The sequence below is a fragment of the Ylistrum balloti genome, unplaced genomic scaffold, assembly GCF_031769215.1.
Source record: "Ylistrum balloti isolate Yb309-2 unplaced genomic scaffold, AGI_CSIRO_Ybal_v1 Utg369646, whole genome shotgun sequence".
Taxonomy (NCBI): Eukaryota; Metazoa; Mollusca; class Bivalvia; order Pectinida; family Pectinidae; genus Ylistrum; species Ylistrum balloti.
The window spans coordinates 2256513-2328601 of NW_026781904.1; the positions used below are offsets into that span (position 1 = coordinate 2256513).

The 72089-nt window shown below is 35.6% G+C and overlaps 1 protein-coding gene across 1 annotated transcript; it reads left to right on the top strand.

The window, feature by feature from the left end:
* The first annotated feature begins 24217 nt into the window (after positions 1–24217).
* On the top strand, positions 24218–28896 carry LOC132555363 (monocarboxylate transporter 5-like). Its single transcript, XM_060219713.1, has 6 exons — positions 24218–24284; positions 24887–25030; positions 25662–25808; positions 26413–27242; positions 27701–27917; positions 28730–28896. Exons 1-6 carry the CDS (start codon positions 24218–24220, stop codon positions 28894–28896), a joined length of 1572 nt encoding a protein of 523 aa, XP_060075696.1.
* Positions 28897–72089: the final 43193 nt, after the last annotated feature.

The window sequence follows — 72089 nt, forward strand, 5'->3', positions numbered from 1 at the left end:
AATTTTAATGTCCAATTTGAGTAATTCATAGTATATCCTGGTCAAACTGATTTTGATGCAACTCAGCTTATCAGTTAATTAGTATATTAAACGTTTAAGCTTACCACTAAAACGTCGCTATGATCGCTGTAGACGCCACTAAAACACCAGTATGATTAAGTATAAAGACATCAGTAAAACGTCTTTATGATCGTATGTAGATACCACTAAAGTATCTATTTGATAAGTTTGTAGATGTCACTTAATCGTCTGTATGATACAATTTGTAGACACCATTATAACGTCTTCTGATAGTTTGTAGGCACAAGTAAAACATCTGCATGATACAGTTTGTAGACGCCATTAAAACTTCTGTATGATATTTTTAACTTCCATCTTAAATTGGTTAGACACCTGTTGTGTTGACAGAGGAGGTATCACACGAACACTGGGTTGGACCTGAGGTCTGGAAAATCACTATGGAATATGTCAAAATGGTCCCAAAATACTGAAATAGAAAGTTGCATATTTATACCAAATACAACACATATTCTTCTTGAAGAGGTAAGTCAGTTAAGTACATGAATGGTTGTGAACGATACTGGAGCGTTAAACATTTATTTAATGCAGAGGGGAAACAAATGAAATAGTGAGACAATTTCAGTATGATGTAATGGCATTTAAACACAATGCACTGAAATCTAATACGATGTAATGACGTTTGAATGCGACATAACATTATGATAAACAACTGGAACACACACATTTGATTTCTTGTTTGGACCTTCCTCGTTTATATTGGAATCATATATCGGTTCCAAAGAATCCTTATCACCACCACGTTATTACTGGCGGTTAGAATTATCGAATTCAGAGAAGAACTGGATTGATCGCGTTTCTTTTTTCAACAGATTAGAAAATTGAAATGACTGACAAGATTGGTTACAATTTTTTCTATAGTTATTTCTTGAGAAGTACTAGATTGAGCATTCTAAAATATCATATAACTGAAATAAGAATTTGCCGACATTAGAAAACTTATAACTGGACAATGACATTGCTGACGTGAGAAATACTTAATCGTAATAGTTTGTTATCGCTATTTCTAGATTTCTGAAACCTTCATTCACATTGTATGTAAGTTCCTTAAGTCTCCAGTTGTGCATTTTCAGTTTTGGCACATGTCAAAACAAGACACATGCTGGTAGCAATTTTAAATTCCGACAATTATATATCAATATCGCTATTACTTGAGGTACCAGATATTTGCTCAGTGTTCAGAGGAAACAAACTAATTAAGAGTTGATGAAGTTCATTTATCGGTGGTCGCCAAGATTCCTCTGGAGTATTTAATTAGAAATCATTAAGCTTTTTATAAATATTATGTAAATGAGAACGTTGATTTTAAGAACATATTCATCAACGTGAAATATATTCGTAACCTACTGACCACAGTAAAGGTATCTTTGTATCGCCACGGATGAAGTTATTTTCACAAGCCGGTAGTACATAAAAATATAAGTATCGTACAGACAAAGCTGACATTAGCAGGAATGTCTCCCTTTCTCAGTGTTATGATACAGATCCGATATATCACCAGGCCCAGATTTATTAACTTATCAACAGTTCTCAGCGATTCACTTTTGCTTACTTACCGTTAAAACACTTGATGCGTCCAAAACAAACATGCCGTAGATGTGAATTCCTATGGGCGGCCCGTTTACTTGTGCGATAAAGACGTGTACCTACTCATGAGGAAAAACATATCATATTGTCACTCTACTATAAATATTATTCATAACGATATCACAACTAAGTTATACATTTCATTACATTAAGACGATGTCAAAGTGATGCTTCTATAAATGATATAATTAAACACGATCATCGCAATATAGACTTCTGTAAATTTCGTTACTTAACACGATGTCACAGTGAGGCTTCTGTACATGAAATTACTTCATGATGAAATGATTTCAACCAGCATGACTATCAATGTCATCACCTAACACAATGTCACAACAACGGTATTCTTTATAATTTCCATTACAGTGAGGCATCTGTAGATGGCATTAGTTAACAAGATGTCACAGTGAGGTTTCTAAATTGTTATTACTTGACAAGATGTTATTTAAATCCCTTCTTCATTAGTAGGGATGGTAGATTATGACCAAATTCGGTCTGATGCATTCCTGAGTGAAAAGGAATCAAATCTGTCAATTTAGCGATACAGACGCTATGGGAGTCTTCCTGAAAGTCTAGTTCTAATGCAACACTCAATGTAACTGACTACATTTGTATTATAGCATTTCATTGAATTTTGATGGGAAAGAGACGAATGACGCAAGAATTAATATTACAAAATTTAAATTAAAATCTCTGAAGAGAGTTTCAGGCTTCCTAATGAAAATTAAATAGCCATGTTTGATGTGAAATGAAGTGCAAATGCATAGTATTTATCGCTTTAATATCTTATTTATTAGAAAATCCCTCAATATTTATTTTTTGAGCAAGATCTGCCAAATAAAACACCCTAAAATGTAAATCATAGTTACCTGCTGAATCATTGTTCTAGAGAGATGATTAAGATTAAGTCGTAACAGATATCCTCGTATTTCATGTGCCTGTAAACAAAAAATGTTTTGTTCAGCCAGTAATTACTCTCTGCAGAACGCTTCAATCAGTCGATTGTACGGTGTATTTTAACAGATAAGCATTACCAGTGTTTTGTCAAAATCTTAAACTAGGATAGGCCTTAAATGTCTGCATCTGCAACAATCGTTTATTGACCGTTTATCTTGTAAGGACGTGCGGATTTCGACAGCTTAATCCTTACCAAACATATACGACATTACATAAGCTTAATTAGTATTTCACTGTCAAGCATATTTTACGTTTTTAATTAAATACCATAGGAGATTAAGCATGGCTTATGATCTGTTTATAACACAAAGATTGTTATAGATATTATTTTCAAACTTACTTTTGAATGCAAGCATGCACCCATCCGCGTGACATACAGGTAACCAATCAGCGATGTCACTAGAGTATACCAAAGTACTGCAATGTCATATGCCATGAGTTCTCTGCTGGCCACGCCGAAGACGAGAAAACACGTAGAGGGCAAGCCAAATGCCAAAGTTATCAGTACATAAAACTCCATAACAGGGTTAGCAGTCTGTAGGAGGTCAGTTAAAGCCTGATGCTGTCTACGGTAATGTTCTATCATATCCTCAGCGTCAGCTTTGATGTTGTTCTGTATCAGTCCATCTACATTTTGAGTTATCTTTTGGAATTCTGAAACCAGTATTTCAACTATTTCACGAAAAAGACTAACAATGCTTGAATTAGCTATCGTCCAAATTAAAAATTTGAGAGCTAACAAAATTATTGGTATGATTTTTTCGGAGTAGTTAGAATAATGATATCCGTACAAGAGAGTCATCAAGACAGATGTTTCTGGAAGAAAAGTACACAAGCATACTGTCGACGTTACGATAAATGCAGCATGGGCAATACAAGATAGAAACAGCTTTTTACGTCTCTTTTTAAGGCTGTTAGTATCTATATCGATGCTGTAGCGTTCCTCATAATTATCAAACGCTCGTTTAATATTGCTGGCATTTTTCGTTAACAGATATAGTTGTCCTGTGTTGGTTATCGGGCTTTCCCACATGAACAACGTTAGAACGATCACACCTGCAGCCTGACTAGATGTAAAACGGTTAAACTGATCGCTGCTGTATATTGTAGAATATCTTAGTGCGTCTGCCAGGTACACAAGAGTCACAGATACACAATAAACAACGCTGAAGAAGATTTTAATCTTTGACCGATTTGTTCTATCTAAAAGTGATCCTGAAATTTTCAATAAACGGAATATTGGACAAAACAATAATGTAGTCACTCTATGTGAGGGTTGTATTCGGTGATCTGCTATGTCCACCACAGACATCCGACATAATTCAATTTCGGACATTTTTCATTTAAATCCGTCGATCCACCCGGGTTGCGAAATATGAGTAAATCTATCCATGATAATTAGCCAAGCATACGGATACTTAATTCAAAACATTATTTAAAAAGCAGTCCCCTTTCAAAGAAAACAACACGAGTCTTCGCTAAAACGGCTGCCAAACAGTTTTTCATTTTCAGTGTTCGAATATCCTTGTCAAACTGTCCTACACGGTGTGAAATCTCAGTCTATTAACCCTTTTACGTCAGTTATATCGTACCCTCCATTATTTATTCAGGTGATCGTGATGTTTAATTTTGTCCCGTCATCGCCATCCATAATGGTCTCTGCATTGAATGATAAACATTGGTTTGTCAATGCGGATGCTGTGTTATCATTCTGCCTGCAACGTGCAAGATGGAAAACCATTAACAATGAATACAGCTTTTGTTGTAATCCATTATTGTTACTGGTTAAATATCTAGGATGTAGGGAATGCTTGTCGAACACTTCAAAACTCGATCTGTGCTACCGGACATTCCTTTTCAAGATTTTTCTATCCATGGACTCTCCATAATTAACAGTTATTAAAAGGATGAGAAAAGTCAAAGATTAAATAGCTTGCGTTGCCTGGAGATTACAATTTGTATGACTAATGAAGGATGTATTAAAAGTTATGTAATATAAGGGTCGCGCTTTGATGTTGAGGATAATAACGTTATCAACTAATTGATGTTGCGATCAAGAATATTCTGTCCGTCTGATAGAATTATGATAAAAAAAAATCATTTTTCTATAAATTCGTTTACGTGTGTTAAATGTTGTTATGACCAAACTACTTCAGGTATGTAGTATATGAATTAATTACTAAACGAGATTTTTACAGTCTTTAACTTCACATTAAAAGGACAAAACAGTGTTATGTTGAAAGCTAATATATTGTTTGGCTCTACTATAACTACCTCTAAATTATTGAAAAGTGCTTTTCGCATGTGTCTTTTGAAGAATTTTTCATATCTAAAGTTGTTGGATATGAAATTTTCATTATCAAAGTTTGTTCTCAATTCGAGAACACAGGGTTTCAAACGATGCAGGTTGGTGTAAATAAGTCGGAAATTTTACGGCCTTCAGAATGATCTCATTGAGAAAAAAATATATTTCTTTGCGCGTTAAGACGCTAAACTTGTTTGATGCTGGTTAGTTTGCATGTTGGTTCCGGTGTTGTATAACTTGTTCTCATAAGAGAAGTGACATTACTTACTTGTATTGACCAAGGTGTACATTGGCAAGTGTAATCAATGAAGCAGAAGACGCTTACTCTTCTGGAACACCTGGTCTTACTCTCCTTGTGCTTTTTACAGGATTATCCGTGTAAATTATTCTTTTGTTGATATTTTGCCAAAGATTTATTGAAATTTTAGTTATGATGATATCGGCATGTTGGTATGTTCTTGTTGTTTTCTGGTGTTATGGTTCCAAATTGATAGTATGGTCATTGTTAGCACATTGTCAGTATGTCACATGTCCAGGCTGTGGTTGCACTTTAAAACATCCATGAGTCCTCTCATCACCTCGTCTCAACCTTAAGATATGACCATGTCTGTTGTGTGTATGTGCCGGGCAGTCAATCAGTCTGCGCAGTAACTTATCAGGTTTATCAAGAAATATATTTCCAGTTTAAACAAGATAGGTAATAAAATATATCTCAAACGTGCCAAAATGATAATTTCATCAACTTGTTTTTGTGTAGGAGAGAAATGATATCGTAGTTTATGCAAGCGCGAACAAAGAAATCTGTCACAATTTCATATCATTCATGAACGGTAGAGAAATCTGCCACATTTTTAAGCATGGACGTTTAAATTGGCTTTATCATCGGAATAAGCGCGAATCGTTGTGATGCAAAGCATTCTAGTGTTAGTCCAAATGTGTTGGCTATCTTGCATATTGAGGAAGCTAATACAGACGTTAACAATGGAGAAATAACGACGTGACAAAAGTGTCGGGTGGCAAGAACGAGTATTGCTATCACCGAGACATATTCCGATTCAATTCTCTTCTCTTCTAGTCTAACCTCCTTGTCGGTATTGTATATATGTAAAGAAATATGGCAGGTCAAATTTTCAATTACAAAAATAAATATTGATCTCCAGTTGAATTAAATGTATTGTCATCTTCAAATATTGTAAACTCAAAAAATCGTACAAAAGACACACAATTGAATAGCACCTTCAAATACATTTAGAGTTAGACACATTAGAGTTAATTAATTAATTAAGCTGCATCATACAGCTGGTCCGTTCTTCTAGAACTCGCCAGTGATTCTAAGGACCTAAAGTTTCAAGAAAATCCAATCGAAAGAGATAATCAAAATCTAGATTGGGAGGTGCACCGACTCCGTAATTCAATAGACTTCGTATTTTCATATCTATGATAATTTGAAACAACGTCAGGTACATTTGTATAAAACAAACACATATACAGAGAATATTTCCATTTTACTCCGGTTTCCTCTCACAGTAAAAGAAACCTCGCGCACTTCCTTTCGAGCCAACAAGATTATTGATAGAAGTTAGAAAAAACTTGTTTCGCAATTGTTTTTAATCTTTTTTAAACTTAATACCGATAATCGACACAAAGTTTATAAAAAACAGTAGAGCGAAATAATAATTAAACTGCACCACAAAACTGTTTCTTTCTTCTAGGATTCGTCGATAATGCCAAGGTTCGATATTGTTGAAACCAAGTAGACTGTATAAGAAAAGATTGCACCCAAAAATCTTATTTAGATTGTGAGGAAGGTATCCATACCAAAACGTTAAATGTAAGTGGTGCATATAGTTGGACCACAAAACGAACCTTTCTTAGCACAGAGGTAAAAAAATGAAAAGTCAGAAAAAAATACCAATATGTCAACATAATCGTAATCTAAACTAAAATTCTACAAAAACAGTGTAAAACATAAACAAAAGGAAGATCTACACGGAGCATCATGAAACAAATACAAGATGAATAAGACCAGGTGTTCCTGAAGAGTTAGTGTCTTCTGCTTCATTGATGAATACCCAACCTGTCAATCTTCGTCAATCGTTATAGCAAAAGATCGAGATAAGCAGCTGATGTAGCTGAGTCTATCGTGTCCTTGATTTCCAATTCTTGACGATATATACGATTGTTGTAGTATATATGAATGACGTGGTCAAGATATTTCTTGTGATTCAAAGACAAAATGTCAAAAAAATAAATACAAGTGCAATTAAGCAAATTCGCAAATTTGTAACCTGTTTTGATAAGCCCTTCTATATATTCAGCTTCGTAAGAAGGTATAATCAAGTCATCTAACAAAGGGGCGCAGTTAGTTCCCATAGATATCCCAACAGTCTGTTGGAAGATCTTACGACCAAACTTGACGAAACAAGAAACTCGATTATTTTTTTGATTTCGTCCTCCATTTATTATTTGAAGGCGTTTTTCACGAAAGACGCTTCAGTATAGTTCAAAACGATAGACTTGTACCGCCGTTCATTTTCCTTGAAAAAGAAAGAGGAGGGAGGCTTTCTTGCGGTTTAGAATGAGTTATCGTGGTGTGCACATGGACAGATAAACAATGTCAGTTGTATTGATTCTTTTATTTATTGAACGGTTTTGATATTGATATTGATTAATTTAAAACAACTTGTTACATGCATTATGACAAAGCTTGAAATATGTTTTGGACTGTTTGAATATTCAAGGAAAAGCTTCATTGACACAACTGCATCCAAAGTATGCAGCATAAATTCGTGTTGCAGAATTTTGCAAGATTTCAATCATCTGAAAAAGAAAAATAACTATATTACTAAACAAGTAAGTTTTATTCAAAACAATCATTAAATTGACGACTTTTTGATTATCATCCCTCCTTACCGATACATTATTTTAAGGTATAAATTCTGCTCTCGGTAACTAGATATATGGTCAGTAAATCTTATCTGTTTAATAATTACTCCGTTATGTCAAACTTCCGGTTTTAATTGAGGCAAGTCAAGAAAGGGTTCGCCGGTTCTTACTTTACTGTGACAGGATGGATTAAAATTCCTCATGGGTCCGATATTGCAGCCTCCCACAAACACACGTAATCAACTCATGCTTACAATCACCTTGCGTACACCATGCTTTTAGTTGTTGTCAGAACTTTAAATAATATAAACAAAACCATTCGGAGTTCGTTCCCTTTTAAAGGGTCTTTTAACATAGCAAAACTGACAATGCAACTTAAAAAGAATTAATTTTAATATTTATAAATGTTTCGGTTTCCAAAATGTTTCGGAGATGGCCCGTATGATAACGATATCTTCCAGTCAGACTATCTATGAAAACGGTCGATATTTTAAACAAACAAAAAGATATCGCACTTACCTTAGATACGAAAACAACACCTGGCTCACAAAGGTATAGCGTTACAATCAATGCCAATAATAAAGATGTCGTTTGTAGAAGTAAGACATTGATTTCGGGGCGCATTTCCGCTGCCGTATTAACCATGTATCGCGATGAAGAGGTCCAGGATCAGAAGCCGTATTGACCATGTATCGAGATAAAGAGGTCCAGGATCAGCAGCCGTATTAACCATGTATCGCGATGAAGAGGTCCAGGATCAGCAGCCGTATTAACCATGTATCGCGACGAAGAGGTCCAGGATCAGAAGCCGTTCTAACCATGTATCGCGACGAAGAGGTCCAGGATCAGAAGCCGTATTAACCATGTATCGAGATAAAGAGGTTTAGTATCAGAAGCCGTTCTAACCATGTATCGAGATAAAGAGGTCCAGGATCAGCAGCCGTACTAACCATGTATCGCGATGAAGAGGTCCAGGATCAACAGCCGTATTAACCATGTATCGAGATAAAGAGGTCCAGGATCAGCAGCCGTATTAACCATGTATCGAGATAAAGAGGTTCAGTATCAGCAGCCGCACTAACCATGTACCGCATTAAAGAGGTCCAGGGTCAGCAAATGTTTATCTCGTTAGTAATATGAGAGGTCCAGGACGCAGGAGGTTTTATCGTGTATTGAGTTCAAAGATCTACTGACGTCTATCGACAGTGTTTCATTTGCTTCTGTAATTTCCTGTATAGGTTTGTCAACGTGGTAAAAAGTTGATATATTACCGACAAAAGACATCACGAACAGTTTTCTTGACGTATAGCAAGTTGTAGGTGATCAAGGTTATATCAAAGATATGAATAAATCTGTCTGTAAATATTCTAGGAAGCCTTATAATCTTTGATTAGATTCAGAGATTTTTGCCGCCATCGTTTCACATTTGTAATAATATTGAAAATACAGTGATGATACACCGCTATGGTCACACAACGAAAGTGAAATTAGAGCTAAAGTTATATTGAATCCTGCCTCAGGTCTGTCATGTCGTTATAGAAAATTCAATTCTTATCAATCTAGGTGAAATTAGTAGCCTGCTCTTATCTAAATAACAAAGAAAACTGACTTATAAGTGAATAGTACCTGACCAGACCTGGCCCCACTTGTATAAAACATCTCAACTTGAGGTTTCCTCAAGCCCAGATTTTCCTCAGCTAATATCTCCTTGAAAATATCTTGTATGAAAATTCCTCAAGGAAATTCAGGACATCCTAGCCGATGACTTCCTCCTATTCCTTGAGAAATTTTTATACAAGCCGTTTTTGAGGAGATGTCAGCTGAGGAAAATCTCGACTTGAGGAAATCTCAAGTTGAGATGTTTTATACAAGTGGGGCCTGATGTGGCAGGCAAATAATCAAAATAAACAAAAACGGCAAATTAGCTAGAAGGAAACGTTATTTTTTAGAATCTGATAATTTATGAATGAATGTAGATGAGAGATTATCCTGGTCCCGATCTTTAGATGCTGGTCTCGGTTGTCCTCCTGAGATGATGGTCTCGAGATGTTTCTCCTAACATGTGATGTTCATCTCTTGGTGGAATGGAAGCCTATTAAGATGATTGTCATTTAAACTGGATTCAAGAGGTCTAATTCAAATACAAGATCCTGTCTTAGTTACAACTTTTCTCATTTGTGCGTATCTCCATGTAATCCTTATGAAAATATTTATATATGCATGTGTACAAAATACTTTTGTTTAGACAACAGTCAACGCTTACCATTTCAGAGCAAAAAAAACACCTCTCTTCAATGGTTGAACATAAGTTTTGGATCTGTGAGGTTCAGCAAATATTGTAACAATGAGAGAAATTGAAACTGAAAAAAACCCTGCAAATTTGGAATTGAAAATTGTTGATGTTAGAAACACTGAGAGATATGTTAGTACCACAACTTCTTAACTATATAATGTTGCTTGTAAAATATTTCATAATTCGTATTTCCCAATGACAAGTCAGGCTTAATTTCGTTTTATTACAATTAATGAAAAGAACACATTGATGAAAAATACAAAGAAGATAAATTGTACATATCAGTTCAGGTTGACCATGTACGTTTTTTGAAATATGGCATGAATGGAAAAACGGTTTTGTATAAGCTGTTTATGCATATGGCTTTAAGAAACAAACTGATTGTCCAGAATCTAAAATACATTAACATATAGTTATTTTAAAGAATAGGAATATTCTAATTAAATGGTGAAGAAAGAATTCTAAATATTACACAGTTAAATATTTTTATATAACAAAATGAAACAAAGTTATATATTTGGTTTACATAGGGAGACAAACATATATGGTTTATTAAACAGATTTATATAATGCATTATATAATTGAAATGTTAATAATTAATGTGACAAAATGTTGAATCGATGCTGGTGTGCATTTATCCTCTGTTTCTTTCTTTGCATAAACAAATCACGTAATTATAAGGATGTAGTCATTTTTTGATACAGAGTTCCTTTTCTTTTGTATCATAAAGAAGAATAACCAGTTAAAAAAAAAAAAAAAAAAAACACACACACACACACGAGTAATTGTCAAAGTTATGGTAGATTTTGATACAGGTTCTTATCAAAGTCAAGATCAGAGTCTTTGGTACTACAATTGGGTCATTAAGGCGAAGCTAACCTCTCCGGTAACACTCTCTCAGGATCATCGTCGTAACTACAACAGAAAAGCAATGACTTGACAGTCATCAAAGTTTATATTATCGCAGCAATGTTGGAGTTTATTTTACTGATGCATCATGGGTAAAAATGTAACCCCATTCAGTCGTCACATTTTTCCAAATTTAATTGCTTTCTGAAAACGTAAATATTCCAATGAGTTGTTACTGCTTTGATAAAACATTAAAATCAATTTTTATCTCTCCAAATTGAGCATTTCCTTTTTCCTGAAAATCATAAAGTGATAAAAACTGAAACAAAATTAATATTTGATTTACAAAAATATCAGTTATGAAAAAATATACACAAAATAATTACAAAATGGGTTATATTTATATTAAGTGGACAGGTTTCAATATTTACAGTTGAAATTATTTTCATTCTACATTTGTAAAAGTAAACAAAGAATAGCTCTTTGGGTATGTTATCTCCCTTGCAATTATCAGGGACTTTTTCGATGGGTAGGACTGTTACATAACACATGTCTTAGGCAAATATACAGCCATAACACATACACTTTTTTGATACTAAACAGTATGATGATATATGTTCATGTATGTTAATTGGACGATCAATAATGCATCATATTAAACAGGTCCAAAGAACCTGTTACAACTGTTCCAATGCTTATGATACCTTCACATAGTGTTGTGAATTAAAATTGGTATATCTGGTTATGAAAGAAATAAATTCCAAAGTTGCCATCCACCATTGTTTAGATTTGTATTTGTTCTACTCTCCTCACTTTCCGTTTTAAACGATGTTTCCTTCTCCCACAATTTAAATTTCTACTCTTCAAAAATAATGAAGCTGTTTCTGCAACAACAAAAACATTTAGAAAAAATGGTAGTCGTCGAATGAATATAAATATGTGTCAACTTAGAAATGAAGCCAGTAATTTGAACTCTGACCTCTTTCTTGATCACTTAAAAGATTCTTCATTATGTTCTTGTTATTTAAGCGAAAAATCTGCAGAACATTATTCCTTGGCCTGTCCACTCTACAACCATTCAAGAGTTATTCTTCGAAATCACATGACAAACCAAAATATTACCCATGACTATTCTAATATTGATGTATTAATTCATGGGTGTCATGGATGTGATGATGAAATAAATACATCCTTATTGCAATATATATCAGAAAATATAATTGACACTGAAAGATTTGACTGAAAGTATTGACTAAAATTAATTCCAGTGAACAAATGGAAACACTGTTATATACCTATCTGTTATGTATTGTCTCTATGCATTTAATAATTCACTTGTATTGTCATCCAGAAGTTGCTGGGCGAACGCTTAATAGGCAATGCATGATGCCCTATCCCTTTGCCCATTTTGAGCAATAAAATTTGTTGTAATTGAAGCGTCCTCTCTGGTTTTTTTGCGCCATTGTTGACATCGCGACGTACTTTTCACTCCCTTGTTTATACAGAAAAGTTTACTTTTATGCAAAGTGAAATCTAACTCCATTGGAAAATGCCTGGTACACAACTAGAAAGTTACATCACCACAATAAAGGAAATATTTCTCGTGTGTTACGTTGGGTCGGGTCTCCCTAATGTAACATTCTGTGATAACAGTCAATGTCACAGATAAAACCTGCTGTTGAATCATTACAAAAACGATCATGCCATGAATTAAAACAATTACGCTGTATCATGTCACATACAGAACTTACGTGATAATCACAAAAAAACATAATTGTAATATGAAGACAATGTGTTTAAGAAATCTTGTTTATTGTGTCAGTTCATTTCAGTGTGTGAAACTGATATTGCTAATCCACGAATCATTACATATACCCGTGCTTTATCAGATAGATAATTACCCAGACGTTATATCTCACCCATTAAGAGAGGTGTCGTATTGCTAATGGCTTTCAGTTGTAATGATAACAAATGGCTGAAATCCTGGCTAAACCTGACGCTAACAATGTAGTTTACCACAGAGAAGTGAATCACAGCTGTAATATTAATTAGAGTGAATTGCAATACTTTCTTTTTACTAATTGGAAAATATAATTTGTCACCGATATATAAGTAATATAATGCTTAATTTATCAATAAAAATACATTTGCGATAAAAGCTTAGATGGACTTAATGAAGCGGTAGCTCTGGGGAGCTCCGAGAAAATATTGTCAAATGGGAACAATTCATTATCGCTAAAAGTGTCATTAATGCCATGTTGTTGTATATTGTTCGATGAAACATTATCTAATAGAAAAGATTGATATAGCCATTATTTGATTGTAATTGTCAGTACTGTAAATTGATCGACTTTTATTGTCAAATTGATTCGGAAACTCCCCAATGTATATTGGTATGGAATTCCTGATGACATTTTATATAATTTACTAATGTTTCAGTGATAGTCATCATGCGTCCATCACGGAAAGATTAACAACAAACAGCAGAGAAAATGAAGATTTGAGAGTGGTATCACGCTAAACAGAGACAATACATACACCTGAGTAAATGCCATCAAATAATACCGTAATGTCACAAATATATCACTCAAAGAAGGGTTTAATCCTATGAGGAATATCGAACGGGTTATCCACTGTTTTTCTTGAATATCATACGATACATCAATCCCACTTAATATGGAGAGTATAATATATTCGATCCAAATGAACTGTTTTAGTATGCATTACAAATACACCGCCATTTAGACATACAGTTTAAGACAATATTGAGCCGATAAACCGTTGATCCATAGCATAAGAATCTGTAAAACAGGGCCTTCTCGAGGTGGCAGACAATATAAGGATGCACAACCACGGATATGATAGAACATTAAAGTGGACAGTGAAGTAAAATCAATGAGCACTGAATTTGTGGCCCAGATATTCAAACATTATCCAGCCAAACAGGTTCAATACACAGTGTCCAGTTAGAGAGGTACTGGATTCAAGACTCATCAACTTTGACAGTGGAATCAGTAAACTTAAATAGTGTCCACTTAGAGAGACAGTGGAATAGTGTCGACTTATAGAGACAGTGGAATAGTGTCCACTCAGGGAGGCAGTGGAATAGTGTCCACTTAGAGAGACAGTGGAATAGTGTCCATTCAGGGAGACAGCGGAATAGTGTCCATTCAGGGAGACAGTGGAATCAGGAGACTTAAATAGTGTCAATTCAGGGAGACAGTGAAATAGTGTCCACTTAGAGAGACAGTGGAATAGTGTCCATTCAGGGAGACAGTGGAATAGTGTCCACTTAGAGAGACAGTGGAATAGTGTCCATTCAGGGAGACAGTGGAATAGTGTCCACTTAGAGAGACAGCGGAATAGTGTCCATTCAGGGAGACAGTGGAATCAGGAGACTTAAATAGTGTCAATTCAGGGAGAGAGTGGAATCAGGACACTTAAATAGTGTCCACTCGGAGAGACAGTGGAATAGTGTCCACTCAGAGAGACAGTGGAATAGTGTCCACTTAGAGAGACAGCAGAATAGTGTCCATTCAGGGAGACAGTGGAATCAGGAGACTTAAATAGTGTCAATTCAGGGAGACAGTGGAATAGTGTCCACTCAGGGAGACAGTGGAATCAGGATACTTATATAGTCTCGGAGACACCTTTGATGCAGGGTACTATAGCAGCATTCATTAAGACACTGGGACCAGTATTCTTTTACACCAGTCATTCGTGCAACAAGACGGGGTTATTTAGGAATATTTAGGAAATAGATTGTTTTGTAAGTTATCAGGGTTGACTGTGAGGCAGTTTATAAGCCGTTGAAGAGACTGGCCAGAGACCCGTCTGTTTTAAGACTGACCATCAGTAGGATAGAACATAATTTCAGATGAAATACTGTGACTTAGATGCCAGATTTAAGACGGCATTCGGTGTAAAGTTCAATGTTAAAGTAGGTTCAAAGAAATGAAACATCATATTAAGGACAGTGAGGAATTAGACATCGAGTGCAGTAGTGTTGACAAGAACAAGGTCATGGACAGAGGTCAGAGAGACGACAAATTTAAAGTTTCGATTATAGTCAAAGAAACGCAAGTCATGCCAGCCAAAAACATGGATTCAAATACGGTGGAGACTCTTGGTGAGTCGGCGAATCATCAAGCATTTGAATCAATGATGTGGAAAACACTCGAACCAATGACGTATGTTATGAAAATATCTTTTGTGTTCATAGAGCCGATGAAGCGTGGATCTAGTGTTATCTTATATGGAATGAAGTGGTGCGTCGCCATCTTATTAGCTTCCTTGTATGTTGCAGATGCAGTGCGTGTCTCATTTGTGTTCCGGAGTGTACGATTGGACAATTTTAATGACCGCCTGTCTGTTTTGTTTGCATTTATTGGCTTTGTTTGGACCCTACCTCTGGTAGCAATGGGAACTTTGTATGTAACTACAAGCACCCTTATCAAGCTTAAGCACTCCATGATAGAGTATGAAAAACAGTATGGCTTTGTGTTACATAGGCGAGTCCTTTTTAAAAGCCGTAATCAATTTTACGTTTTTATGGTGGTCCAGACTTTAGAATCACTTTTATTTATTGCCTTGATTTTGTTCTTACTATCAGAGGACGCCGTGATTATGTCTTTATTGGTTGGATTTGAGTATTCAAGCATTACAGACAAAATACTCCCCATTACACTACAATGTTTTAAAACGGCATTTGCTTCTGTTATATTAGGATCAATTTCAACTTTTTACTATTATTTTGGAAAAATCATTGGTTTTGAATACAGTAACGTTACAGAGGCCTTGAGAAAATTGGTGAAGACAGATTGTGTAGAGGACATTGAGAGTTCGTTTGGATCACACAGAAAACAATATGAAGCAGTTACCTCACTCCTAGAGAAAGCCAATCCCATCCTTCAGACATGGATCATCCTTAGCTATACAACCTGTGTCCCAGAGATTTGTTTCTTGGTGTATGGACTGGCTAATGGACAGCTTCATGCCGAGGACACGTTCTCACTTTTACCCATGTTTCTGATGAACGTTTTCAGCATGTTGTTTTTCACGGTCGTAGGAATTGGTATGAATGACAAGGTAGGCAGCGGAAGTCTACACTATACTGATTTTACACTTTTGTTATTGTAGGCTTTTTGGACAAGATATATTTAAATACTGCTCAAAACAGTCGAAGGTAGTTCCAAATCAGGTTGTTTTGTAGAAAAATATATGTTGCAGATCAGGGAAAACCTTTAAAAAAAATTGTCTTGAGATTTTGTGTAAGATACGGTCACCCTGTCGATCGCGTGGGTATTCCCTGAGTACACGTTCCAAATTAGACCCTATGTGTGCTTCCATTCTAGTCAATAACAAAGATTAATAAGTTCCTTTTTTTCTTTTTGCTGATGAAATATACATAATCAGTAGTGAGATCGTGACAGGATGTGAAGTTAACATTGTTATATATGTTGTTATTGTAGGCACACGAGGTCAATGATGTGTTGTATCAGATGGATTTAGATAAGCTGTCGGAGAAGACAACAAGCCAGGTAAATAGGTCAAATATATCTTGATAAAATGCTTACACTTCCCCTTTTGTCCCACATTTATTGTATTTACGTGAACATAAATGACATAAAAATGTACATAAATTTTCTGTAATTGTACTTACTTTACAACGTAACGTGTTTAGTTCTTACTTTATATCGAGTGTTCCTGACGAAATGATCTCGTATATCGATTAAAGTCGGCAGAATGAAATAACGTTCTGTGTTATGTCTTCTGAATAAGACAAACCAGAGTTCTGGAAATAAGTACTTACAACCGCTAGCTTGACGTTCATAATGTTTATAACGACCTGATGAACTTTACATAGGTATAATATGGATATTTCCCGTTACTTTGTCAATATCAGTAGTGTTGCTGCACTTCAAAATACCCCAGAATGGAATCGATTTTGTAAACAATCCCTGTATGTCATTAAATTTCGCCAAGTTAACTCTAGCTGTGCACTCTACTTACTCTGTAATAATATCTAAGCGGTTAAGAGCAATTCCAAATTTGCTAAAAAGGAAAACCTGAGCAAATAAATCCCTATTTCTATTATATACTTGAATTTGATTAAAACTTATAATTGACCGCACGAGCTTGCTATTCTGTATGTGTATCCTATAGATTGATATACTAGTAATGTCACCAGCTGTTTATATAATTACAGGTTAACGTTTTCATTTCCCGCGTGAATGGTTCATCTCTAGGGATAAGTGTGTACGGTATGTTTGTAGTGGACGCCTCTAGCCTTCTCATGGTAAATATACATATTAATTATTTCTATCACATTGTTACTCCCTCAACACTAAGTCATTATATTGCCTGATTGATTCAGAAGTGATGGTGCTATGGTAGAAATGTTTTTAATTATGCACTTCGTCTTTCTTTAATGTTGTAAGTATTGTTTCCGTCGCAGGTTAACATACATCGCCTATTATATGACAGATACAAACAATAACAATTATGTATAAAGAAATATGTGTACATGTTAATATTTATATACTCGTCTTCAAAATATTTTGATATTGTGCAAGAATGAATATATTTTTCACTTGTGTCTTTTTATACAGTAATGAGACACGTGATGACAAACTCCTATACTACACTACTAATTTTTACCAACTTATGAGGTCCAACATGTAAGATATTGATTAATTTTAAGGAGCATTTTTCGTATTTTGCAGCATAATAAACTCGATCTTTCTTAGAATTATTATGAAATTTCGGATCTCAACCACGAAACCGTCATGCTCAGCTTCCAACCAATCTGTATGATAAGCGTGATGATTTCAATTTCCTTATTTGTGAACGTTCCATTTCTGGATAACAACTACCCTGTATAGCTAATCTTAAGTGTTTCCGTTGATTCGGTATTTTGCGTTTGTCTGCAGGTTTCGTTTTTGTATACATTATTCCTATTTGAAAACGTGACGTTTCTAACTAGGCCTGACCAAGATTTATCTTTATTTATTTTTCAGGAGTCTACTTATAAATATTTCTTTTGTTCCTATTTTACCCTAGTTTTATCCAATTTAAGTTCAGATTACGATTTTGTTGACATGTTGGAACAAACGAAAATGTCAAAAAAACAAAAAACAAAAAAATGATGGACAAACCTTATCATATTTACGTATTATAAACGAGAGAAGGTACCTGTTCCGTTCAAATTAATGAAGTTTCTGTATTTGCTTTTCAGCTATTTGGGACCATATTGACATACTCTATAGTGATATGGCAGACCTCTGGAGAGATTCAATGCAACTGTAATTCTAACTTCACCTCCGTTGTGTCATTATAGCGGCGGATCATCACTGTATTTTCGATATCACTAAACTGTATAATAATGAGGGTAATATAGTCATAACATTCTTCGCTAAATCTTATAAAAAGTGAAAATGCTTTCACGTTTTTAATATAACCTTGATCATCTACAACTTGCTATTCGCCAGGAAGAAAAGGAATGCAATGTTGCTAGACAGCAATATATGTACTTTTCCCACGGTGATGAATCTCATACAGAAAATCAAAGAAGCAAACGAAACACTTTCTACAGAGGTTAGTAGATCTTTGACCTCATTACAAACGGCTGCTGATACTGAACCTCTTTATCTCGATACATGGTTAATACGGCTGCTGATACTGAACCTCTTTATCTCGATACATGGTTAGTACGGCTGCTGATACTGGACCTCTTTATCTCGATACATGGTTAATACGGCTGCTGATACCGAACCTCTTTATCTCGATACATGGTTAATACGGCTGCTGATACCGAACCTCTTTATCTTGATACATGGTTAATACGGCTGCTGATACCGAACCTCTTTATCTCGATACATGGTTAGTACGGCTGCTGATACTGAACCTCTTTATCTCGATACATGGTTAATACGGCTGCTGATACCGAACCTCTTTATCTCGATACATGGTTAGTACGGCTGCTGATACTGAACCTCTTTATCTCGATACATGGTTAATACGGCTGCTGATACTGTACCTCCTTATCTCGATACATGGTTAATACGGCTGCTGATACTGTACCTCCTTATCTCGATACATGGTTAATACGGCTGCTGATACCGAACCTCTTTATCTCGATACATGGTTAGTACGGCTGCTGATACCGAACCTCTTTATTTCGATACATGGTTAATACGGCTGCTGATACCGAACCTCTTTATCTCGATACATGGTTAATACGGCTGCTGATCCTGGACCTCTTTATCTCGATACATAGAGATACGGCTATTGAACCTTGAGACCTGTTTATTACGGCAGCGAACATGTATACCAAAGTAACTGTGATGTTCTACAAACAACACACTTTTGTGAGCCAGACATCTAAAGCGTGTGTTTGCGGGAGGCAATAGTGACAACGGGCAATCCAGTTTTTATACTGTCACAATACTGAGCGTTAAACAAAAAATATGACCTGCTGGAGTAAATGTTCAACAGACAATATTTAATTACCACTCTTCTAGTTATTCAGAGCAGATTTTGTTCTTAATAATAAAAGTACATAGAAAATACATAATCTTTAACTTAACGTCATCTTTGCAATGTTTGTTTTAAGTATATATTTTTATAGTGATATGTTTTTTGCATTTTTTATGGTTGGAATCTTGCAGTATTCTGCAACCCAAATCTATACAGCATACACTGGATAAAGTTGTGTCAATTATGTTTTTCCTTGAATTATTGAATATTCCATAAAATATGGATAAAATATTTCCATAATATGTATGAAAATTGGGTTTAAGTTAAATTATTACAATATTCAAACAGATCCATACATTGAAAAATCAGTTCAACTGGAATCGTCTATCTATTTACTAGGAATTACTCGTTATGTGGAGTTTTACTCAATGGGCCATGAAAACTATACAGTCTGTATAGAAACAGTCCTTAAGGTTCAGTTTTAGAGTTCGACCAATTACGAGTGTCTAAGGCTGTCTACAAGGTGTCACCAAGAATGGATATAAGACGAGAAACGTTTGTATGGTGTAGTGTAATTTATTATTCGACTCTAACGTATCTCGTGTATTAAAAGGCGTTATTATCTTGTGATTTCGAATAATGTGAAGATTATCTGTATGTATGTTTGTTTAATACACGTGCACTTGTTCCCAATTATCAGATATATGAACATTACGAAAACTATTGAATTATAGGGCGAGCACTCCTGGAATTTGTCTCTTCTTATGATCGCTTTGTTTTTCCTTCATCCTACAAATACTGTGTAACAAATTCTATCAATTACAAGCAGCATTTTTACAGATTCAGATTTTCAAAAAATTCTTCAACTCCAAAGCAAAGAGCCAGGGTATAAATGTTTTTAGAAGGTCGTTATCATTCCTAATTTTTAGCATTTTCTGGAAGTGAAATGTGTGATTTCCTATCACGTGGCTTTGAATAGCGACATAGAAGCGTCATTGTGACAAATGTTCTGTTTTTACGGTTACTCTGATCGAGCATAGTATTTAGTTACAACGATGTTTTACGGTAATGATAATGTTACGCGCTTTGCCTCGTGAGTAGGTACACATCTTTATGTCACAAGTGAACGGACCGCCCTAAGGGAGTCATATCTACGACATGTTTATTTTAACGGAAATTAAGTATCAGTGAATTGCCTGACATCACGTGAATTTACTTGTGATTTACCCCAGGGGTTGTAAGGATACCTTTACAGTTTCGACATCAAGATTCAGCTTAACCTTTCTAAATGATCCGGAGAACCAAATCTTAATACTTTTCGTTTTATCCGAAATCCAATATGGACGTCATTTTGAAAATCACATTATTCTGAAAACATGAAAGGACCAATTACACAGCAAGGATTTATTTTTTAAATCTTTATTAAAACCTTTATAATGGGGGTAAAAAGACAAACACAGAGAAACTGTGTACTGCTACCATAGAATTATCTAATAGGATCCAAAATAAAAAACGTGGAAAACAGCATCTAAATTGGCCCGCCTAGTTCCGAGATATTGACGTGTAATATGTGCGATTTTCACCCGTCCTCTTACTACTAATCAACCACAGGGGTGGCTCGCGCTGAATGAGGCCCTATCGGTTGTGACGTCATAAGTTTAACGCCTTGTAGAAGTCGCCATGGAGATAATAGTGGAGGTCGAGAACAGCTATGCTATGCAACGTTAGGATGCAAATGAATGTGTTGTATTTTTGACGTATTTGATAATTCTGACGATAACATTTTGTATACAGTAAATAGTCTTATAAAATTTGCTTGAAGTGGTCAATTCCAGCATGTTAATTGCCAACATTAGAACGAGGGATGACGCACCACTTATATATGCAATTATATTTGGAAACAATAACTATTATGTAAAAAAAGCAATTTCTTTAAAAATTTAGCACTTTAAATACAACCTACAGAAATAAATGAATATATCACGTAAGTAGCTAAACTTACACACGATGGAAGCTTCCTGGTATATTCCTATAGGGCTGTTTCGACAGCATTGAACACGTGACGTCAAGGCGATCGCCGTTGCGTCAAAGGTGTACATTTAAATAAATCGCCACATCTCGGAAACGGAACTTAATACGACGTCTGCACTTCTTTGTCTTTTATTGCATGATATAAGTATTTTCTAGGTTTGCATAGAAAAATACTCAGGATCCACTTTCAGTTAACACAAACACTAAAGAAACTTTTATTTGCTGACATCAACGAAGGTTACAAGTAAGACTTTTCTATAATCAAAGGGAAACAACTCTTATAGTGCGTTCTTTAGTTACACGCGATTTATCGCATTGATTGTAACATCGCTGGAAAGATATACACAACAGATTATAAACATTTCAGCAAAACATGAAATATCCTTACTTTTGAACCTTAGACAAGACATCGTACAATTCTTTTACATGTAGTTTTATCACATTTAAATTACGAAAAATACATGATGGTTCCTATCTTTCTCATTCCTTATAGAGGTGCAGTCATCGAGACAACAAGCATACTTTTCTGATTGTGATGTAAAAACTTTTGTTCTGTTTATGACCTTCGTCGTGTGGTGTGTCATTTGTTTCAGTAATGCATGCATGATTTACGAGAGGAGTTATAGCCACGCGTTCTCTGTTTACACCATACTCTATTCCATCGTCAAATTCTATTTGCAAGGCTGCCAATAAAGTATTGACAAATGGAATTATCTTATTATTAATTTGTGTTTTGGAAGTCTTTACGGACCATCGCCACAACAAATAGTCTTTTAAAGTCGAACGGCACCAAGAAGAGTAAATCACAAAATGTATTTTTTGTACAAAATATCAATAGCAGACAAATATATCATAAACGTGTTTTATCAGATAGAACGCCATAAAATCTGCAACGTACTTTTCTTGTTGTTCAGTGATAGATTGATAACACGCAGTCGATAAAATCAGTATCATTGTTGATGAGTAAGATGTGTCGTTTAGGCATGTTCTATGCACAATCAGGAGAGGACAACTTCTGACAGATAGTCAGCAACTGTCATTACATCGTCGCCTTTGATTCTACAAGGAACATATGTTAACAATAATCATACAATAATCAGTCTTTTCAGTTTAAATCAAATCTTCTTTACTGAAACAAGTCAATGGGGAGGTGCATCAGGATTACCCTATCTAAAGCCTTTCAATATCAGCTAATGAAAATTTCATAAGACAGTTTCACCCATAAACATGTTACATAAAATACATATTCAAGAAAATAGGTCGCGATGCCATATTATTTGTGTCTGTATTGAAAAAATGAATTCAAACATATTTGGCAATCAAAGCTTTATCTTCCCAACAGAAGGCTCATTTAAATCGATAGTTATACTGTACAATGTGTTTTATAACAATAGACAACCAAAATGATTAAACAGATGGGGTGTGTGGCTGACACGTGTAGTTTGATGGTAAGATCTTCCCACTGATTATTGACATACCTATAGGAACTTATTAAATCCATTGTTTTTGTGTACTTTGTTCTCATTTGAAAAGTGTCATTACCTTCTTGAATTAATCAAGATTTAAATGACGGGTGACGTCAATGAAGCAGAAGACGCTTACTCTTCTGGAGAACCTGGTCTTATTCTCTTCATGTCTTCATATTTTGCTCTAGTTTTGTTGAATTTGAGTTTTAATTAGGATTATGTTCTCAAGTTTGTGTTTTCTTGGGTGGTATTGTAAACAACATTGCTTTTTATCCATGTATATAAATCGTGACTTTTATTTTTGTGTAGTTAGCTTGATTTATACAATAAGGAGTTATTTAGTACTCTCAGTCGTCGCCCCTCCAATCATACAGTTGGATGCAGTAGACTCTATGTTTGGTTTTTCCGATGTCAGTAGACTATGAATGTATCTTGTTGTTTTATATAAGATACCGAATAGCCGGCTATTTCGCGGGTATGATATTTCCGCTATTTCCACGTACATTAAAATGATCGCAAAAATTCAGTCACTGAAATAATCAATTACGCGTGTATGATATATCATTTTATACAATTTTTTTTTAATTCGATAAGAAATACTTCAGTCGTTTTGGGAGAAAATCTCAAAAAGTTTGACCAGTGAAAACTATATAGATATTTCAAATGTTGGCATTAACAAGTGTTGTTAATATTGTATACAATAACGTTATCTATTGTAGTGTTGTAGCAATTCAGATCGGTAGTACTATGCTGTAACGTAAGTATTATAAGAACGAGTATTACCACATGTCTCTAACTTCTTTTTAAGTTTAGATTTTGTATATCGATTGCAGTTACTCATACCCGCCTTCTTTTTCCTGATATTTTAAAACCTACAAGTAACTTCCAAACTGCAGGTCGTGAAATTAACCGTGACAGTGTTTCTCCTAGTTGTGAAATATTTGAGCACGATAGCGTGTATATAAGACCTGAAGCTACGCACAAAATACATAAAGGAGAACCAGGCCACGTAAGGCAAATTGCTGATAACGAATGACCCCACGTACACCAGGGGAGGTAAGACTACTATGGCGTTAGACTTAACAATATTACGGGACAACAAACGACAGCTTCCACAGTTATGGTCCTCGTAATCGTCACATTGTGAGGATTTTACATAATATTAACAAAACACGTATGTTGGTAATCGATATTTACATCACCTTAATACAATATGTTTTTCCCTGTCATGAAATGCTGCATGTTGTTATTATGGTACATTTCAGATCACGATTCCTTAATTCAACATGCCGACAGACACATGCGATTCAAGGATACCAGTTGACAGAGGCTGGGCGTGGATGGTATTGGCTGGTGAGTGACGTAAATGTCTACAGTGTATGTATTCGTACGTAGGTATGTTGATAGGTAGATAGGTAGGTATGTCGATAGGTAGATAGAATTCATTCCAAAATATTAGATTAATAAATCGTGACATATCATTGGGCCAGTAAACCTTCTCATCTAGATTTTTGCAATGTATTCAATCACATTGGATTTGCCTCAGTCGCTTCATCGGTTTTAATATTTTGGCGCCAATTGCTGACGAGCCCTAGAAGGACAGAACATCTGTATCATGCAGTTTAATTTATCATTTGGCTCATCTGTTGTATTGTTGTAATGTATTTTGTACAGTCTTTATTGTGTGTTCAGCTAGGTTTAAAAACAAGTTCTACTAGTATAATATGGTTGGTCTTCACGTACCAAAATATGCGACAGAGGAAATCAGAAACATGTGACTATAGATAACAGAAACTAACCTGGAGTCCATTCCCGAGCGAAGGTCTCTGTGTGTTAACTGAGTTGTTTATGTGGATATGTTTATAATGGAATAGTTATGTGAATATTGTTTTTTTCAATGATAAATTAAAAACAAAAAAGAGACTTTACTGTAGAAAATGTTTCTCACATTGCAGGTTCGTTCATGATATCCACTATCAACACTGGAACCGAGAAATCATACGGAATCTTCTTTATTGAATTTCTCCGAATGTTTAAAGGCACAGTGTTCATGACGGTAATGATCAACACTGTCTTGAATGTGGTATACTGCTTCACAGGTAGGTTCAAATGTTAATTATAAAACGTCTTAAAAGGTTGGCGCACAAGTCTACCTTTGAAAGTTTTGTTTAAAATTGTGACATTGTGTACTTTTATAAACATATACCAAGCTTGTTACAAGGATTAAAATTGGGCTGCATATTTCACAAAACGGTCGCAAGAACATTAAATAGATTTTTAGAAACATAAATGGTAAATTTCTGAATAGTGAATCACCATTGTTAACTTGTACAAGTCCTGATGAAAGCTACTTGAGTTTGTTTTTATAAGGTTTAATGTCTCCAGGATAGTCAGAGTCTTAAAAGCGGCAAGAAAGAAAGGAAGGGACAAAGATCCCAAATATTGTAATAAGGGCAGCAAATCTGGTCGGTCAAATATTAGGTGACGAAGTTCGCAGACGTAGGCGGATTCAAAAACTTATTTGCAAAATTCAGAAGAAAAAAAAAAAAAAAAAGATGGACTGACGATTTACAGTCTGCAGAGTCGACTAACAGTGAAGTTCCTTTTGGTTTCAACTTTAATTGATTTTACAAGGAAATGACCTTCAGACAGAAATATTTAATTGAAATGACTAGAAAACATTTCATTAGCTGTCAACTAAGAATGACATACAATGTAATCCATTTTCAGCTGCTTCCGTGTTGCTGATAGGCTTCAAGCGACTCAGTATCAGAAAGTCGGTTTTCCTTGGTATAATCCTAAGTGCTATTGGATACGGCATCAGCAGCCTTGCTACAAGTCTAGAATTTCTTATTGTCTCGCAAAGCATTTTGATAGGTGGGTAATTATTTAAAAAAACTGTATAATCCTATCTTGATGATTCAAATTCATGTAACGAGTTTTTAACATGCCAAGCTAAGTTTTGATTTATTTGAAAAGTGAAAAAAAAGTGCAGAATACTCGTGTGTACTTGATATGTTTGCAAATTACAAAAAAAAAAAAAAAAAAAAAACTATTGAAATTATAGGATGATAGTCGATATTCAAAAAATTATTCCGGCCATTTTCGAGTTCTCTTGCATCATTGGCGAGCCTCAACAAGAATTGATCAACTTGCCAAACCATCTATAACTCTAATTCTAATTGATATTAATAAACGCTATTGGCTGTTGCATCTTTAGAGAGATCTGGTCTATCATAAGCATTCTTTCAATATATAAGATAAAAGATGTAAGAAATATTTCTATTTGATACAAAAGTCTCGTCAACCTTGTGTCACATGTAAGTGACGGTCTTCTAAACATTATCCTACAGAAGATAATTTATTTATTTTATAAGATTAAGGTTCTATCCATTGTTATAGTATCTTGATTTGGTGCTTGTGAGTTTTCGTTGACATTTTTACATTATGAATTAATTTAAATTTTAAAATTTAATTTCAGGAGTTAGCATTGCCTTTTATAACCCACCTATTTACATTCTTCTTGAAGAATATTTTGACAAGAGAAAAGGTCTAGCGAATGCACTTTTTCTATCTGCGAACGCTCTAGGCGGAATGATAATGCCACCATTATACCGTTATGTATTTGATGAATATGGATTGCGTGGAGGACTTATAATCACTTCTGGTATAATATTAAATTCTCTGGTGGCTGCAGCGTTGCTTCGTCCTACTGAATTCTACACCAAAAAAGCCTCACAAAAATCACCCAATGTGAATGGAAATGTAAGCGATAATTTTTCTGTAAGGAAACGGAAACACAGTGAAACGAATTCCAGTCAATATCATGAGCCCGATACACAACATTCCTTACTTACAGAGACGGAAACCACACAAACAGATGATATTAATGATAGCGTTGATAAAACATCTCAATCCAGTATTTATAGATATGTGAGTAATGGAGACATAGTGTCTGTTTCTTTGACTAATCTGAGAGATACAATAGATCAACAGGACGTGGAGACAAACAAGGGAGATAAATTTACTTGTGGACACTGTCAAGTTACGTGTAGTAAAAAAGTGGATTGCTATTTGATGACAAATATTCTTTTTCTTCTGTTTTTGGCCATTTACTGTTTCGGAAATGTAGCCATTATGTGTGCTCACATTTATTTACCAACATATGCTGAAGATATTGGCATTGGTGATAGTCAAATTGCTCTCATTGTCTCTGTAACGTGTATGTCAGACTTTGTCGGACGAATTATAGCTGGACATCTGGCAGATAGGCCTTGGATCAGCGCACAGCAGATCATCATTTTATCACAGGTAAGTTACGTGATGAGGATACCAGAATATTGTAAAAATTTTAAATGAAATGTGTTGGTTACTGTTTTGCCATTGAGATATCTTCTTAGCTTTGTTCCTTTGCACCGTTTTCTGTCTGTGTACAAATCTTTAGCAATTTTAAACTGAAATACCTCATGCTTTAAGTAATATTTTCTTTATGAAAATATGTATATAAAAGGCACACGTAGATTTAGTTCAAAGAATGACCAATCCGTTATTTTTCGGGGGACCACATGCCATGTATGATGCAGTTTAATTATTTATTGGGCTCTATTAATCTTATTCTTAATATCGATTGAAAGGTGTAATTTGCTTGTGTCTCTTGTTCAGTCTAATTCTATATTTATATTAAAAAGTGTTCACTGGTGTGTCTTTTGTTCACACTTGTTTGCCACTACAAGTGCATGTTCAGCACTATGTTTTCACTTTGCTTGAAGGTTGTTGTGGGCGTGATCCTGCAGTTCACTGTGTACTACACCTCCTTTTGGCGCCTGTTGGTGTTTGTCGTGTTATTTGGCTTTACTGGTGGGATGATAGTCGCCTTGTTCCCGCCAATGCTGATAGAGATCGTCGGAAAGAAACGATATCGCAGTGCCATGGCCGTATTCATCATATGTATTTGCTTGTTCGAAGGAACTGCTTTACCGGTTTTAGGTGAGAACTAGTTTGACCTTATTTATCCGTTCACTTTGATTTCTTGTATCTGGTTGACGACAAGGAATCAGTCAACTTTAATTTCTTTTTCTTTCTATCTTACAGTTTCATTTATAACACGTTTACCTGACAGAATCTCAGTAATTATCTATCCACATTGGTGAAAAACGATAAATGCCTTGCCATTTATTTACATCTGAATGATCTTTAGGTTTTCAAGATCAACGTTCGCATTATAACCGAATTCGGCATTGGAAAAAAACACTTCTTCGAAGAGCCAAGTAAAATGTACAAAGCACAACATAATGTGACACAATGAAGATGACGTGAACACGGTAGCACAATACTTTATCTTCATATTGTCACTAATGATTAACACTACCTCTTCACTGCTGTTTCGGTTTGGTGGCAGATCTAATAACATCCTTTGCTTATATACATGGTCAGAGGTCATGAAAATCGTCAGTATTAGGTATGCAAATTTATTGTGGTATTGCAATTTAATACCTAAGACATCAAATAATGTATAAAAAATGATGAGTTGCGGGCTGCCACTGAACAAATCTCTTTACATAAATCATCAGCAACAATTGGATTATTGCTGTAAAAATGTAAAAACTTGGCAAATTTTATCATAACTGAACAAAGATCTTTCATTCTTAAAAAAACATAACGTGACGTTTACACGTTCAAAGTTTTCAAAAGATGTTTGTATGAAAGTATCGTCGGTGATGCACATAAAGTATTTTCTTATTCTCAAAGGACGATATGAAAGAAACCGCTTGTAATGCATAACAAATATTTCATTTTAGGTTATTTTCGTGATGTCACCAACACATATCACTTCACATTCCACGTCATGGGAGCTTCCTCGTTCATTGCTGTTGTGCTGCTAATTATATTCGACATAATCTCAAGGAAACAAGCACGCAAGAAGAAAGAATCTGACACAAACACTGGAACCAATCTCAGTCCGTGATGTAGTTTTCTACCGAATCACTGCTACAGTTTTATTCGTAAAAGGCTGCTTAAATACCGAATATGCCTCTGTAAAAATCGGCCAATTATTCAACAACTGGCAATCTGTTAGAAACATGTACCATTTACATTATATTAATTCAATATTCACCTGTATCAATATCACTCTTATAAATAGCACGAGCTTTGTTTTATAAAAGACTATTTTATATGTAAATACTTATTCTTTATTTTGTTTATTATCGGCATTCCTTGCAATAGATTGTGTAATACAAGGACAGGTGTCTAGGGAGTACCAACAGATTGTGTAAAACAAGGACAGGTGTCTAGGGAGTTGCCAACAGATTGTGTAATACAAGGACAGGTGTCTAGGGAGTTACCAACAGATTGTGTAATACAAGGACAGGTGTCTAGGGAGTTACCAATAGATTGTGTAATACAGGGACAGGTGTCTGGGAGTTACCATCAGATTGTGTAATACAAGGACAGGTGTCTAGGGAGTTACCAACAGATTGTGTAATACAAGGACAGGTGTCTAGGGAGTTACCAACAGATTGTGTAATACAAGGACAGGTGTCTAGGGAGTTGCCAACAGATTGTGTAATACAAGGCCAGGTGTCTAGGGAGTTACCAACAGATTGTGTAATACAAGGCCAGGTGTCTAGGGAGTTACCAACAGATTGTGTAATACAAGGACAGGTGTCTAGGGAGTTGCCAACAGATTGTGTAATACAAGGACAGGTGTCTAGGGAGTTACCAACAGATTGTGTAATACAAGGACAGGTGTCTAGGGAGTTACCAACAGATTGTGTAATACAAGGACAGGTGTCTAGGGAGTTACCAACAGATTGTGTAATACAAGGACAGGTGTCTAGGGAGTTACCAACAGATTGTGTAATACAAGGACAGGTGTCTAGGGAGTTACCAACAGATTGTGTAATACAAGGACAGGTGTCTAGGGAGTTACCAACAGATTGTGTAATACAAGGACAGGTGTCTAGGGAGTTACCAACAGATTGTGTAATACAAGGACAGGTGTCTAGGGAGTTACCAATAGATTATGTAATACAAGGACAAGTGTCTATTGAGTTACCATCAGATTGTGTAATACAAGGACAGGTGTCTAGGGAGTTACCAACAGATTGTGTAATACAAGGACAGGTGTCTATTGAGTTACCAACAGATTGTGTAATACAAGGACAGGTGTCTGGAGAGTTACCAACAGATTGTGTAATACAAGGACAGGTGTCTAGGGAGTTACCAACAGATTGTGTAATACAAGGACAGGTGTCTGGAGAGTTACCAACAGATTGTGTAATACAAGGACAGGTGTCTAGGGAGTTGCCAACAGATTGTGTAAAACAAGGACAGGTGTCTAGGGAGTTGCCAACAGATTGTGTAAAACAAGGACAGGTGTCTAGGGAGTTGCCAACAGATTGTGTAAAACAAGGACAGGTGTCTAGGGAGTTGCCAACAGATTGTGTAAAACAAGGACAGGTGTCTAGGGAGTTGCCAACAGATTGTGTAAAACAAGGACAGGTGTCTAGGGAGTTACCAACAGATTGTGTAATACAAGGACAGGTGTCTAGGGAGTACCAACAGATTGTGTAAAACAAGGACAGGTGTCTAGGGAGTTACCAACAGATTGTGTAATACAAGGACAGGTGTCTAGGGAGTTACCAACAGATTGTGTAATACAAGGACAGGTGTCTAGGGAGTTACCAACAGATTGTGTAATACAAGGACAGGTGTCTAGGGAGTTACCAACAGATTGTGTAATACAAGGACAGGTGTCTAGGGAGTTACCAACAGATTGTGTAATACAAGGACAGGTGTCTAGGGAGTTACCAACAGATTGTGTAAAACAAGGACAGGTGTCTAGGGAGTTACCAACAGATTGTGTAATACAAGGACGGGTGTCTAGGGAGTTACCAACAGATTGTGTAAAACAAGGACACTAGGGAGTTACCAACAGATTGTGTCTAGGGAGTTACCAACAGATTGTGTAATACAAGGACAGGTGTCTAGGGAGTTACCAACAGATTGTGTAATACAAGGACAGGTGTAGGGAGTTACCAACAGATTGTGTAATACAAGGACAGGTGTCTAGGGAGTTACCAACAGATTGTGTAATACAAGGACAGGTGTCTAGGGAGTTGCCAACAGATTGTGTAATACAAGGACAGGTGTCTAGGGAGTTACCAACAGATTGTGTAATACAAGGACAGGTGTCTAGGGAGTTACCAACAGATTGTGTAATACAAGGACAGGTGTCTAGGGAGTTACCAACAGATTGTGTAATACAAGGACAGGTGTCTAGGGAGTTACCAACAGATTGTGTAATACAAGGCCAGGTGTCTAGGGAGTTACCAACAGATTGTGTAATACAAGGACAGGTGTCTAGGAAGTTACCAATAGATTGTGTAATACAAGGACAAGTGTCTATTGAGTTACCATCAGATTGTGTAATACAAGGACAGGTGTCTAGGGAGTTACCAACAGATTGTGTAAAACAAGGACAGGTGTCTAGGGAGTTACCAACAGATTGTGTAAAACAAGGACAGGTGTCTAGGGAGTTGCCAACAGATTGTGTAATACAAGGACAGGTGTCTAGGGAGTTACCAACAGATTGTGTAAAACAAGGACGGGTGTCTAGGGAGTTGCCAACAGATTGTGTAAAACAAGGACAGGAGTCTGGGAGTTACCAACAGATTGTGTAAAACAAGGACAGGTGTCTAGGGAGTTACCAACAGATTGTGTAAAACAAGGACAGGTGTCTAGGGAGTTACCAATAGATTGTGTAAAACAAGGAGAGGTGTTTAGGAAGTTACCAATAGATTGTGTAAAACAAGGACAGGTGTTTAGGAAGTTGCCAACAGATTGTGTAAAACAAGGACAGGTGTCTAGGGAGTTGCCAACAGATTGTGTAAAACAAGGACAGGTGTCTAGGGAGTTGCCAACAGATTGTGTAAAACAAGGACAGGAGTCTGGGAGTTACCAACAGATTGTGTAAAACAAGGACAGGTGTCTAGGGAGTTGCCAACAGATTGTGTAATACAAGGACGGGTGTCTAGGGAGTTGCCAACAGATTGTGTAAAACAAGGACAGGTGTCTAGGGAGTTGCCAACAGATTGTGTAAAACAAGGACAGGTGTCTGGAGAGTTACCAACAGATTGTGTAATACAAGGACAGGTGTCTAGGGCGTTACCAACATATTGTATATAATAAGGACAGGTGTCTAGGGAGTTGCCAACAGAATGTGTAAAACAAAGACAGGTGTCTAGGGAGTTACCAACAGATTGTGTAATACAAGGACAGGTGTCTAGGGAGTTACCAACAGATTGTGTAATACAAGGACAGGTGTCTAGGGAGTTACCAACAGATTGTGTAATACAAGGACAGGTGTCTGGAGAGTTACCAACAGATTGTGTAATACAAGGACAGGTGTCTGTAAACTCTTCTTCATCTTTAGTTACAAGTTCTAACGTAAAAAAATGTAACGGGGCGGAAATAAGGCGCAAATTGTTGCATTACAGATCATTAAAAAATATTGAACACATGACATCACATTCAAAAGTGAATATCTGGAAATGATCATCATGTATAATTTGCCAATGTGCGGTTGATACATAATAACAAGGATCACTCGACGCCGGAATACCAGTATCGGGAAGACAACAGCAATGGTGGTATGAAGATGTGTTTATGGATCGCTAACAGCAAGGTCATATGAAGATCGGTTGTAGGGGGACAGCGACAGCAAGGGTCGTATGGAGACGGATTTGCAGGGAGACAAACATCAGGGTCATAGAAGGACATCAATAGCAAGGATCGTATGTGGACGGGTGTCTAGAAAGACACAACATTGTGAGCAAGTGTCATCAATTAAGACAGTTGTCTAGGGAGACACCAACAGCGTTTGTGGGTGAAGACGGATGTCTAAAGCCACAACATTGTGAGCTAGGGTAATGAATTAAGACAGTTGCCTAGGGAGACACCAACAGCATTGGTGTGTGAAGACGGATGTCTAAAGCGACAACATTGTGAGCAAAGGTCATCAATTAAGACGGGTGTCAATTGAACACCAATAGCATGGGTGTGTGAAGACGGATGTCTAAAGCGACAACATTGTGAGCAAAGGTCATCAATTAAGACGGGTGTCAATTGAACACCAATAGCATGGGTGTGTGAAGACGGATGTCTAAAGCGACAACATTGTGAGCAAGGGTCATCAATTCAGATTGGTGTCAAGGGGACACCAACAGCATGGACGTGTGAAGACGGATGTCGAGGGGACACCAATAGCAAGTCTCGTATGAAGGCGTGTCTCTAGAGCGACACTATTATCAGCAAGGGTCGTATGAATTAAGACGGGTGTCTAGCTGGGATCATACCACATGTTACAGTTTAATTCAAATATTACTTGCACAATTCTAATTACAAGGGTAATTTGATGTCAGTGAATATACGAACATAGGAAACGGTATACAACATAAGAAGACTATTAGACTAAACTATATTAAAGCTCACTATTGTATGTTCTGAAAGATAAACGCCAGACACATATGTGTTTGTTTATCGTAAGATAATGGGACAGATGCCAAATTCATCTGCATAAATCCACCGGGGATAAGTTGTGATAACCTCATGGAAATGATAGCACTTTCTGACAAAAGGCATTCTTTCTGATTACATCAAGATGGTTTATGGCGTTTGAAAGCACTAAGTAAAGTATTGCCTAGATGTTTTACACAACAAGTCTCTTTATACTCACACCGTCTAGAAATAATCAACTATAATTACAAACGGACCACGTAAGTGCAAATTAATTTTCAAATTCATACATCATTTTATGAATAGTTTCCCAAACCTCTTACACAGTTTTGTAAAACATAACATGAAGTATTGAAAAAGGTAATCACCAGTAAAAAGATCCCACCCATATATGGACAAGACAGAAATAGGACGCACGTGACGTATAACTGATAACAGTCGATCTCACCAGTATGGGGTAGGACATACAACAAAATCTAATATTATCGACAATTGTTTTACGTTCAAACCATACAGTGTTTGTTAGATGTCAAAACGGAGAAACGTATTAAACGTTCGGAATATATGACCGTGTTATATAAACTACCATTACATACTTAACAAAGAAAGGTGTTGTTTTAGGAAGACAATAGAAAATCAAGTATAGTCAGTTTCAGATTAACTACTCATTCGATATATAACATGTTAATAATTACATAATTATCTGTTTAGAAAACAAGTAACGAGCAGTCGCAATGCGAGGCATTATCCCACACACACAGCTGTTGGTGTAAAACCAAAATATGATATATATATAGGAGCCACAAAGCGAGGCATTATCCCACACACACAGCTGTTGGTGTAAAACCCAAATATTATGTATATATAGGAGTCACAAAGCGAGGTATTATCCCCCACACTCAGCTGTTGGTGTAAATCTTGATATATATATATATATATATCTTGATGGAGGACTTGTTCTATAAATTTTAGAGTAATACAAGAAGTCAAAAGAAATCGAAATATTCGATGGTAACAGACAGAATATAAAAAATGGAATGTCGCCAATAGCAAAAGTCACATCTAGGGCACTAACCTAATATATACATAAAGTTTTGTTGAGTTGAGAAGTATAGTTCTGGAGATGTAGCTTGGAAAGGAAAGTAAACACTAATTTTGTGTTTTTGACTATGTTTCCATGGTAACAGAACAAATATCAAAAATGAAATGTTGTCAATAGCAAAAGGCACAACTAGGACACTAACTTAATATATACAGCAAGTTTTGTGAAGTTGAGTTGAATGGTTTTGAAGTTACAGCACAGAAAAACCCTCGTTCCATATCATTACAAGGGAGCTAACATAAACAAATCGTAGCCTTCAGCAAACACACATTGGAAGATTGTTGAGCTGGATAAAAGCAAATATAAAGCGAATATCGGAGTAGATAATTTGCTCATTAGAAGTAGAGAATGTAACAAGAGTTTGAACTATGGAATAGGCCAGTTTCGTTTATCATCCCTTTAGGATAAATGATGAGGATATCCGTTACATTAGTGAAGACAATATTTCCAAGAAATAGTTTGCACTCCCTTATCGTCCTTGATTTACTTTGTTGATAATTACATTTTTTATAGTCTCATTCTTATATCTATAATTAATACAGGGACAGAACAATCTTTCGGAATTTTCTTGGACAATTTAAAGGCTCTGTGATAATGACTGCAATGATGAACATAGTATGTGATGAAGCACTCGGCATCACAGGTCGGTTACGAAGCCAGCATCACTAGGGAAAAGTTTAATGTCAAAGAGAATTTTGTAGAAGTTAATTTTCTAGTATAGAGATTCGACGCTTGCTGAATTACATTTAAAATGTCTCGTTCCAGTTCCAGATCAACGCCAGGCGATTATTTATAGACATAATCAATGAATAACGATAGTACGAACAAGTGTCACTTGTCAATATGATACATGTTGATAATAAATGATTCCTGAAAAATTATACTCTAGTGCTTCAATAATTACTAAGTATAATATGTATATATATGTATAATATCCGGAGAGACCTCATCATACGCATAGTCGCCTGGAGTGTTTATCACTGCAAACAGAGGGAAAGTCACTGTGATCGGTGTCATGTTGACAAAACTGGGAAAATTGAAATGTTATTTCTGTCGTACATTCTGACACTGTGGAATATTTTCTAGTATCTTAATGAAATTGACATAGAACAATATTTTTACAGGATATGTAATGGTTGGACTACGAGGTGTCTGTATAAATTGGTATATACAACTCGAGGGGTACGATATATAAAGAATCAAAAGGGAAGAATGGTCTAAGCATAGAAAAAAAATCTGAATTTCTGATATAACAGAAAATAAATTTAAAAAAAACCCTGAAAAATAGTTATAAATCACTCTCGAAAATCTGACGTGTTACTTTTTTCAAATGTGCATTTTCATTTCAACAAGATTTATTGATATGATGTTATAGTCAAATGGATTGATTAAAAGTCAAACCTATATGTATTATTTCCATTGCTGGATAGAGTAAGAACATAATGCTACAAAACATTTTATAAATATTTTGAAACGATTTAAATAAAAAAGTAAACAAGTAAAGGGAGGTAACTCGCAAAGATAAATTTACAAGTACACTCTCAGACATACTGTACAATCAGTTCCAACATGCAATTTATCTGCTATTTATCCAATAATGAAAACAATGTGTGCATTAACTAGTGAGTTAAAAAAATTCAGATACAGACAGGTCATAACGATCAGAGCTCTGGTAAGTAAATCATGACCATTTACAGCAACTATCTAGCGCAGCGTTAAACTTAAATCCCTCGTATTTTCCAATAAAAAAAGAAAATTTGTGTTTAAGATTTCAATAAAGATAGATGAACAATGTCGAAAAAATGTCATTGGTGTTGAAGTTTTTATCAAAGTAAGATCAACGAAGTCGTTAAGTGTCAATTCTGATATGTTATTGGTATAATTAGTGAGTGAAGTAAACAGATAAACTCTCAAACATTATGAAGTGAAAGTTCTAGTGGAGACTGTGTCAAACTCAAAAGAGGACGTCATGGACTATATATTAGATGGTTACATCAAAATTCAGATTTTAGGAATAACTCTTAATTGGGTAACAATAATGTTAGCTCTTTTGTCGTTATCAGTTTTGGAAATATGCAATAAATAGACTATCTGTAATTCTGTGTTTATTCATTAGGCGTTTAAAGTATGTAAGGGAAAATAGTTTAAAAGTTATTATCAGAATTGATAGCTGTGTGGCACATGACAGAAAATGTCAATGTAATTGTTAATTCTGCATATTTGTGGAAATAAACACTCTATTTTTCTGAGAAAACAAGTATCATTTGGTTTTTAAGTAAAGGGAACAAGGACAGCGTAAATATTGTGGTGAGATGCATTGGTTTATATAAATCATATCTATGCTATTCTCTTCTCCTGAGTTTCCCAACCAAGTTTAATACAGAGTATATAATAAGATGTCTAGAACAACGGCATGTAATTATTCTGACTTCTGATTGCACTGGTTCTAATAGATATTTACATTGTTCTGTACAGGTATCACATGCCATGTCTGCAATATTAAAACATTAGTGAAGGATACTCTTCTGCGTAGTTTTGTTGTAAAAATAGAGTCCAGTCCAGTTTCCTTGTACCAGTGTCGGATTTTCTTTTATACTTAATGACAGATAGAGGTCAGATGGGTAGACCACATTTAGCTAGATATTAGATCTGATTGAACAAACAAGTTTACATAAGTTACACAAGGCACCGACACACAAATGAGCACCGCCACACCAATCACACACAATTCAATGGCCCTATCTATGCTGACTAGTATTTAGATAATTAACTACATGTAACATTAGCTGTAGATCTGTAAGACTGCTGACCATGTGTAAACCAACATATGATCGCCAACCTTATCACAACCTAGGAACAGTGTACAGACACTCTTCTTAATATACCTTCGTATTTGAAACTAGATTACTTTATAAAATTACTTTATGAAATTACTTTGCTAAAATAACTTATAATGCTTCATTAGCCGAATAAATGAAATATGGATTATAATAGATCAATTTTAGCTTTTACGTATCGAGGAAGAGTCTGCTGGAAACTTTTTCATATATGTTCTAAATGTTTCCAACTTCTTGGAAAGGAAGTTCTGTGTTCGTGTGATGCTGTGGCTGTAATTACGAGGCAGAATTTATCGAAGAGCTTATCAAATCAACTCAGGAAGTCCTTCAATTTCACATCAATACATCCTTAACCAATGGCATTTACAGTTGAATCGAATTCAGAGGCTGATCCCAAAATCACGATTTTCGTGCAAGATGTTGTCAACTGACGTACATACATATCACACAAGGTTTCAAAAAAAAATACAGGTTGATGAAAATAATGGGACAGTTTCACGGTCGTCATAATGTTCTCATTGAAATATATTCTATTACTTCGTATGCCTGTTGATTCCATTGAGAACGTGACAATACGTACTTTGATAGGCAAAAGACGCTTACTCTTCTGGAACACCTTGTTTTATTTTCCTTGTACTTTTTCAGTAGTCTTCATGTAAATCTTTCTCTTGTTCAAATTTCAGCTTTATTGAATGTATTTGAGGTTGAATCGTGATTAAGTCGACATGCTGGTATTTTCCTGTTGACGGTATGTGATAAGTTTATATTATGATGAATTACCACCAGGACTAGAGGTAGGCAAGTATCTTAAACCACTGTTTCTAATAGTAAAACGGTCTATACAGACCAGTGATAAAAGATGATTTAAGACATCGGGTCCTTGTAGAGAGTGCTACTAAATAGTCCTCTGAACTGCAGAGACTACTGGACCCTACCAAGTCAAGAGTTTATTAAAAATGTATATGTACGACCTGAACCTAACTTCAACGTTATGATTTAAAATTTATGTACTGAAAAAAAAAAGTACAAAGTGTTCATAACTAACAACGTACATTTGATCGGACGAATATTTGACACCTTAGAGTTGGTCAGCGTGAAAGCGATGTTTTAAGGAATATGATGCAACTGCCAAGAATTTCAGTATATCAGAGTCTATTAAGGACCTATCGGAAATTATCAAATTAACATTGACAAGACAGCGTCATCATAACATCTGAACAATGTAAAGTTATGATCAGAAATCCGGCCTGGATTATAGAAAAGACACCATGAACTATTTTTGTCGGGATGGTGGACTTCGCCACATACATGTATTGCATCAAGAATTTCCAGAATCACTTCATTCGAAAAGAAGACAGAATTCTGATGCTCTTGTGCATTCATAGTTCAGAATGTACGACATAAAGTGATTTTATCCTCCACCTTGTGTCAGTTTATAATTAATGTTCATGATCCGATAGACTGACGTACTCGAATCGATTCAGAGCATAGAGAAGACTTACCTAAAACTGATATGATTATAGTCAAATTACACAAAGGAAATCAAGCTAATTAAAAGAGATGAATGTCGGTATCATCTTCAACACTTTGATAGTGTCGCTGACCTCTAAGTAAAGAACAGTCGATTTCAGCAAGATTGAAACTCCACATTTGAAGCTATTTCACAGAAGGGATGAAGGAGATGATTGGTACTTCTATCCGAGCTAGGACACACTCAAAACAAGATTCTTGTAAGTGTGCAAAGAAATGTTCTGTAAACTAAAGTTCAAGAAGCGACAGTCTTGAAATCGTTAAGTATTGTTCAATTTCTTCCAAATTGAAATTATCTATAGGAGTTAATTTGTTTAGTAATTTTTTAACTGATCTTAATCGTAAGCATTGTAATATGATATGACAAGGTAAAGAAGGGCTACATAGCATGACCCATCCAAGCATACGTATAAATTCTGTTGGGGCGTTTTATGCATATTTGAACGTGACAACAGCACATTAAGTGAAACGGCACTATATCATACCTCTTATAGTTATCCTATTAAAGCAGGCGCCGACTAAAATTATGTAAATTTAAAATTATGTAAATGCGCTTCAAACCGAATATCAGAATAAAAAGGTGTCAAACATCTTTTGTCATACGTTTAGCATGAATAAGATTAGCTTGTTTGTTGTGACATTAATGAAACACATTTTGGTGTTTCAGCGTATCCGTTAGAATGTTAGTGGTTGGTTTCTTGAAACATATCACAAAATACGGTATATACTGTAAACTCGAGATTACCTTTTACGACTACTGATGCCAATTGGTGGAGTTACACGTTTAACGTTTATCGATAAATTTGAGTTGTTTCAATATCTGGTTTGCGTGATGTCTGAATGAAAATAAAGTGAAAGAAACCATCATTAGGGTTATAAATGAGATCTGTTTATTTTTTCAGTCGCTTCAGTCTTAATAATTGGCTTAAAAAGGTTCAACATTAGAATGTTAGTTTTTCTAGGAAACATTTGGATATGGCATCAACGGTGTTGCTGGTGGATCTACTAGCATCACAGAGTATCCTCGTAGGTAAGAAAAGCTGAACTTAGAAATGGAGTCAGTTAATCGCACTAAAATTAAGTAAATGTATATAAATTAAATTGAGCATTGGATAAGTTCAGTAAGAATACTTTATTAAGCCTAAACAGTCCTATGTTTCTTAAAGTGTTGAGTTTGCTATCATTTTAGTCATCATGTATTAACCGTGTCATCTTCTCATATCAAACAAGTCATGTCATCTTTCTAAATCATATGGGAAGCATACTAAGTCCGAACTGAAAATGGTTGGACTAGTATTTAGTAATGCCAAAATCGCATGACGGACGTTTTAAAGTGATATCACACTGAAATGTCATTATCTTGACACTTTAGTATAACACACAACCGTCCATATTATATTGACAATAAGCTTAGGAGTGATTTCCAATGACTGGTTGAAAATTGGAAATTTGTTTCAACATAAAAAAAGTTTACATTCGTATTTAGATAAACGACAGGGTTATGTCTGTAGGAGCCGTGAAGGTGAAGAAAAGCATCCAGTTACGAATAAAATCATGGAGAGAATCAATATCCATCAGAGTACCGGTATATGGCATGAAATATCAATTGGAGTCTTTGATGGGACTAACCATTTGCAATATGTTAACTTGTTCCAGGTATGGAAGTAGCGTTCCATATTCCACCGATTTACAAACTTATCGGTGATAATTTCGACAAGAGTATAACGAATGTTGTTTTTGTATCAGGAAGCTCGCTCGGTGAAGTGGTATTTATTAGATGGGTAGCGTGGTGGATTTACCAATGTCATACCGGTATTTATTTGATGGGTAGCGTGGTGAATTCACCACTGTTATACCGATATTTATTGGATGGGTAGCGTGGTGAATTCACCACTGTTATACCTGTATTTATTGTATGGGTAGCGTGGTGAATTTACCACTGTCATACCGGTATTTATTGTATGGGTAGCGTGGTGAATTCACCACTGTTATACCGATATTTATTGTATGGGTAGCGTGGTGGATTTACCACTGTTTTACCGGTATTTATTAGATGGGTAGCGTGGTGAACTTACCACTGTTATACCGGTATTAATTGGATGGGTAGCGTGGTGGATTTACCACTGTTATACCTGTATTGATTGGATGGGTAGCGTGGTGGATTTACCACTGTTATACCTGTATTGATTGGATGGGTAGCGTGGTGGATTTACCACTGTTATACCTGTATTGATTGGATGGGTAGCGTGGTGGATTTACCACTGTTATACCGGTATTTATTGGATGGGTAGCGTGGTGAATTTACCACTGTTATACCGGTATTTATTAGATGGGTAGTGTGGTGAATTTACCACTGTTATACCGGTAATTATTGGATGGGTAGCGTGGTGAATTTACCACTGCTGGTTTAACCTTTAATTCTGATGCGGCTTCAGCCTCGCTTCGTCCGAGTACATTCTACACGGATCGTTGTCCACAGAAATCATCGTTCTGCAGTGTCAGTAATTATCATGTTGCGACAGGGAAAGTCAAAGACGGAAATCATGAACCTTTACATCCATTTCTAGCAAGAAATGATACATTAAAACATCCTGCAATCTGCAAAAATACGCACACATACGATTCTAATAACGTTGAGAGTCCTGTGGAAGTGAAACCTGAAGAGAAAACTCTGCCATGTCCATTTATTACAATCAAAGAAAAAGCTGAGCCTTTTGTAATCTGTAAACTATCACACATACATGGTTCCGATGATACAACTCAGTCAGGTGTTGCTTTACATCCCAGTAACTCAGATACAGATTCTGGAGTGTCGGTTGATCAGTTTGATTGAAAAGATGACCATGTCGTTCGCGGAAGACGAAAAATAATGCGGAATCGGAGAGGGACGCTTGACTTCATGCAAAAATAAAAATAGATTGCTGGTTGATGAAAAATGTCCTTTTTCTGCGGTTTCTATCTAGTGTACGGTAAACGTAGCCACGACGTTCGCCCATATCTATATTCCGACCTATGCTATAGATGTTGGCATTGGATACGAGCGTATTGCTATTATCGTCTGCCTATATTGTGTATCAGATTTCGTGGGGCGCGTTGTAGCTGGGTTCCTCTCTGATCAAAAGTGGATCACTGAAGATTTTTTAATTTTGTGTTTCGTTGTAAAGCTCTTTGAGGGGTAACAGTTAGTTCTTGATGGATCAGACAATAATTGATACCTTTTGTAATGTGATCCATATGTGTTCGTCACTGCGGCATACTTGGTCCACTCATAAAACAAAGGAGACAGTAAAGCGACCATTTCTTTACCTTTTTGGATCTAGCTGATGATACTTATTTCTCCTTGGAACTCTTTTGTCATTATCTCAAAACACAAATATACAAAAGTTGGGCAAATGACTAAACAGTGAATGATACTTTAAACACAAAAATAGAGTTAGATACAATAGAGCCAAACAAACTCCGTCATGTCGCTGTTTCGTCCTTCGAGGACTCATCAGTGACATCATACAGTTATTTCGTCCTTTGAGGACTCATCAGTGATGTTACATTATACAGCTGTTTCGTCCTTCGAGGACTCATCGGTGATGTTACATCATACAGCTGTTTCGTCCTTCGAGGACTCATCGGTGATGTTACATCATACAGCTGTTTCGTCCTTCGAGGACTCATCGGTGATGTTACATCATACAGCTGTTTCGTCCTTCGAGGACTCATCGGTGATGTTACATTATACAGCTGTTTCGTCCTTCGAGGACTCATCAGTAATGAAGTGTCTAAATGTTGTATCCAAGAAACCGATGGAGGAAAATCCAAAGTGTTTGAAAGACAAATAAATGTCTAAACAGGGTGGTGCAGCAGCTCAATAATTAAACTAGAAATTGTCGGCCAACAACTTTTCAACTATACACAACCACTTACCTAAAGGTCAATCATTTCTACAAACACGATAGCTAACCATTTAAATAATTTATATATAATACATATCTAGACTCTACTACTTCAGATTATTTATTTGTGTTACCCGGAAAAGAACCGTCTAAATACAACCTATTCCTAAAACCGGAAGTTGACATTTCATACACTATTTTCTTACCACTATCAATATCAATCGATCATAATCTTCAAATAATCAAACATCATCACCCTGTACCTGTGAAAAGAAGCCATTTACAGTTTGTTACCCAAAAGGAAATTTTCAACTTTAACACTTATCGAGAACCGGAAGTTGAATTTTCAGACAATATTACATAAATACATTCAATAGTAATTGATCACGGTATGCTACTAACAAAATTTCAACCGAAAGCACAGCATTTATGCTAACCTTGAAAATAATGAAAACTATTCGAAGGCTTCTTTCCGAAACTACCTGTCTTTCGTATTACTGACCTATGTAAGTAGACAATAGATAACGTACACTTGGGTGGAAAGGGCTTTGCTTACCGCTCAGTAGTTTTTGTAGTCTAACGACCGGCTTGTCTATTTAAGTATTATGTCACTATGTGATGTCCTGTTAAGTGCGTTCATCACTACAATTCAGTGTAGTTACACTGAATAAGTGGCATCGTTTCCACACTATCGCAAGGAGGCTTACACGCAAATCGCACCCCTGTCCCTCTCTCCCTTTCAGCCTTATTTTCTTATCAGTCCCAAAATGAAAGTGCTACGGGAGTGTAACTCAAACAATACGATTAAGTTGGAACAGGTAAGGTTTACGGATCTGTTAACATAGGAAAAGTTAATTTTCAAAATACAACATGACCTCCATGTTGCTTTGCACCTACGGACAAGGTGAGTTAAAATGTCATATCCTCACCACGATTGTGATAGTAGGCCGAATATAAACTGACCAATCTGCACTGCTAGCTCCGCTTGATGTCACGCCGAGTGCGCCACCTACCAAATAATCTACGCAACCAAAAATAAATGAAAACAATCAATAGTAATGAATAACGATGTGGAAACCATTTCTAATAAAGGGAGATAACACTGTTCGTTTATATCTGGGTCTTCACCTTGTAATTGCTCTCATTTATCTCTAATGATGAACAACAGTTTTGATTAGATTCCGGCACATCGATTAGCCAGAGGAAATGCAATAAACATATGTCATACTCAATACGTCATCATCTTTTGTTTTGTATACATTGCTAATTCATTGCCCGCTTGGATAAAACCAATTGGTAAGTGGTACACTGTCATGTACCTCAGCCAAGCTTTGTTACACTGAAATATTCAAATATGTAGGCATATTTATTTTCTCTGTAAAATATTATTAGGCTTATTGTGTTAGGAGCGACTTTCCTCGGAACAAACTGAAAACGCTTGAACTTAAATGCATATGGGCAATCCAACACTTACTGTACGTTTGATGTTCATCCGCTGATAAACATCTCAATTTGTGCCGGTCACATGGGCCACAGGAGCTGGTGTCTGGTCATGGATTTGGGGATACAATGGCACCACAGATTCTATCTTATTTCCTTGTTTATCATCGCACTAATTGGACAGATACAACAGGCAATTCCGGATTACCAACGAGAAGAGATCACGTGCAGCTCAAAGACCTCACGTTGGGGACAAATCTATTTTGTCCTCGGCGCACGCTGTGGCGAGGTTATCGATTCTACGTAGTGATAGGTAGTTACCTGGAAATAAGAAATAAGGTAATAAAGCGAGTATAATAACAACTGTAAGTATACAATGAAGAAAGATGACCCGTCTGATAACATTACACTGATGACAAGATAATTCCTAAAAAGAATACAAAGGTGAGTAGCCACTTTCAATACCAATTTACAAATAATGAATTGAACTGCAGTCCACGGCTATTTCGTCATCCTTGGTTTCGTAAGGAACGTTAACCGCAGGAATTGATGAGGTGTTATTTTCTGGTAAGACATTTTCTGCTCGGGGTTTCAAGTCCCAACAGGTAGGTAGGTAGGTAGTTAGGTAGGTAGGTAGGTAGGGAACTTTTAAATTACCCAAAAGCCAACTAAAAGAAATTATTTATCTTTCCATATTTTAACCATTCATAACTATTGCGTTATACAACACTACTGAAATGTTAGGAGGATTGTGGACTATCGGCCGTGATCCAGACAAAATTCCGGCTAAGGTTATTAATCACAATTTCACAATCACAATTTCACAGATTTGATAGGTTTTTTTTTATTGATTTAGAAGATGAAAGTCTCTCCTGTATCGGAAAAGTAGACTTAAGATATGCATGTGTTGACGAAAATTTGTCTTGGAATAAAACAATGTTTGTAGACCACGTCCATCGTATATGCCCAGCAGAATTTGAAATGAAGGACAGAATTTCTCTACCAGACTTTTATCTGGATAATCTTTTCCGTCATTGAAACCATGATGAACAGCCTTCCATCAAGATGTATAATGGTGATGATTTCAATTTCCCTATTGTGAATTTTCCATTCATTGATAGCAACACACGCCTGCATCTCTTATGGTGTTTACATGTCGCAGTTGATTCGGTATTCAAGGGCCTGTTGCCATTATTACAATTTTCATGCAAGAAGTCGTCAACCGACTTACAAACTCGAAACACATGGTTTCAAAACATGCAGGTTGATGAAAATTATGAAAAAGTTTTACGGTCGTCATAGTGATCTCATTGAGAAATATTCTATTTGTGTGTGTGATTTGAAGCTGGACTTGTTTGATGCTCGTTATAGTTGGCCTGTTGGTTCCGTTGCGTATACCTTGTTTGACATTACTTTCTTCAGTTGCCCAAGATTTTCATGGTGGGTGTATTCGATGAAGCAGAAGCCACTTATTTTTCCGGAACATATGACCTTATTCTCCTCGTACGTTTTCAGGAATACCTGCAAATCTTTCTTTTGTTTATATATTTTTATCAGAGCTTGGATTATACTTACGGTGACATGTCGGTTTCTCTTCATTTTTCTTTTCTTTTTACACCAACCATAATAACAAAACTAACTGCATTGTTACATCCGGATTACTTTCGATGGTCTTGCGACCACTATCGCCTGGAAAGTGTTAACAGAATGTTTGTCATCGGTCTGTATAAACATATGTAAAGCGTCAAAGTTATTTTTCATAAGGAACGAGTCAATCTGGTGATTGCAGACATCAGTAAATTAACGAGAGAGAAAGAAAAAAGAAAAGAAAAAAACGGAAAAGTCGATCCCATAACCTATTGTGTTCATGTCGAATCACATTTTGAAAACAACATTTTCGCCCTAAAATATTGCATGATTGGTAAGAAGCGATTCAATTTAAGATTCCAACGTTTTCACGTCTTTCTTAGCAATTCTTTCTTATTTTTCCTTTGACACTGCCTCATTTCTGACCTTTAGTTGAGAGTTGGACCCTGTCCACTGGCCATAGCATATCAGAGTAAAAACTTATCTCTGTTGAACGCATGATCCTGTATTAATGGTCCCGCCGTCAATATGTGATCGGTGTCGAGTTGGATCGGGGTCTTCCTCAGTGCACTTCATAATGGCAACACTATAAGTTTCAATTCCGTACATTCTTAAGGGGCTCACTCCCCCAAACATACTTGTAATGACCATAATACTGATAGGACTTATAAAAAAAAACAAACCATGCAAGTGTTGCAAGGAAGTGAAGGTATGAATAACACAAGATTATCTCCAGTGTCATGATTGTATTCTAAAAGTCCCACAAACATAGTACCGGTCAGGTGTGCAAATTAAAAAAATTAAACAGAATAAGACTTACTCGGAAAAGAAAGATCACGGTTTGAATTAAAATTGACAAATTTTCGGATAAAGAAAACGTGGTCACAATTATGTGTGTGACTTTCGATGTTCTATGTAGTGGAATAGACCAACAAACGTTTGGAAATCTAGACTTCTGCGTATGTTTTAGACCATGATATAAAATGTTGATTGATGCTAATTGACTTTGCACCAAATTAATTACTCACTAATAGGACGTCAATAAAAGAAGGTATGGTGGGAATAAGATGTAGGTATATATTCTGGTCAGTCATTCGCTGAAAATAGCGTCAGCCACAACTGGTGTTTCTTGTCTACTACGCGTCAAGCATTTCGACATACGAATGACCAGCACACAGATATTACTAATTGACCATTTGTCTTTCTTGTCAAATGTAATCAATACTAAGTGGTGGATCATCACATGTTTTAGACAGTTTACAGGATTTTTTCCAATCGATCAGACTGCAGCGGACACTCGAGTACTATTCATTGTTCATTGAACGGTAAATACTCCATCGCCTGATTTCCCTCTAACCTACTTTTTAGACAAGTTGTCTCCAGACAACCATTTTCATATGACTTAAGTTGTCTTGGTGTACAGACAGAGAAACAAAATAGAAAACTTTTAATGTATTTTCACACCACTCATCTTCTGCGAAGAAGGTAGCCACTATATAGCGAATAAACATGTCCGTGCTCCTTTGGAACATGTCCAAAATCATTTATGATGATTTCACTGACTCATTATGCAATGTGTCTGGATACTAAATACTGATTTTTGCACTTGTTTATATATCTTAACGGTTATTTGTTGACGGCGATCATTTGTGACAAGAGAGAAAAACCAAGTAGACTAAACAGCCTGTATGATTGTTGTATGCGACAAATTTATAGAAGCAGTGTCATATTCTTGAAAAAAAGCCAATATGTAATATTGTAAGGAAATTATATGTATCACATATAAACACTGTTTATACGTTTTAATCGACTTCATTCAAATATCACATGGCATCCTAAGCAGATGAAATAACAGCACAGCATAGTGATTTCCCTCTCGCAACTACATATATCGTTTAAATAAGTAAGTAAATATGGTAATGAATTCCAAACTGAGCAATTAAGTTTTTATGTCTTGGTTGTAGCGATCGTAAATTTGAACATGATGTCTTGACTTCACGGCTTCGTCTGGCATTTTTCACTATCTTTGGTAATGTTGATTTTGGTTTCTTTTTTTAGAGAGGACTTATATTTAAGTGGAATTTGAGTAACCTGTCACACACATATAATAAAATTTCGTTATTTACATTATCGGCAAACATTAATCTTCGTAGTACATAAAAAACTTAGAAATTCAAGCATTTAGTCAGAATATGCCCACGTGCACGGCGTCCTACTGAAGCTATTCACTATGAATAGTGCATCTCCACATCTGGAATTTGATGCTTCACGCTATCACTTTGGATTTTCCTCAGTCGTTACCTAAGATTCAATTATTAGGCCCTTAGCATCTCTGACGCGTACTAGAAGGACGAAATAACTGCATGAAACAGTTTAATTAACGATACAATGTTCCTTTATTTGACTCGCATTATTTCTACCCAGTTCGTGAGGTATTAAAAACTGATTTTGCTAAGATTACAGCGTAACAACGCTATACTCTGGTGACTAACCTCTGAATCGTAATAGTTTAAGTCCTGTTTGTCCATTTTTTGCATTAATTGTTCGTGTGCGGTGTGCTGCTAGATATCTTCGGCAGTGTAATCCAGTGTGATAGCACTCCCGTCAGTTCTGCTTAAGGAGACTTACAGGAACATATCACAGTCTCCTAAAAGCACGCACTAAATTCGCATACATAAGAGGCAGTCTTTAACTTACCATAGATATCGAGAGGGCGGCATTAAATAATATCAATACAAACCATTTCTATTTAGAATTAAATAGTATCGACTCATTTAAAATGAACAATATCAAACGTCATAGGGAGATTCTTCCTTCTGTCCAACCTTTGCAGCCTTGGTGTTTTGTATATGGAAAGTCTCGCAAATTTAATGAAAATCTGTCAAGACATTTTCAAGAAGTTCAAACGTAGTGTCAGTTTTTTTCTCTCCAAAAGCATGAGATCGACACAACACAGAAGTAAACAAGTAACAAAAGATACCAAAAGGAACTTGGCGCCAACATCATATGGTGGTTATTTCTCTCTGTAAGCTTGATCATTCTCTTTCTCTTCTCTTCTTTTCTGTTAAATGTTCATTGATACTATATACACTTTGAAAATATTTCTCAAAAATGACTATTATGATATTCAACAGTAAATACACGGTCATTTGTCGACCATTTTTAATTGTCTCAAAATTAGCAATGCAATGTAAGGGACCAAAGGACATACACATGAATTTGAATACGATTCATTGACTACTTTACGGTCGGCCTTTGTATTTTTCTGAATAGTCTCAAAAGCGGGCAAAACTTGGGGGAAAAAGAGACCATATTCATGAAATTGGAGAAAGACCCATTCCGGAATGATTACGAAACAGTGGTAACAAATTTCATTGCCGAAATCCAATACGACCGCCATTTAGCAATTACATTACCCGATCTGTCCCAATATCAATTAGACACAGCTAGGGGAAACCCTGACATGGAGAAGTGTTTTAAAAAAAATAGCAAACAAAGCTAAATATTAGCATGTCAACACAGTCATAATCAAAACTGAAATTCCACGAAACTAGGCCAAATATGAACAAAGAAAAACATTAATGGAAGCACCTGAGTAAGCGCATACTGCTTCATTGAAGTCACCAGCCATGTAAATCTTGGTCAATCTAAACTGATAATGACACGTTCTCAAATGAGAGCAAGGCATACAATAACGGGACTAACAGGCAAACTAACGAGTATCAGACAGGCCCAGCTTCATAAAAGGAGTGAAATTTCCAAATTTTTCATTAACTTGCATCTTTTGAAAACTTCTCTCCGTTACTTGACGACTTCGTGCACGAAAATCGTGATAATGAGAACGAGTAATTAAATATCGAATCAGCAGCTACATGTAAACACCATACATGTACGTTGGGGATGCAGGGAAATTGCTATCCAAAAATGGAAAATTTACAACAGGGCAAACTGTTCACGTTGGTTTCGTTGCAGGAAAATATCAAGTTAACGAAAATGATACTTATATATATACAAATAATAGATTTGTTATTATCTATGTACATGTTTGATATTTGCTATTTATTCAAGTGCTTATAAAGATGTATCGTCGGATTAAAAAAGACATTTTAACTTCCTATGTCACTAGGCAAATATCTTTTTGGTTGCCAAAATCAGAACGGTCAGTGTAAGGACGACAGCGTGATGTCATTAATCTGATGGATAAAAACCCCGTATCTATCAAGTGTAACGTCAGTAAACGCATGGCTATCGATAATGCTGTCAGAAAGACACCCCAAGCATACGAAAATAATGTTCCGACCTCATTTCCAAGACATTCCTCATTATCAATGAACAAGTTGGACGTTTCCCATTTGTTTGAGTAGATATCACAGTCGTCTATCACTCGTGCTCTTTTGAACCGTTCGTCACGATATTTCGATACGGACTAAAATGCATTCAGATAACGCAATTTGAACATGTCTCATTATTTTCAGATATGATCTGTTTGAATTGTTACATCACTACGTAATTTGAATCTTTGTCAGGTTTTTCTGTTATTAATCAAACGACTCCAAACCGGAAACAGCGGCAATAGAGTAACACTACATTTAAAACAGCGCTTCGTGAATATATATCACTGACTAGCTTTATCGTATTCATTGGTCGACGCAACGGACTATTAAAAGTGAGTAATGTGTTATAAAAGACATGTTTCTGTTCGTGATCAGAGAGTAATAGAGTTATCCAAGGTCTTCTACCTTGGGGAAATTAAAGTGACCGAAATACATGTATGAGTCTATCTGTCCGCCCATACTCCAACACTTGGGATATTGACCTTTTGATCTGTTTATGTCTCTATTTTTCTTCTTGTATTTTGTTTCCATATGTCTCTTGCCATCTGTCATCCCTGGCCGTTGTGAGGACTCTCATCAAAAGAATACATTAAGGATGATACCTTAAGCTATATGTTAATATATATCAAGTTAATTTTCAACTGTTGACTTGAAAATTTGATATTTTACACTAATGTTTGTTTTTAGCCGTCCGTCCCTAAACAGTCCTTGGTATCGCTTATTTCGTGAGAGGTACGCGATAAATCTTTCTAAAATTTCATACGTTCGCTCCCCCTTTTGTTATCTTTTGACTTTATTTTGTAATATGTATCTTTCATATCACTGTAATGATGTCTGTCATATAATTAAATTTGAAGATCCGGTTAATTGTCGGTGAGCCATACTACTTCCTGATCATTGTATTCTGACCTCTTCCTGTTTTGACTGTTGTATTATTGAGTTATCGTTACTGCTAGTTAATATGTTCAAATTGAACTGTGTTTAACCTCATTTATAACAGCCCGACTGTCAATAACACCAGCCAACAGGCTATGGACCTGTTCCAGATATCCATCCATTTGTAGATCCGATGAAAATATGGTATCGTGACATCCACTACACTGTTGTTGTCACGTACTCCACTCACGTATTAATATTAAAGGTATTCATTATTTGCGCAGTTGTCAATCATTATAATCAGATGCGATTCTTACAGATCATATATATATATATATACCACTTATATATATATATATAATACTTCTTTATATAATCGCCTTGCCAAGAAAATGCAAAACTATTACACCACCGCGACACCACCTAAAACGATTATTCGGAAGTCGTAATGACTAGCTAGAACTTGTCGATATGATCATATTGCCAATTCGTTTATCATGTGATATGAACACATTGGTCGCTATGCATGCATGGAGACGAACTGTACAATGAACAAATATACACGGATGCAATTAAGACAGGTAATTCAAATCTGGAACCGTCCGAATAGTCTTCGTTCATGTACATGTCCTGTGATGTTGTTTCAAAATCAGTATTGAAAGTTAAGACATTTATGGAATAGTGGGGAAAGTGCAACTCCCATTTAGTCTTCCAGATTAATTTCGACCAATTGTGATCTTCTGTAGTCGCCTCTTTCGGTTGCAATAATTAAGGACATTTGTAAGTAAACTGACCAATGAAGTACTTTTACTTATAAATTTACGATCTAAATCGAGATTTCGGACATCAGTGCGCTCTAAAGGGGTTTAGACTGAAAAATCCCATAAATTGTTTATATAAAGGAAATTTGAAGGCGACGATAGGGATAGGAAAGTACAGCACATCCTGACTGGTTTAGTTGAGCGGGGCCATCAGGGCCACAACATTACTGAAGTGTCCCAAAAAGATACCTGTATCATATAATACCAATAAAATACCAACATTTGACCATAATTATAATCCAAAGTCATATTAAATAAAACTAAGGCAGAAGACTTCTGAAATGTACAAGGAGAATAAAACCTAACCATATCTTGTTTCTCATTTGTTGTTTAATTCATTGTTGGCTTTACTCTCTGATTCTAAATTTGTATTGAAAGATGTTAATCACTTGTGTGTCTTTTGTACAATCTTTATAAGGATATTTGTCAGCAATCATCGACTTTCACTGTGACTGAATATCGAGCAAGGAGCAATACATGTCAGCTCTTAAAACTGATTTATGTTGTTCTGGGGACATAATAAAAAGAAATGCATCTCTTGTTTTTGCGACCCCGTCCTCATTTGACCCTCGGTGTTGTGAGGACATTAAACCAAGTAAGAAAAAAACAAATTAATTTGGAACAAGAGTAGAGATAATAATTGCCAAATGAGGTTCCGAGAATAGAGTAAGAAACTAGAGATGACATAAAAATCGGTAGATTTGCAATAACGGTATGAAAGCAAATCCAATATTCTGCAAAGGTCCTTCATTATGTCAAAGAAGAGATGGCAATAAACAATAAAATGACTTTGTTTTGGCATTGACCACAGGCCAAATTGCTGGCTGGTACGATTACCTTTATAACCCTGTAACAAATGTAAAAGTTATGTAAACATGTTGTAAAGCACTCGCCTTTCACCTTTCCCCTCAACCCCCGTTTATCCTAGTTACTCCTTAATAAGATCTCTCTCTCACTTCAATCCAGGTAAAATTGAATAGCAGAAGTCCATATCTTGTTTCTCAGTTGTTTTGAAATGAAGAAAAAAATAGTTGTGTTACGTGACATAACTTATCTGGATTGACCAAGGTTTACATGGCGGTTGCCGTCGATGAAGCAGAAGACGCTTACTCATCTGTGACACCTGGTCTTATTTGTACTTTTTCAAAATTCTGGGTGTAAATCTTTTTTCATATTTTGTCGTAGTTTCATGGAATGTGAGTTTGGATTATGACTATGTTGCCTTGTTCGTATTTACTTGATATTTTAGTTAAGTGCAATTTAAAAAAAAAATGCCATCTCGTAGACAACACAGCAATTGTTTTCTCCTGTTCGAACAATCCAATGCCGGATTCGACCTGCACAACTCACACAGAGAAGACGATATTATCTGATCTCACCTAAAATACACTGAACATACAATAGAAAACATAATTAGTTAAACTGATTGAAAAAAAAAATCAGTAAACCTTCAGTATCTGAAGGTCATGAAATTGATGGAAATGTCAATATACATGAATAACACCAGACTTATATTTACCTTGCTGTAGCCTTATCTTTTTCATCTCAAAATAACACTTTTATCTGTTGTAATGCCACAGACAAACCATTGAATTTATCATCACGTCATTTTGATATGTCTTCGCTGCAATAGAAATGCCATTAGAGAAACCCTCGCAGGCGACAGGGAGCAGTAACTGAATAAGACTGTCGTGACAGATAAATGACCCAATTTGAAGGTCATGCTCTGTTGGGGGATATATCTTCGAAAGCTATTTTGTTGCATAGAAACATTAATTCAAATTCATATACAGATTCAAAATTCCTCGTTAATGGACATTCTCGCAGAAGACATTTGTTTCCATTCCTTCTGATTAGTTGCAATTAAAAAACTTACATTTACCATTGCCATTGTTACCTTGAGGAGATGTTTTCTCTTTATTTTTACCTCTAGTCCATTATTCCTTGTCCAAAGTCTCAGTATGTAGGTTGGTTTCTTTGTTATGAAAGCATGTGACTTGGGTGTCAGGATTGGTTTAGAAATATCGACTGCTGATAAAGATAATCACATCACATGGTTAAGTGTTATACCTGTAAATGACTATAGCCATAGTTGTTTATTCATTAACTAGATAACAACACTAGAAAACTGCAGATGGAAAATAAAACCACGTATAAGAGTGCCGAGAGAGATTCTTCAAAATGTAAAAAGTAAAAGCCAAAAGACTGGAAAAGGAAAATAGGATAGAAAAAAATCTAAGCCTTGCCATATGAGATATATTTTGATCTGTTCCATGTCCAATGAGTAGAAGACACAGAAGAATTCTCCGGATTCTACACTCCGCCCACTTTGAATTGCCTCCTACGAGCAAGTTATCGAAATACACCAAACCATACACCGGAGCTCTCCTATATCATCTAAGTTAAATTTAAATTGTTGCCATCGTAATCACATACATGAATATTTGTTTTTAATGCGTCGTGAAGAAATAGACACGTTCGATGCTTAATAACATGAGTTAGTCGTTGTTGTTTGATACCTTGCTAACAATTTAGAAAATAGCATTACTGATATTTACAATACGGCGGGTGCCTTCGAGAGCGCGTATCCTTCTGGAACACTGGTGTTTTATCCTCACAAATTTTTCCGTTTCCGTGTAAATTATTTTGTAATTTTCTTTTTTTCACTTGTTGCATCTAGCTGTATTTTGAATTTTAAATTTGCCAATAAACTTTCACAATTGTTTCCATTTTAAAGATCAAATGTGCGTTTAGTTGATTATAAAAAAATCAATATTCATGGACAAGACTATCAACACAAAGGTTATACAAATACAATATCAGATCATTAAACTTCATATAAAAACAAATATTGCCAATAGGCGAGAAATGGTTGACCCTGTGAGCGTCAATCGTGAAAGCAAGCCATTAACACAAGTAAAGTGTGCGTGTGTATTGTGTCCGGATGCGGGTTTAGAAGTGAGCTAGCGTGAGAGGTGAAAGGTATAACTAGTTACAGTAATATGTATGCCTTAATGTTCTTGCATTCAAAATATGTGTCTTTTTTGTGTATATGGGACATTTATATTTGTTGTTGGGAAACGAACGGGGTTATCTACACCTATCTAGCAGACATGATGTGTGTTTAAATCTATGCATTTTTCATTTATTTCACCCACAACGAAGAGAATAAAAAGATATCTATTGATATGATATGCTGTTTAAATGGATAATATGTGAGGAGAGTGAGATCCTTCCTATGCGAGGACAATTTTGTATCTGAAAGCTGACCCCAGGCCACCGGCATTGGCGGCCTTCCATTGTATATATGTCTGGACAGTAAGATCTTTAAAAAACATTTAAGAACATGGAATTGCTGTCTGTATATATGTAACTATATAAAGCATTTCATGATATTTGGCGCTTAACGGCAGATAAGGTTAGCATCACAATATCGAGACTTATGATAACACCTATCTTTCATAGACAAAATTTATTTACAAACGTTTATCTCGCCCCTCAGTGCCGACAATGACAATAAAAACAAACGTGCAATTAAATAAAGGTGGAATTTCAAATTCATATAATATATGATAGAGAGGTGTCATGAAGAAAGAAATACAACCGAATCCCCCCTTTTTTTTATTTTTTTGCTTTATATCCTATATATCGAGATTTATAATGCCAAGTTTGGATGGTGGAGGAATTTCTATAGAAGAATTGCCGACCTCCGGCCAATACCTATCGCCTGCCTCACGTATGTCTCGAATCCGTTACCTATTGATGGATGACTAGTGATGCTGCCTGAATCACTCGCGGCCCCCGCACCCCGTATAATCGAACTTGCTTAATTTGGTAAGTAATCCGAACAGACCAAGTGTCAAAGAACTAAATAAAATTGTGACAATACAAATTAACTTAACGTACAGAGCGAATAAGACCAGGATTTGTAAACAAAATCTAGACATATTGTGAAGTAAAATTTTAACCCGCTTTAATATGCGTCATGATTTTGTACTGTTATATAAACATTCAAAATATCACACTTTGATGCACATTGTAAGACATAATGTAGCATCCATTAAAATATTTTCTGCCAACGCGACGACATACAGTACCGACTTTCTGTTAACACAAATGCAGACTAGTTCTTCTGCTTCCTTCAATCCTAGCTTTTTGTCGAAATGTCATCAGAAACAGAGAAGACTTGTTAAAACCAAACCTGATCGCTAATAAATGCCAATACATTCCAAAATTGATAGGGAAAATACTGTTTTGGAGCGATAATGATCATCAAGTGTGGGAAGTGGACGTATGGTGTAAATGTTATCAATTAATTATCTCCCTAGTTTGAAAGTCCGTTTACAGAACTGTTTCTTGTCTTCAAATGATCAATGATAACATTTTTGTAAAAAACAAAACCAAATTATTTCCTGTTACAGTAAAATTTAGAATCGCCGTAACCTACATGTTTTAATTAATATTCTAACGCACTTCACGTTCTCTTGTAATTAAGCAATATTTAAACTTTTTGTATTTCGGAGCACCTGTTAATGAGGGTTTTTATCATTACTTTGGACGGTTTTCTTCATGTGATGTACACTGTAGTCATTATAAGACATGGTAGCACTACACAGTTTCTCGGTGTGGCCATGGATGATATTTTTGTTCATTAGATTACCCCATTATAAAGGTTTTAATTAAAATTAAAGAAATAAATTGGTCTTGTCATGTTGAAGTAGACAATGTGGGGTCTCACTATTTTCATGATAATATTTTAGCTTTGTGTTGGAGATAACTATTTGGCAATCTCGAATCTATGTCTACTCACCAAAAACCAGTTTTACAGGAAGTGAAATTTTAAAAGTGTTTACATGTGGTCATGTTATGAAGAATTTCCGAGTTGGAATTAGTTGAAATGTAAGTGCTTTGTTACCGTGACAGTGTTGTTGGTTTTAAGATAGGTGATCTTCTATAAAGTTGTAGTGTTAGGTTGGAATTATCAGTATGTTTTCATTTTGAGCATTTTTGTAGTAGGTAACCATGGCAATCACATATCAGAAATCAGAGGAAATTTTTTATTTGCACAAATTTTATCTTTCCAACAATTAATGTATTTATTATGTAGTTTATAAATATATACACATGTAATGACGTATTTTTCATAACCAAACTGATATGCTTGTATATCTCAAACATGACCAATAATTCCAGGAAAAATGCAAATTAACTGTTTCCTGCTACCTTTAATTAATATTCTAACGCACTTCACGTTCTCTTGTAATTAAGCAATATTTAAACTTTTTGCATTTCGGTGCAACTCTTAATGAGGGTTTAATCATTACTTTGGACCAATTTCGATTTTCTTCATGTACTCTGTAGTCATCAAATGGCTACATTAAGATAGATTTAGTATTGAGATTAAATTATGACATTTCCCAGCCAAATCCATGCTATTATGTTCGGCAAACAGCAACTGATGTAGCAGTAGGAATGAAGTTTGATTAACACTTAAATATCGATCAATACTTTAACATAACATGTTCATATGTCATGTGTACATACATTAGAAGATCAACAGCGGTAGTTCTCTACTCAGAAGTTTAGTTCGTGAAATTTAACAAGCCAGTGATTTAGCACCAATGGGGATTAATCGCCATGACTACATGAACATTAAACACAGTACATTAGGATACCCCTATCTCTTATGCAAAGCACAAACAAACATTCAAATGCCTAAAACGATTTTTTCTTTTCACTGTTAATTTGAACTCACTGTTATTTGGATAAGGTACATGTAACTTGTTTTACATCATGTAACTTGTTTTTCCTTTTGTAACTTGTAATACCTGAGTTACTCAGAGTTGTAGTTCGTTAAACGTTAAACGTTACGAGTTGATGATTTACCATCAATAAGGATTAACCATACAGGCCTACATGAACATTAAACCACTGTATATAAAGACAACCTAATGTAAAACAAACAGCAAAAAGACGGATTTCCAACATACTATCAACATATCTGAATTTACCTGGAGTAGAACCTCCTTTCTCTTCCACTCACTCCTGAAACCAATCCTCTTGCTGGGTTGTGCTAAGTGTTAGGCTAGATCTACAATTAGGCGACAACGTCGCCTTCTAAAATATAGTTTTGGAATAGGTCAGGTAGCATAAATGGCCCCTCTCTACCACCTCTCTATATCCCACTCTCGCCTATCGCTTCCTTTTTCCCCTCCTACTCATCTTTTCTCCTCCGCTGAAAGGCCGAAAGGTCATAATAGTGGACACGTTAAAACCATTAGATACATTTTAAAAATGCTCAAAATGAGCTGTTATGGCTAATTTGATAGATTGTATGATATATAACAGATGAGATATAATGGATGATAATACATTGGGATAACATTATTACACGAAGTTGTTATACATTGACGGCATTAGAGAAATTGCTTCAAAAATCATGCTATATTGATTAATACTTATAAGTAGTTCACCCTATCCATGATCAAATACATAAATATCAGCAAGTGTTTTGGTTTCTTAGATTGACATAATGCAGTACCATGTGTTGTTTTCTCATACTGTTGGAAGTGAATGGCATAATTAACAATATTATCAGTTATCAGTGTATATCATTTATTTCATATGACGGTCTAATTTGGTTTCGTCAACAGCTTAAGAGCAGAGAATATGGTAAATGCTCTTGTTCTGGTCATGGTGTCTATTTTCATAATAGTGGAAACAGTGGAATCATCCGTAATGGCGTTGCTAGCCTCCAACAAAGATCTTTCAGCTGTCTTAAGTATCAGGAATGAGGGTAACTTTAGCCTCAACCATGATGACAAATGCTCACCAACAACACAGATTTGTCAGCTAGCTCAGGTATCAGGTAAAGTTAGAACTTTGGACTCCACAATGATGACAATGCTAACCTCCGACACGGGTCCTTCAGTTATTGTATGGCCTCTACCTTAATGACGATGCTCTTACACATAGATCCTCCGGGTATCTCAAAGTATCAGTGATGATATGAACTGTTGAATCATCCGTGATGATGATGATGATGATGATGATGATGATGATGATGATGATGATAATGATGATGATGATGATGATGATGATACATGTTTCCAACAAATATGATCTGAACCTGTATTATTGAAGAGCCTTGGACAAACAGTGTACAGTTTAACAACCAAAAACTGATATAATGATTTGGTTTAATGATGAGTTGGCGTCCTGTCTCCATCTGGTTTTCTTTTGCTACCTTCGTCTAACGATTTACTGCTGAGGGAACTTGCAATCCTCAGGTGTCACATACTTCTTACCATTTGTGCCTCCACTGCCACTACCTTAACTTTAGACTTTAGTTCATCTGAACATCTGTCTAGAAATATCGAGTATCGATCCCAAATCTTGTTACATAAAATCAACTGGAACCTGGTCTTTTTGAGAATTGTAGAAATCTGTTCTGTAAATGAAAGGTAAATGCAGCACATCCCGTGAGACAAATTGAGAGAAAAAGGTCATCAACCGTATAACAGGTGAGACAATTTCTTCATCAAAAGGATTGCTCTTTAAATCATGTGCATTTGAGTCTTGTGTCATGGGCTCTGATCTTCTTCGTTCCTTCAAATATCTCAGATAAAATGTTTGACACATCTTTGCCTCCCTTATTTTATCTGCGGCAATGGTAACATCCATTAGTGAACATTATCAATTGCATGTTTGTGACTGAATATAAAATTCAAACCAATGCTTTCTGTTTCCATCGTAACCTCAGAATAAAGATAATTCAGGAATGATTATTGTTATGAAACGGTGGGTGTGCTGCTTTAAGCAGAATATCTGCACTGTTCTACATATAATGTTAATTTTTCATCCTCAAAACAATTTTTTTGTTCCTCATGGATTCGACATCACGCCATCAGTTTCCTCGTTGTGCTAGTTTTCTTACGTTTACCAATACATAAAAATATTTATAATACACCAGTACATTTGTATGAAATCAGAACAAACAGAAAAAAAGTTCAACGTACAGTTTACATAGTAGATACATTCTCTTTCTAAACAATTATAGGTAAACATCAGAAAGTAAGATTTACTGATACAAAATAATCAACGAAATGCGTAATTTTCTCTTAACATTCTGTTAAAGGATCTGCCTAAATTCACCTACACAAATATTTCATTAAACGACTCTGTCTCATTATTTTTAAGGTACATCAGTCAGTGTGCAATGCAGAGATTACAAGTCATATAAAGAACAAAATAAGAAAATGAAGTAAGTATTAGGATACTGATAACATGGATCAAAATATAAAAAAAAAAAAAAAAAATAAGTATTGTAAAAAGTAGTGAATTTGTTTATCTTTTTTATCTTTTACACCAATGGTTTAATGTGAAAAATAAATGAATTTTTTTTTCTGTTTTTACTATTACAAAAGAAAACAGAGAAATAACCATGTACCCGAGTTTTGTCGTAACCTGCATGCCACCTATTAGTTCACTTGAATAGTGGAATGCTTCAAAGTCTCCACACGTACCTGAAGTTGTTCTAAGTTTCTGATGTATGAAAATATCTAATTATGGTACCTTCCCACCTAGATATTTTCTTTTATTTTCGATCACTTTATAATTTACCTAGTCGCTTTAATGGGCTTCAAACAATTAGGCCCTTAATAATAATAATAATAAATAATAATATACAAGATTTATATAGCGCACTATCTATTTTGAAAAAAAAACATGAATAACACAGAAATGCGCTTCACAATTACATAATAATCTTACTACATAATTTATAGAACATGAATAACACAGAAATGCGCTTCACAATTACATAATCTTACTACATAATTTATAGAACATGAATAACACAGAAATGCGCCCTTAATAATAATAATTACATAATATCTTACTACATAATTTATAGAACATGAATAACACAGAAATGCGCTTCACAATTACATAATCTTACTACATAATTTATAGAACATGAATAACACAGAAATGCGATTCACAATTACATAATAATCTTACTACATAATTTATAGAACATGAATAACACAGAAAATGCGCTTCACAATTACATAATAATCTTACTAAATTTATAGAACATGTATAACACAGTAACCAAATCAAGTAAGTAGTGGTGAAAATATGTATATACAGGACGTCTGCGTGAGAGTCTAAAATGCAGACGTAAACAGGTGGGTTTTAATATCCTTCTTTAATTTGGCCAGAGATTTTGACTTTCTGGTAGCAGATGGTAAGCTGTTCCACAAAGTGGCCGCTACCTTTCCAAAGCACCGGTTACCATAAGTCACAGTCCGAGGGTTTGGAACGCACAACAATGATTCTGTCTCCGATCGAAGTGATCGTGACGGCTGATAAACGGTGACAAGTTCCTGCAAATAATCAGGAGCTGTTCCATTTATTGCCTTGTATGTATACATCAAAATGTTGTACTGTGACCGGAATCGCACGGGCAGCCAATGCAATAAGTAAAGGACTGGTGTAATGTGGTCCCTCTTTCGAGTACGGGTAACTAGGCGTGCTGCGGTGTTCTGTACCCTCTGCAGGCGGCTCATTAGTGTATCAGATACACCAACGAGTAACGCGTTACCATAGTCTAACCTAGAAGTAACAAGAGAATGTAACCAATGTCTTGCATGCATCTGTGGTGATGAACTGACGGATGCACCCAATTTTTATGATTTGGTGATAACAGGAACTGGCAATTAAGATTATATGTTTCTCCATGTTCAGAGAGCTAGCAAAGTGTACACCAAGGTTTCTCACAGCTTGGACGGCCTCAATAGATCGGGCACCGACCTTCAACACTAACACTAACGAGTCATGGGAGGACGAAACAGCTGTATGGCGCTGTTTAATTCGTTATATGGTACTGCTGTGCTTAACTCTTTTTTACTTAAATATGTTATTTACAGCTGTAAAGTAAGTTTAATTCGTTGTTTGGCATTCAATTCTATTGTATCAAAGGTGTTATTCATTTGTGTCATCGATATAAACCTCAATGACTAGACTTTTACTTTGTTGGTAATTTCAAATTTTGTCAAAACGATAGGAGAGGAATGTTTAAAATACTTTCCAATCTTGTACTTAAAGTTTGAGGTATGAATCTATTCATATTATAAATATACAGATCAAATTTATTTTAAAACGTACCTTATCTGTCTCTCTTTTTCCCTATGACATCAATAACGGAAAATATTTATTTCATTTTTAACCACATTACCTAAGTTATATATATCCATGCTTTGGTAGAAAATATATTCTCTATATAGTATATGTTCGCCAGTTTTTTTTTCTGATTTTAAAGCGCAAATAAAATTGTTATGACTCTCACTGGTCAGTCCTTCTTTCAACCAAACTATGTAATTCGAATAATGAAAATGTTCTATAAACACTTTCACTGTACTCGGAAATTAAGATACAATTATAGATGTATTTCTGAATCATTTAGGTCAAGTTAACGGAACAAGGTCCCTATCTCCCAACTCTTTTTGTGTTTTGTTTGAGTGCACCTTCACCCAAGTTGGAAATACTTTTTTTCGAATTAGTTCAATTAGGGTAGGTATATTCATGCTTTGGTAAAACCATAAAGGTAATTATTTATTCGGGGTAAGGTAGATAATCATGAAATAACTCCCACTGATCAAGCTCCTCATACCTTGATATTTTTAGTGTTCCACAGGATATCGAAGATGTTTTTAAACCACATTTGATTTTTATACTCTGGGGATTTAAATATTGTCCATTTTTTCTGGATCATTTCGATCAATTTGAGGTATACCTTTTTCATTATGCGCGAAATCAAGTGGGCGTATTTTAGTTTATTTAGGTGAAGTATGTAATGATTAGACAAACAATATCCTCGTTAATATTTAAGCTGCCAGTAAAATCACTAAGGAAAAAATTCACTGATGGCACTGTAGTCACACCTGAAATAAAATACTCCCCGAAGAATCTCTTCCAATCTTGCCTCAGGTCTCTTCAATAAAAGTTTGTTTTTATACTGGGATGAACTAATGACCAAAATACTTTGTACTGTCACCTATTTATGTGAGTCTAGTGTATATGCTGTGTACGTCCTTAAAATATGTTATAATATGTTCGTTTAAGACTCCTCGTTAAAGTGCAGAGCTAGATCATACATTACATTAGTTTCGTTTTCTATTGTGTAACCTCTCTTGCCTATACACTATATAACACAAGCAACAAGAAAGTACCAACATGTGAACAGAACTAAAATTCAAATTAAATAAAACAAGGGCAAAATATGAACAAGGGAAATATTTACACAAAGACTCTATAGAAAGTACAAGAAAAATCATACAAGGCGTTCCGGAAGAGTAAGCTTCTTCTACATCACTGACTACACCTGTCATGTAATTTTTTTGTCAATTCAAGTAAGTTTTGCTACGAACTCAAACGAAAACAAGCTATACAACATCGGAATTACATGATTACGAACGAGTATCAAACATATATATGTATATATTTTATGTCAATGTGTTATAAAATTATTAGCTTTAGACAAAAGATGTAAATGATGCATCTGCTTATAGATATTGAAACATTGATCTTAATGAGTGATAGCTTATGGGCCGTGAATAGAGACTAAACGAACCTCAGACATTCTGCACACGTCCAGCCCCTCTATCACAACTGCAGAGCTCTCTTATGCTACAGCTTACTGTACAAGATCCAATCAACAGAATCTGCGAAAAACAAAAAAACTTTTACAATTTAAATTTGAAATTACAGAACAACCATCTTCCCTTTTTAAATCTTTACAAAGGATTTTTCAATTTAATTCTTAAAAACAATCAAAAAAATAATAATAATGGATAGGGCATCTGGCAAGCCTTTTCATTATAACTTTGGTATAATACAATCCTGATTAAACAATGAACACAGAGTATCTCCATTTTATATTTTACTTTGATTTTACAATCAAAGTTCCATTGATAAGACCGGATGTGCGTCATATCATTATAAATTATTCAACATAAATTGGACCTCTGGAAAAGGTTTGATTGCATTTATAGCCTTAATGGTTCATCACCACAAGGTAGATCATTAGAGTCAATACAAGATGATAAAACTGTGAGAGGAACAATATCAACAATCTTGTAACTTCTTCATCAATATTTTCTTCCAATTCGGAAACCCAATTCTACAATAGACAACATATAACTGAGCGTTGGAAGATATCTTTGATATAAACGAACATGATAATCTAACACAAACTAGAAAGACAATCATGAATAAAAAAAGAGTTGCAGAATTTTTGTTTCTATCTCGATTGCCGTACTGTAAAATGTGGAGCAGTATCTGAAGTCTCCGCAAAAAGGTGTTACAAAATGATTGAAATGATACAAAATGGAGTAGTATATCACACTGTTTGCATGAGGAGATAGATTGCCAGTCCATTGTTTTGAAAGATCATTATTTTGATTGGTGTCAACATCATGGAGAAGTAATGAGACCCTTTTTGACGAAATACGATATACGATAAGATTAAGTTGTAACAGACAATTAGGTTTAAAGATAAATCTAGGTATAATTATACTGGATAACATTTTACAGTTAGTGCAAATTTGATCGATGGTTTATCTGTGAGATCTGCCCGGGACCATTCGTTTGCTTCCAGCAGGAATGATAAAGGCGCCAAATACCAGACGGAGACCTTTGCAGTGCATATTACTGAGCATGTGCAGTTTGGATTTATGAACAAAACCATAAACTTAACATCTGGAGTTAAACTATATTCGCTGCGATCTCTGTTAGGAATCGTTCTCAAGAGATTCAAAACGTAGTACATTTAGCTGTAACGTGTTTAGATATGAGGTGACTCAAAACACCTAAGATATTGTTTAACTACTGGGATGTGTTTTGTCGAAGGTACTATTCACTATTAAGACAATCATATAAAAAATCGTTTTAATTTTTCTTCTTCTAAATTTGAAGCCTTTTTCGTTTACCGATATCGCTTTCTTGAAGTGTTCATTTTTTCATCTTGGATTTGAGCCGTCCATCTTTAAAGCTCAAAACCAATGGATGAACGAATGACAAATAACGATTACCTTGTCGCTGTGTTACCCCGTCCATTTGACAGTTGATACACTGTGGTGACTGTAAGCCATACCACCCATTCCATCCACGGTCATATGATGAAAGGTGACAAGAGGAACAGGGATTAAAGATCATAGAGCACAAAAGGATCATATTCGAATGTGCCGATCCTGGTAATCTTGTAACTTGTTAAGAATAAACAAATTGTGATATATCTTTTTACGTTTTCATCTTTTCATTAAGTGAACTGGTTTTTGTCTTAAATGTCTCGAATCAGGGAACAACAGGAAAAACTGTAGGTGATGTTTTCTGACTATCGGATCGTCTGTTAAAGATATTCTCCAAAGTTGCTACTAATCAATCAACTTCATTGGATAAAGTGTATATTTTGCCTTGGCTAATTGGCAGACACATTTCTGGCCAATTTCTTGTTATTGATTGGACAGTTGTTATTTTCGGAAACAATTTATATGAATTGTTGGCAGACTCTTACTTTTAGGTCGGATGAAGATGGATTCTCTTACCTCGAATGTCGCCAACTCGTTGCTTATGTTCTTTTTTGTCATTCATTTTGGCCACTTGAATATTTTCTCATCGGCCTCCAATTCATAAAGGAAGAAAGCAGTATGATGCAGTTTATTTAATTACTTTAATACACTGTACCTAAAACTATTAAAAGATGTTTTCATGCAGAAAGATAGCATACATTCATCTGGTCACTCTAACAACAAACTATCAAGAAACTGATTGTATCTGTTGAATCTAAACCGCAGGAATCGGTAAGTACACATTAAGCAAATTTAGGGGGAAGGAACTGCAGAGAATTGTAAAGAAGAATTTGACTGAAGTGTCATACTAAAGTGTGATAGGGATACTACAAATATTGCCTGATCTTAAGAGGAGGTTAACAACTTATGCAAGCAACCAACAACCGACCAACTATCAGTTCTGTTTTTCAAATTAGTTCAGGCATGGGTCACCTATTCAACAATCAAGATCTCAACTGTTGCAATGGGACCTGTGGATCTATCTCGGACACTTTATCATCTTTTGTCAGAAGGTAGAGCAGAGAACCCCCGATTCTTCTAGAGCCCTTCGATAAAGCAACGGTATATATTAGATACTATTCTTGGGCTTTTCGATGTCTTCTGTTTAAGGACATCAGAGCCCAAAAAAACCGAACTGATGTACCATCTCTGACCTCGAAGGAATGCCCAGAATTTAAGCTTTCCCTGCGACATGCAGCGAAATACAGCAGGCATATTCTCTTCCCGCCCATCAATGCAATGTAACTGATATACGAACATCTAATAAGTGTTAAGCATACCAAAATTCTATAAAGACTTATTCACATGGTCATTGGGTCCAACGTGTGACAAAATGAAACACATATGATTCGATTAAACGGTCTAGTTAATTTTATCCAGAAACATCAAAATACAATAAGCAAGTGTTAGGCATGTTAACAATAATAACAAATTATCAAAATACATTTTGCAATTTGCCAAAATTGCATTTGCAATTTTAGAGAGATTTCAATTGGTAAGAACAAAAACAAAGCAGAAATTCTCTTTGTTGGAACATAACATGTTTAGCCACTTACAAACAAAATGCATAGTGTCGTGCTAAAGCTTTGACGTTTTCATCACGTGACCTTAAAAAGCTTTGACTTGCCTAAGATCAGTAGACAAGAACTTCAAAGCGATAACGTGTACAGAAAATCGGTTGTGTTAGAATAGATGCCTTATAAGTAAGCGATAGATATTAATTGCTCTAAACCAACGCGAAATTCCAATTAAGGACAATTGAATTGTTTTGTACGGAGACGACGAGTGTGAATCTTGAATTATTGCCTTAAAGATACGGTACACGAATTCTCTTTTTTAATGTGAGATAAGTAATCTAATAGAGATAAGTTGATGTGTTAAAATTATTTTCAGGATCCTGGGCCACTGTCACGATATATATTGTTGATGTAACATATGGGAATATCTAACGAGATTCTCATGCCCGTGGGATGCACGAAGCTATTCAGCCTTTCCAATATTGCCATTATTAGTGTAGACAGTTAGGGCTCCTCATTACTGCGAGTTCAAATAACGTCGTACCACCTGCTAAGATCCAAGACACAGATCATATTATTAACAGTTCTACCCACATGATAAATACTACGAATGAAAAAAGCATTGTATTCAAAAGAAGTTCATATTTTCAGAAATGATAGTGACATTCCGCCTGTGACTATGTTTAAATTTCCCTATGGGTTTTCTGTTAACTACATATCCAGTGCCTTACTGTTACCTTGCATTTTTATACACAATAACACCAAACACAGTAATACCATTGTTAATTTCATAACTTTCTGTCATGACCTGTTAATCGTATTGATGTTTCAAAGTAAGATTTTTTAAATATCAGGTTTGTGGTGGCTTGTGATATGAACTGGAATTTGTTATTCTTCCAACAGACCGTTGTCATGAATGTACCTCTGGGAACAAACTGTGCCCTTCTCTTGGTTGACTTTTTAAATGTAGAATGTTCAATAACAAGAGATTTGTTCTCCATATCCATCGTATATACCCACCAGAACTTGCAATCAATGAAACAAAAGACTCTTCTTCTTCAGCTGCTCACCTCAGTCCTTCTATACAACAAAACAAACCGTTTTATACAAAACTTTATACTAACCTGTGAGATATCATGATGATTTCCCTATTGCAAATTTCTCATTTCTGAATAACAACATTCCTGCATCACAAACCTTTGGTGTTTACATATCGCAGTAAATTTGATATTTATATATGTGTTCACAATAATATGATTCGACAACTGACCGACACAAAACACATGATTTGGAAAAATAAAGATTAATGAAGATTATGTCTGGCGGTTCCACCTTTTTCATTATTCCCGATTGGGAACATGACAATATGTACTTGGATTTGCCAACAGATTTACATAGTGGATGTCGACGATGAAGCGGAAGACGCTAATCCTTTCGGTGCATCTTATCTTATTCTCCTTGTCCTTTATCAGGAGTGTCTCTTTTTTTCTTGATATTTTGCCCTAGTTTCATCAGGTCTGAGTTAGGATTGTATTTCATGTATTTTATTTGTTATTGTGGACTCCAGTGGCCTTCCAACCCTCTTTCTTTTTTGAGGATATCGCTGATATCAACCGTCTTAAACACCAGTTTTGTTTCAATTTCTCACTCTATCACTAGACCATGTCAGCGTTCGAATGAAAAAAACATTCAACAGAACCACATTGACTGAAAATAATTTTTTCTTTTCATCAATCTACCATTTATTTTTTTAACTATTATACCATTGTAGCTACATATCAGAATTAAAACTTAGTGAAGTACACTTCACAGGACCGGTTTGTCTGCAAACTTTCATTAATTGAACTTTATGTGTTGATCATCTGCATTGATCGCCTAAATCCTTAGGTTATGGCTAGTAATTACTTTCATTATTAGTCCTATACAAGTCTCTGAATTTAAGGCTTGTGTCGTTGTTGTGCAATTCAAACATGTCTACGTATGAAGTATTCCCTGCTTTTCACTAATCAACTCTGTAGGAGATTCAACAATACACCCCAAACAATACCTAATAGCCACGAAATGTGTTGTTTGACCACATGAATAGAGTGCGACTCAACTCTAAAATCTCATTTCGTCATCTCGTTTTAACGCTAAAAGAGCTTAATCACCCCGAGGAAAGCGAAATATCTAAAACTATTTAAAACATTACTAAAACAGGCAGACGACCGCGTTAGATATTGTGTATGATGTTATTTTGAATAGGTTTGTAGAATCTGAGTCCTGAACGTGTTGCGAATTTTATAATATACACGCATCATTCGATAAATGTTTAATTTATGATTATTCTGCAGTTACTACATGCCTTGTAATATCAGCTTTTTATTTTGAAATTCAGTGTCTGTAGTTGCTGAAATTGAAAGCTGATACAACTGACATTATTAGGATGCAAAACCATTGTAAAACTTTCACTAGATAATTTTTATAAGCATAATTATCAGGGAAACATAAATATCTATCATATTCTATTATGAAATTAGGAATTAGCACAATTAATCATAACAAACATAGCCAACAGTATAAGAAAACGTCATAAATAATAAAGAAAAATAGATTCATAAAAATCTCGAATGGCAAACATATCTGTTTTAACAATCGGAAACACTATTGATGTTTGGTTCTGTATAACGTGTTTGTAACAGATATGATATAAGAACAGCAACATAGACTGGTGGATTACAAATAAACAAGAACTTAAAACATCAAAACATAAGAAAAGTATATAAACACAGAGAATATCAACATCATGAAAATGCATACTGTTTGTCGGACACATGTGGCACCACTGCGGAATCGGTCGTTTCTACTGTTTGTTGAACACAGATTAATGTGGCGCCAATGCAGAATCGGACCTATTTACTCTTCAATGAACGCTGACTAGTGTGGCGCCACTGCAGAATCGGTCGTGTCTACTGTTTGTTGACATCAGACTAATGTGGCGCCACTGTAGAATCGGTCGTGTCTGCTGTTCGATGAGCACAGACTAATGTGGTGCCACTGTAGAATCGGTCGTGTCTACTGTTTGTTGAACACAGACTAATGTGGCGCCACTGCAGAATCGGTCGTGTCTGTTGTTCGATGAGCACAGACTAATGTGGTGCCACTGCAGAATCGGTCGTGTCTACTGTTTGTTGAACACAGATTAATGTGGCGCCAATGCAGAATCGGTCGTGTCAGCTGTTTGTTGAGCACAGACTAATGTGGTGCCACTGCAGAATCGGTCGTGTCTACTGTTTGTTGAACACAGATTAATGTGGCGCCAATGCAGAATCGGTCGTGTCTACTGTTTGTTGACAACAGACTAATGTGTGGTCACTGCAAAATTCATATATATCTACCTTTAACTGAATAGAGATGAAAGGACATTGCAGAATCACAGGTAGTTATCGTCCGGTAAACAAAGCCTTACATAATTATAATTCATCTCTATAACAACACTCTGAGTATGAACTTGTCGGCGTTATCATCTTTCGAAGATTATTGCCCTTTCCTTGGTGTCAACAAAGGACTATTTACAGCTTTATAACAATACAAAGATAATGCGAGGAAAAAAGCTAAGAAGCGAAATTGTAGCTATCGAAACAAAATCGAACAAAAACCGGAAGTGGAAGAATCCATGGAATGACCCCGAACAAAAATTGTTAAAGTTTTTGAAGAACCACAATGGTGTTGCAGAAGAGATGAACACATTCAATTTCCCCTACGTCCTAGTCTTAACAGGATAACATTTGCTTCCTAAAGGTCAAACTTTGGTTATAGACGGGTCTGAACGAACATGTCGGATATATATATATTTTATGATATGTGACACATTGTGTTGATACATTGTTTTGGTAGAAGGGGAAGTTCCTAGAAGGTTCTAGAAATAAATCACACAAAGCATATCTTTATACCGCTGTTGTTTCGTCCAGCATAATGTGATACCATCAATGTTTTTTTAACCTCGATGTGTTCAAAGACTTAAAAACATCCTTTGTTCTCTTTGGGAATACAAGCTGACGATTGACTGCGTGTTCGTTCCCGGTTCCATACGCCGCAGATTACACCTTGTCACGCATTTTTAACTGTAATGCTATTGTCATGCGTGATCAGATGATGTGTTATCTTACATGTGGTTTGTTGAATTGTTTAGGAGTGAATGCTATGCTAATAACCATGGCTAAACGAAGACGACGGACGTTCACAAGAAAACAATAGACGGGACTTAAGCCGATTTATTCCCCGATTCAGCTGGGACTCGTACAGGAGCGGGGAAAGAATATGTCAACATACCTTACAGTATGTCATCCAGGCGGCAAATCGCATTACCCTCTGCATTGGAAATGGTTACTTTGTTAGTGCTGTGCTTCGTATTTAGGGGAAATAAAAAAAAGCCAAGAATCCGTATTTCCCTGCATTATCGTTAAAGACAATTAAAACACCTGTATTTTATTCCAAGGGGACTTTGAAGACACTGAAGACACAAAACATTTTTACTGTATACTTAATGCCTCCTTCGATTTCACAAACTCACAATACCTGCAAGCATAGTGATTTAAAGGTAATTAAATTACGTATATTAAACACATCGCAACACGTGATATTTTCGTGGCTTTATTTCCACATTTGATGTCCTCTTTCAAGACGACCATACATTAATAAGTGATACTATAGTCTAGTTGGTGTTTACATTTGACGAGTTGGCAGTACAGATTGGAAAAACTTCATCAGTATAATGTGGCCCGGCCCGTTGGGGTGTCTAACTAATGCATACAAAGAAAATACCAATCTGTTGATAGAATTTAAAAATCAGTGAAACAAGAGCAAAATATCATCGAAAGAAAGTTTTAGCTGGAAATCCTGGAAAAGTTAAAGAGAGGATGACAGGTGTTCCCGAACAGTAAGCGTCATCTGTTTAAGTGACAACTCTCACCGTGTATATATAGGCCAATCAAAACAAGTAGTATTGACAAGGAAACAACCAGCATCGAATATATCTAACATATAATAGCGCATAGAAACAACTTATACATCAAAGTAATTACATTTCAGTTTTCACTGTATGAACGATAAAATAAAATTGAACGACATTTGCTACCCCACATAAGTGCGCACAGATTTGCGATTCTATCTTAGTGCATGTAGATTTATAAATGACGTACGAATGAGTGTGAGATAGGCTTTGTTTATTAAACATATTTCCTGATTAATCCATATGTCTTTCGGGTACGGATTGGATAGTGTTTTGTTACAAAGTGTCACGCGTGACCAGTCTTTGTGTAGAAACTCATTGTTTCGGCAATGGATCATCTTACATATTACAACGTCAATAAAGATTTTAGACTTACCAATGCAGGGTAAACATCAAACTGAAAAAGTAATAATAGTTTGATCAATATCTAACGTCTAAATTTCTCTCCGTAAAATTTATCAGCATTGTTATCAAAGCACACAATACTGTCGCACAGTTGTACGTTAGTAACTGTATCGTGTGTGTACAGACGATGTGTGTGAGAAGGTTTTGCTACGTTGTGAGTTACTACAACTGTATCGTGTGTGTA

Bases quoted from the DNA above. Each gene is read 5' to 3' on its own strand.
- LOC132555363 (XM_060219713.1), top strand. From the start codon at position 24,218: ATGCCGACAGACACATGCGATTCAAGGATACCAGTTGACAGAGGCTGG. The intron at 25,031-25,661 runs GTAGGTTCAAAT...ATCCATTTTCAG, and splicing joins TGTGGTATACTGCTTCACAG to CTGCTTCCGTGTTGCTGATA. The intron at 27,243-27,700 runs GTAAGTTACGTG...CTTTGCTTGAAG, and splicing joins AGATCATCATTTTATCACAG to GTTGTTGTGGGCGTGATCCT.